Source organism: Hypanus sabinus, chromosome 7, assembly GCF_030144855.1.
Source record: "Hypanus sabinus isolate sHypSab1 chromosome 7, sHypSab1.hap1, whole genome shotgun sequence".
Classification (NCBI taxonomy): Eukaryota; Metazoa; Chordata; class Chondrichthyes; order Myliobatiformes; family Dasyatidae; genus Hypanus; species Hypanus sabinus.
The window spans coordinates 165,355,106-165,426,146 of NC_082712.1; the positions used below are offsets into that span (position 1 = coordinate 165,355,106).

The following is a 71,041-nucleotide window of genomic DNA, read 5'->3' on the forward strand; positions in this document are numbered from 1 at the left end:
ATTGAAAGGCTGGAAGGGCCTATTCCATGCTGTATCTCAATAAATAAATAAATAGTTCTACCACTCAGACACATATGAGGAGCAATTAATGGCCACTCATTTACCTACCAGACTGCACATTTCTGGTAGGTTCATGTCCTTGCAAAGTACTTCACAGCCTTGTGGAATGGCATGACTATTGTAAAGCAGGACATGTAGAAGAAGCTATCATAAATATTATTCTGACAGAAGAAATGTTGGAATCATTTTGCTTATGAGAAAGATATTATCCGTGTCTCTCTTACTGCACTCATTCTCTTGTGTTCGGCTTGCGACTTGAGAGAGGGTTTATCCCAAACAAAGCCTTGTGGTCGTGAAAGGGCTGCCAGCTGAGGACGACAAGAAAGCAGATGGTGAAGAGTTGGGAAGTGAAGTGCAGGATTGCAGAGGGATTAGTGAGCTTTGATATACGTTGCCAGATTGTGCTGAAGATGCTGTCTCTCTGCATTACCCTCGTCGTGGACATGATAACTTTCTTGGCCATATATTTTGTTATATAGAGGATAGTGCCTTAATTTCATCTCCTGACCGACTCTGGCTACTCTTGATTGCTAGAAGAAGAGGGAAAGAGGAACATTGCATTATACTTCCCCTGGTTGGTTTTTAGCTTGCTTCCTTATCTTGTGATAAGATTACACATACATACATACATACACACACACACACACACACACACACACACACACACACACACACACACACACACACACAGACACACACACAGACACAGACACACACGCGCACACACACACACACACACACACACACACACACGCACGCACACACACACACACACACACACACACACACACACAGACGCACACACACACAGAAACACAGATACACACACGCGCGCGCACACAGACGCACACACACATGCACACACACACGCACATATATATATGTATACATATATACTGTATACATATGCATGTGTGTGTATGTGTGTGTGTGTCTATGTGCACGCACGTATGTGTGTGTGTGGGTGGGTGGTTGAAGACTAGAGGGGAGGCAACAATTGTACTACTCATTAATCTCTGCTTATTACGGTGTGGGGTGAACTTGAAGGACCTGCTCATAATAATTTTGTATGTTTAACCAATAGTTGTATCTGCCTTCCCAGAACCTTTGATCCTTTTCTTTCAGTCATTACTTCCACAAACCATTATTCCTAAATGTGATTTAAGTCATTAAACAATTCTTTAAACAGACCAGCAACAAACAAATACAACTCCTTGGAGACTGAGGACGGGAATAAAACTATTCTGGAAAATAAACATTCTGCTGTGGGATCTGTCATTTGGCTGATGTCCGGCCATTCTGTGCGATTATCAAGGCAGCAGGAGTTGGGTGATGGACAGGGCATATGTAGATGGAGAGACCACACATCACTTTGTAAACCAGTCAGAACCTTTTGTGGTTTGACCAAAACTCTAGACAGACTACGAACAACCTACTTAAGTGTGAGTACTTTGCATTTCTGGCCATTTATCCATGGATTTTTTTTCCTTTAATATTTCCAGGCATGGAAATTAATCCTTGCTACAAGTAGGCTATAAGAGGCCAGGGCGTTCACAGCAAATCATGCAGATGATTTGTTTTATAGAGTCACACAGTCACAGAGCACTGCAGCACAGAAACAGGACCTTTGGCCCATCTAGTCAGTGCCGAACTGTTGCACTGCCTAGTCCCATCAATTTCCATGTGGGGCATGCAATGATTGTAACTTCAACACATTAAATTAATTCAAAGGATTACATGGGAGCCTGAGTTGTGAGTTTGACTTTGTCTTTACTTTAAGTGAGGCACGCATGTTTTAGAAGGTGGCATGATAACATATGCAATTCATGTATTCATACATATAACCATCAGGAATTATTTTAAGCAAGCAAGAATGTTTAATCAACAGCATATTTACAAGTTTACTCAAATATTAAGGAAATATTAAATACACAAGAGAATATAGCTCCCCATAATTCCCCCCACCTGAACTTCTCTTAAATGTTGCAATCAAACCCACATCCACCTGTTTTGTCAGTTGTTCTTTTATATTTGCCTTTTATTTTGTGGAGGGGTTGTTTCCTTTTTCAGCCACTGTGTTACAAAGAATGAGGAATCTACTGCATAATGAGTAGGGATACAGTGGCATTGCTGGTAGGGCAGTTTCCTCGCTGCTCTATCCAGCAACCTATGTTCATTTCTCCCCTCGAGTGCTGACTGGGTGGAGTTTCCAGGATTCTGGAAGCTCTGTGCAGAATTCCCTCAGACTCTCTGGTTTCCTCCCACATCCGAAGGATTACTGGTATTTTAGTTGGCTATTGCCGATTGCCCTTGGCTGTGTAAGTAGGTGGAAAGAAAATCAAGTGGGGTGTTATAGAACACCACAGCTCATAAACAGGCCATTCAGCCCATCCAGTCTGTACTGAACTATCATTCAGTCCCATCAATCTACACCTGGACCATAGCCCTCCACGTCCCTCCCATCCATGTGCATATCCAAACTTCCCTTAAAGGTTGAAATTGAGCACGCATCACCGTTTCTGCTGGCAACTTGTTCCATGTTCTCACTACCCTCTGAGAGAAGAAATTCCCCCTCATGTTCCTTAAACATTTCACCTTTCATCCTTAACCTATGACCTCCAGTTCTAGTCTCACCCAACCTCAGTGAAAAAATCCTGCTTGCATTAACCCTATCAATACCCCTCCTAATTTTCTATACCTTTGTCAAATCTCCCCTCATTCTCCTGCACTCCAGGGAATAAAGACTTAACCTATTGAACCTTTCCCTATAATTGTGTTAATGGGCTGGTGAGAGAGAATGAGGATGGCATTTAATGGGATTGTTATGAGAGCAGTCATACAGTTGATGGGCCAAATGGTCTCCTTCCTTATATCGTAAGGAAATATTGAGAGAAAAGAAGCAACACTCTTGTCAACTTGATGTTCTATAGGTGATGCATGAAAGTGCTGGGAAGCCTGTATTATTGGTATGTATTAAGAAGGCAGTTTAAGATACTTGCACTGCTTTGCCAGTGGAAATAATGAACTCTGCGATATTACACTTTATTCATGTTCTTGCACCAAGTATTTTCCCACAGCTTATGGTGTCAGCAGACAATAGAGCCACTATCTGCAAGGCTTCAGTACCCGTGCTTGACGTGAGAATATCTCTGTTCCTTTCATCTGTCTGATGCAGGTTTGGACGGGGTCCAGCACACCTTGGTTGGTGGTTGCTACGGATTCTTATCAATGACAATCAATCAAAGTGACATTTCCTGTATTTCAGGTGAGACTGAGATGCTGTCCTCCTCTGTGGGAAAGTATTTTTCTCCCCCAAAATCTGAAGAACAATTTCAATGACGATGTTCCTATTTTTTTTTAAAATGTGCTCCAGCTCTGGCTTGTAAACCCCCAAAAGAAAGCTGAATCGTTAACTATTCCACTCACAGAGAACCCACAAGCTGCCAGCTTTGATGCTTGCCCCCTTTTCAGGTGGCATGGTCCATAGTCCAAAAGAGCTCCTGTGATTGGCAGTTTTTATGCGGGATTCAGGTTAGAATCTGAGACCTGTTGCCTGAAATGTGGGATCTGCCAAGTGTCCTGGAGTTATGGCTTTAGGCAGAGACACTTGCACTGCCACGCTAATCATCTTAAGGAGCTCTCCTGCAGTGGCCTTTAGTTTTAGTTCTGTTCCAGTGATGGAAAGCCCCTTTCAATTGTCCTCTTCCCGTCGGGTGCAATTTCACTCAGAAGCTGTCACCGAGGCTAACATGGTGCCAAGATCGGAAGTGCTGCGTGCTCTTGCAGGGGAATCATCTGCGGTCTGCTAAGTAGGGCCATGAATTTGAGACTGATTATAGAAACTTCGGCGAAATTCTAGGGACCAGTGAGAGAGGAGGAGGACGCTCACACTCTTACTGTCTCCCCGGACGCTGATAGATTTGCCGGGTCTTTCAAGCAGGTTTCACTTTAAAATTAGTACCGAGGGAGTGTAGCAGTGTCAGACAATCCCATCTGTAAAATGAAATGGGTTCTGTCGGTTTTCATAGATCTTTGATAAAAAGCTCTTCCCTTGTGTTAAGCAAGTATTCATCCTTTAGCCAACATATCTGAGAATAAGTTTCTGTTTTGATCTTGGATTGCCTTTAAAATGAACTTACTCTACACACTCTGGTATTTGTTCCTTATATTACTGAACACAATTGCTGAGAAACTGATCTCTGGTGCTAACTTTTGTTTCCTTGCCAGGAGATTGAAACTTGATGAATCTGGAGTAAGCTAGTATTCTAAGCATTCCCTGGTTAAATCACAGCAGTTGTGAACTTCCTGTTGAGCGGCAGTCTTCCTTCCCCCTCTCCTCCCTCAAGGTAAAAGGAATGCATGTGATATCATTGCTCTTTTCAGATGATTTTTAGGGGATGTGATCAGGTCGCTCTGTGGTTGTCTGCCAAAGAACGGACCACCATCTGTCAATTTCATGAAAGCAGCCCCGGATGGGAAGTAGAGTGGTTACCCACATCTTTCTCCCACTCGTCTGCACTAAAACAATCCCTTAAAGTTCCCGAGGCACCAGCCCACCAGATCTGTGCCCTCCTGACCCTACAACGGTCCTCACCCTTACACCCATTCCTGAATTCCGTCTTCCCTGCTTCTTCATCCCAATCTCTAGCCTTGAGTCCACGCGTCCAACCCACCTCATTAGTGTAATGGTTAGCATAGCGCTTTGCAGTGGAGGCGACCTGGGTTCAATTCCCGCCGCTGCCTGTAAGGAGTTTGTACGTTCTCCCTGTGACTGCCTGGTTTCCTCTGGGTGCTCTGGATTCTTCCCACCAGCCAAAGACGTACCAGTTGGTAGGTTAGTTGGTTATTGTAAATTGTCCTGTGATTGGACTAGGATTAAATAGGGGTACTGCTGGGTGGCACGATCCAAAAGACCTGTGCTACATCTCAATAAATAGAAAGAAAATGTCTCCCACCATACAATATGTGGCCTCAGGGGGAGGGTCTGATCAGTATAATCCAGAATGAAATGTCAGAAGCACTATATGTGTAGTATACCAGAGATACTGTGTTGCACTTTACCTCCAAGATATAGTTCCACTGGTCAATTTGTGAATCGTTCATTTGGAGTACATTGCACCTCAACAGTAACTTATTCAGTGCTGCTTGCTGGGATGGATTCTTGTGAAAAATAAACCTGTGCTCTGAGCTGACAGCAATAGAAGTCCTCTCATGAATCTGTTAAACCTTGGCCTCGTGAGCTGACAACAAAGAAGTGGATATTTAGAGTAATTTCCGATAAAGTTTTGCTTCAGATGGGATACCAGAAGCTGTACAAATCTCTTCCTCTTTCTCACTTGCCCCATCTAAGCAGAGTCATAGTTGTATGCTGTATCTCCAAAGGGTGTGGCCACGTGAACCTCTGTTACCAAAACGTTACTAATGGGGAGCCTTCTAGCTTGGTTGCTTATGTCGGTCTGAGTCACAATGATCAGCAGAGGTCTTTTACAGGTGTGGTATACCTGTCTGGACACGCCCCACTGCTGACTGCTCCTGTGGCTCCTCCCACAGACCCCTGTATAAAGGCGATTGGAGGCACTGCTCCTCCCTCAGTCTCCAGGATGTTGTGTGATGGTCTCTTGCTGCTGACAGTGCTTTCTTCCAGCTAATAAAAGCCTATCTCTTGCCGCACGTCTTTGAGAGTTATTGATGGTGCATCAACAGGTGAATGTCCTCTCTGATTCCAAATCAATGACAAGTTTAAAGAGAGAAACATAATAACTGATGTAACTCCATTTCTCCCTTTTCCCGCTGTGTATTTCCGCCATTAACTGCTTGTAGTTCCATGTAAAAGCATCAACATTTTCCGGTTTCTCGGTCCACAGCACTTTATTTGTGCTTGAGAGTGTCATTTGTGCTGAGATTGACAAGACAAATTGCAAAACATATAAAAAATATAGCTGGATCCACAAATCAGATCTTGCAATATCTCCCTTTACAGGATTGAAATCAAGGCACTGGACAATAACGCTGGATTCATGGTTTAAAACAACAAACAATCTGCCGGGGAAACTCAGTGGGTTGACCAGTATCTATGAGGGAAAAGGAACTGTTGACATTTCAGGTTGAAACCCTGCATGAGGGCGATTGTTTAGTGTACTTTGACAGATTTGGTTTGAGGAGATTTGGTAAGCCACTGAAGACTCTAGCAATTTTCTACAGATGTATCTTGGAAAGCATTCTGACTGGCTGCTTCCCTGTCTGGTAAAGAGCCACCCAATGCACAGGATTGGGAAAAAGCTGTAGGAGGTTGCAGAACTCAGACAGATCCGTCATGGGCACTAGCCTCTCCACCATTAAGGACACCTTCAAACAGCGATGCCTCAAGGAGGCATCAAAAAGGTAGCATCCAGGACATGCTGTCTTATTATTGCCATCAGGGAGGAGGTACAGAAGACTGAAGACACATTTTAGGAACAGCTTCTTTCCTCTGCCATCAGATTTCTGAATGGTCCATGAATCCAGAAACGCTTCCTCACGATTTTCCTCTCTTTATTATTTACTTTTTATATTTCCTGTTGTATATTATAGTGATTTCTTATGTCTTACAACTGTACTACTGCCACAATACAACAAAGTTTATGACAAAGATCAGGGATGATAAACCTGACTCAGATTTTAATTCAGAATTTCATGAGAAAGGGGATGGGGTAAATGACTGATGCTTCAAAAGGAGCAAAACTAAAACGTTTCTGGCATTTTCTTTTTTTTAAATTTCAGATTACAACATCTGCAGTTCTTTGACTTTCAGTTTTAAAACCACTTGAGCATATTGTATATCTGCACTACACCTTCCCTGTTGCTCTGCACTGCTATTGTCTTACCTTGCTGTACCTCAATGCTCTGTTAAAATAGTTTGATTTGTATGAAACAGTATGTGAAGCAGAGTTTTCACTGCATCTGACAACAATAAACCAATAATAATTAAGAAAATGTTACGAATTAATAAAAAGTGTGGGTTATGACGACCTCAGATTTGAAACCTAGTGTCTGCAGCTTCCTTGTGTGTTGTACGCATAAACAAATAAATAGAACATCTTTTATTGAAGACAGTAACGCTACTAAATTGGAGTGTCAGGGCACACAGGTCATATGTGCTGTGTGATACAAATGGTATCATGCTCTCTTCTCACTCCCGTTGGGGAGGAGGTACAGGGGCCTTAGGTCCCACACCACTGGCTTCAGTGGGTGTTATTACCCCATCAGCCAGAGTGGATAACTCACTCTGCCCATCACTGAATTGATTTCACAACCTATGGACTCATTTTCAAGGATTCTATCATGTTCTCAATACTGTTTAGGTATTATTATTTGTTAATTTTTTTTTTGCATTTGCTCAATTTGTTGTCTTTTGTACATTGGTTGTTTGACTTTGTAGTGTGCAGATTTTCATTGACTCTATTGTGTTTCTTAGTATTTATTACAAATGCCCGCAAGAAACTGAATCTCAGGATAGTATATGATGACATATGTGCATTTTGATAATTAATGTGCTTTGAACTTTGATAAAGTTATCCTACACATTTGCAAGTATGAGCAGGAGAGATATAATCATATTCATGCCTGAAAGATATGTTGCGAGGAGACTTTTGAAAGTGCAAAGTAGCAGGATGTTGGTGCTTAAAGGAGCTTGGGATTTTCTGGCTGCAGTGACTTTCTTGTTGAAGGTTGAGTGAGGAGGAGATGGAGGGAAAATGCTTGAGGCTGGAATCATAGACAAAACTAAGATTAGCTGGGTGCCTGATATGAATGGAATTTGCTAACATGTTTAAAGTGCTCCACATCAAACTTCAGAGAAACCCACACAAGCAGTCTCTGATACCTCTTAGTGCAACTGTACAAATGCATTCCAGGCCTTGCTCTGTTCCCTATAAACCTCAGGTTATTCAAAGTTCTCCTGCTCGTGTCCTAAGACTTTCCGAGTCCCACTCACTCATCATCCTTGTCATCACCCAACAAAAGGTTTTAACATCCTCTTTCAGTCCACCTCTCCCTATCTCTGCAGACTTCTCCAGCCACATATCCCTCCAAGAACATAGAACAGCACGTACAGTACAAGCCTTCCGGTCCACAATGACCTATATAAACCTACACCATGATTAATCTAAGCCCTTCCTCCTACATAACCAATAATCTTCCACTTTTCTTTCACCCGTGTAATTATCTAATGTATTGGCCTCTAGCACCACCCTCACCAGTGCATTCTAGGCACTTACCTCTCTCTGTGTAAAACAAACTTACCTCTGACATATCCTCTAAACTTCATCTTAAAAAGATGTCACCTGGTATTAGCCATTGCAGCCCTAGATAAAAGGAACTGGCTGCCTACTCTATCTATGCCTCTGATAATCTTATACATCACTGTCAAATTGCCTCTCATCCTCCTTAGCTCACTCATCCTTTCTTCATAAGACATGCTCCCTAATCCGGGTTGCATCCCGGTAAACCTCTCTGACACTTCTCTATCTGCACTCTTTTGGTCAAGCACTGCAATCAGCCTGAGATGGAATTGCTCCACCATGTGTAGTTCTACTCTCAGCTGCCACAGCCCTAAATATTCACTCCTTAAACTCACTCCTCTGTTGGTGTCTCTTGTCTCTATTGAGATGCTGCTACAAACCTACCACTCTGACAATGCTTTAGTTCATTTGCCCATTTGACTCCTGTGAAATTTTGTTTAATAATGAACCTGTGAAGTGCCCAATGGCCATGTTGGCGATGTTTAGATATGCCCCTTCAAATCAACATTTAAAAGACATTTGGACAAGTACATAGATAGGAAAGGTTTAGAACAGGGGTGGCCAACCTTTTACATTCCATGTGTCAGTTTTTTCACGCACAAGTTTGATATTAACATATTTTTACAAGAATTGAATGGGGGTACAAGAGTCGTACTGCGCATCTGAACTCGTGGGTGAAAAAATTGAGGCATGGAATGTAAATGGTTGGTTTAGAGGAATAAGGACCAAACTTGAGCAATGGGACCTGGTTTAGATGGGCATCTTGGCCAGGTTGAATCAGTTGGACTGAAGGTCCTGGAGGAACCAGGAGATCTGCAATCTGCTGAGAGCCCGTTTTGTGGCACTCAGGTATGGTGACCAAGTTGCAAGTGGTGCAGGTACAATCTCCAGAAAGCCACCTCCTGTGCGACGTGGCAATTCTGGACCAGACCTGAATCTCTGAAGGCTGGTCGACAGCTGTGGCTATCACCTCCTACAAAGAGCAACAAAACGACACAGGTGACTACAAGGCTTTGCTCCCAGATGAGCTCATTGCCTTTTGTGCTTACTTTGACCATCAAAACATGGAGGTACTCTCACAAACTACCTCAGCCCCTGATGACCCTCTGATTTCACTTTCTGAAGCCAACATGATGGCATCCTTCAGGAGGGCAAACCCATAGAAAGCGTCCGGCCCAGACAGGTACTGGGTTGAGTACTAAGGACCTGTGCTGATCAACTGGCTTAAGTGTTCACTGAGCGATGCACCATCAATAACTCTCCAAGATGTGAGGCAAGATATCGGCTTTTATTGACTGGAAAAAGGAACAAGCAGTAGTTGACCACCATACTACATCCTGGAGACTGAGAGGCCAGGCTCAGGCCTCAATCACCTTTATACCGGGGTCTGTGGGAGGAGCCACAGGAGCAGTCAGTGGGTGGGGGGGGGGGCGTGTCCAGACAGGTATATGTAGTTCACCACACTGAGATCTTTAACCTCTCTCTCCAGCAGTCTAAGGTAACCATCTGCTTCAAGAAGGCTTCAGTTATATCTGTGTTTCGGAAAAACATGATAACCTGCCTCAATGAATAACATGTGGTTGCACTTTCATCCACTGCAATGAAGTGCGTTGAGCAGTTGGTGATGAAGTATATCAACTCCTGCTTGAGGAATGGCAACAGGTTGATATATGTCAATGATATGGACTACAGTATTAATGGATTTGTGGCTAAATTTGCCGATGATACAAAGATATATGGAGGAGCGGGTAATGCTGATGAAACAGAGAGTCTGTAAAGAGACCTAGATAGTTTAGGGGAAGGGGCAAAGAAGTGGCAAATGAAATACAGTGTTGGAAAGTATATGGTCATGCACTTTCGTGAAAGAAATGAATGGGCAGACTAATATTTAGATGGCGAGAGAATTCAAAATGCAGAGATGTAAAGGGACTTGGGTCCTTGTGCAAGATACCCTAAAAGTTAACCTCCAGATTGGGTTGGTTGTGAATTTAAGGGCAGGGATGTGATGTTGAGGCTCTATGAGGCACTTGTGAGACCACACTTGGAGTATTGTGTGCAGTTTTGGGCTCCTTATTTTAGAAAGGATATACTGACATTGGAGAGGGTTCAGAGAAGATTCACAAGGATGATTCCAGGAATGAAAGGGTTACTGTATGAGGAACATCTGGCAGCTCTTGGGCTGTATTCCCTGGAGTTCAGGAGAATGAGAGGGGATCTTATAGAAACATTCCGAATGTTAAAAGGCCTGACCAGATTAGATATGGCAAAGTTATTTCCCATGGTAGGGGATTCTAGGACAAGAATCTTCACTTGCAGATCCAACAGTCAGTTTGGATTGGAGGCAAGATCTCCTCCACAATCTTCCTCAACACAAGCACACCACAAGGCTGTGTTCTTTGCCCTCTGCTCTACTCACTTTAAACTTACAGCTATGAGGCTAATCATAGCTCCAATGCCATTTTTAAGTTTATCAATGACATCATTGTCATTGGATGAATCAAAAGAGATGATGCATCAGCATATACAGCAGGAGGGATTTGAAAACCTGGCTGAATGGTACCACAACAACAACCTCTCATTCAATGTCAGCAAGACAGAGGTGGAAACGAGAAGTCCATGGAGTCAGTCCTCATAGAGGTGGAGAAGGTCAGCAACTTTAAATCTTGGTATTATCAGAGGATCTGTCCTGGGTCCATCATGAAGAAAGCACAGCAGTGTCTCTACTTTCTTAGAAGTTTGTGAAGATTTGTCATGTCATCTAAAACTTTGCGAACTTCCATCGATGTGTGGTGGAGAGTATATTGGCTGGTTATTTCATGGTCTGTTATGGAAACACCAATGCCCTTGTACAGAAAGCCAACAAAAAGTAGTGGATGTGGCTTAGTGCTCCCTACCATTCAGCACATCTACTCTGTTGCAGGAGAGCAGTATCCATCATCAAGAACCCTCAGCACCCAGGCCATGCTCTCTTTTCACTGCTGCCTTCAAGAAGATGGTACAGGAACTTCAAGACCAGCATCAGCAGGTTCAAGAACAATTGTTACCTCTCAACTAGAGAAGATAATTTCACTCGCCCCATCACTGAACTGTTCCCACAACCTACGGATTCACTTTCAAGAACTCCTCATCTCATGTTCTCAATATCTATCTATTATTATTATTATTAATTTTTTTCTCTTTCTTTTTGTACTTTCAGAGTTTGTTGTTTTTTCACACATTGTTCATCCTGTTGGGCATGGTCTTTCATTAATTCTATTGTGTTTCTTGTATTTACTATGAATACCCACAAGAAATGCATCTCAGGGTTGTATGTGGTGACATTTATGTACTTTGACAATAAACTTACTTTGAACTTTGTTTCCATGCTGTACTATTCCATGAGTCTATGACAATGAAGTTTGATCTTATCGTAATCATGGCCAACGAGCGCCATCTTTTCCCCAGGATTGGGGATATCAAGAAATAGAGGGCGTAGGTTTAAGATGAAAGGGAAAAGGTTTGATAGGGATCTGAGGGACAGTTTTCTCATAAGGTGATAAGCATATGGAATGATCTGCCAGAAGAAGTGGTTGAGACAGGTACATTAGGAACACTTAAAAGTTACTTGGACAGGTACATGGATAGGAACTGTTTACAGCAGGTGCTCTCAACCTGTGGTCCGTGGACTCCTCGATTATGGCTCATTGGCATGAAAAAAAGCTGTGAACCTCTGGTTCAGAGGGACATACAGCCCAAAGGGACTAGCTTAGATTGGAAATTTGGTTGGCATGGATCAATTGGACCATCTGTGCTCTGTGACTCCATAAATGCAACTCATCATGCTACAGGAAACACAGTGGACATATTTTGGAGAAAATATGGCAAAATTCATTGCCTTTCATCAGTGAGTTGGTGGTTTTCTCTTTTCAGTAATAGCTCAGACAGACACTAAGCTCAAGTCTGCTCACAAAAAATACACATATTGTTTTGATATGCAAGAGACACAGAATGTAATTGCTTTGTCTGGACTGGTATCAGGAGGAGGATAAACCATTCATATCAAATACTAACATCATATGGGTTCTGTTTGTATGTGTGTCGAATTCCTTTTGTGTTGAGATGCATGTTGGATATATTTTTCTTTATCTAAGTCATTCTTCCTTTTAAAAATAATATTCTACGGCCAAATTTTAATGGAATGTTTTTCCCTTCTTCTATTTGAAGTTTGAGATTGTGAAAATAGTGATATAACCAGTGGGGGGAAATGCTGAATTTTGTAGCCTATTGATCTACAGCGGTGGGCTGACCTGAAGCTAAATCTGTAGTATTTTCCACAACATTACCTAAATTCAGAGAGCTTAGATGCATCTCCTTGCCAGTGATATAACACGGAGATGGAGTTGGATACTGGAATAACAGTCTCGGAAACGTTCAGAAGTCAAGCAGCATCCACAGAACGAGAATCTGCCAGTGGATTAGGTCAGATATCAGGATGAGTCCACAGACAGAAATATTAGCTGCTTCTGTCTGTGGAGATGCTGCCTGTCCTGCTGAGCTTCTAGCATGTTCTCTGTTTTTATAGGTTTCAGATTTACAGCAGCTATAACCTTCTTGATTTTCAGAAGATCACTGGACCTGAAAGTGCAGAAAATTTTAAACTCAAGAGATGCTGCTGGTGCTAAAATCCTGAGTCTCTCATGAAAAATGCTGGCGGAACTCAGCAGTTCAGGTAACATTTCTGGAGAGGAATGAATGGTGGACATTTTGGGCCGAGGCCCTTCATCAGGACTGGAAAGGAAGGGGGAGGAAGCCAGAATAAGATGATGGGGGAAGGGGGAGGAGAGGTGAAAGGGCAGATCTTTCACGCAATTTTGTAGTGATCTTAACCACACCATTTGGTAGAAGTCATAGTATCCAGTGCTTCTGTGGGGTATATAAGCAACACCGTCTTCAACTGCTCTTACCTCTGAGCAGCCTGCATTGAAACGTCAAAAACATAAGTGTACATGTTAGTGTGTTTTTTACACTGAAGTGATTTTTAGGGCTTTTAACTTTTAAGCATTTTTTATAACATTTAAAATATTTTTAAAATGGTGCCCCATGATTTTGAGTGTTTGAACCAATGTTTAATAACTTCCATAACTTAGGCAGTGGCGAGGGTGGTGGTGGGGTGGGGGGGGGGGGGGGGAAGGTCTTCAGTGACCGTCAAAAGCATTCTCAGAGAACGGCTGAGAAGACCTTGTGCTCCACTTGGCTCTGACAGTGCATAGGGAACTGGGGTCCCACTGGGAAACTGGACCAGGAACCATTCTGGAGTAAACAAGGTGTCAGTGTCAGGTGGCTAGTGGTTTCATTACCAAATCATCTTCCATGGTTCACAAAGGCAACCACTGGCATCTTCTCATTCAGGGATGGATGATAGGCCTTTGGCCAGTACAATCCTTAGGCTATGAGTGTTTTAAAAGGGCAAGAGATAAAGGCTTGGTTGTCTTCGAGATGTGAGAGTTGTTAGTTGTAAACCAACATTATTGACTCAGGTCCTGCTATTTGTTCAATGTTTGGGTCAATAAATTATAGGGTTTATCTGGTACTAAGTGAGATGAATTTCTTCTCCCAGTAATGGGCCAAATCAGCAAGAGCATCAGTATCACCAGTGTACTGCACACAAAATGGTGGAGGACCAAGTCAGGCAAGTATGAAGAGTTAATGTTTCAGGCCGAAACCCTTCATGAGGACCCAGTAGCCTGGAATACAATGAGTATATCTGGCCAAGCAGTTAGACTATTGAACATGCTGTAATTCACGACTTGGTTATAGGCTGCATTTACCTAGAGCATCATCTGGAGTCACTTGAATTGTAATGAGAACAATTTCCAATGGAGCCTGCTATAATCAGGAGCTCTTCCCACCCTGATCATTCTTTCTTCTTGTCCCTCTTGCTTTGACAGAAGACACAAGTGCTTGTGAGCGTCGACCATGAAGCTCAAGGATGGCTTCTACACCATTGTTATCAGACCTTCAAAAGATGAACTCTTGACCTCCTAATCTAACGTGTCCTGGTTCTTGCATTTTATATGTCCAACTGCACAGTGTTTTCACTGTATCTCTAACTCAAGATCTGCATTTCAGGACGCAGGTCATGAAACAGTATCATATAGTACAGGTCCCATGGTCCACAATGTTATTCCAACCTTCTAGACTACTCCAGGGTCAATTTAACCCTTTCTCCATTGGAGCTCTCCATTTCTCTAACATTCACATGCCTATTGAGTTACTTAAATGTCCACAATGTATCTGCCTCTACTGCCACTCCTGGTAACACATTCCACATACCCACCACACTCTGTGTGTGTGTTAAAAAAACCTGATCTCTGACATCCCCCTATACTTTCCTCCAATTATTTAAAATGATACCCCCTCATAAAATTAAATTGACTTTATTACTTACATCCTTCATATACATGAGGAGTAAAAATCACTATGTTATGTCTCTGTCTAAATGTGTAGAGTGCAATTGATAGTAATTTATAATAAATACTATGTGCAACAGTATAGTCAATATAACACAGAAGTACAGATGCATCAGTACGAATTAAGCAGTCTGATGGCCTGGTGGAAGAAGCTGTCCTGGAGCTTTTGGTCCGTGCTTTTATGCTGTGGTACCATTTCCCAGATGGTAGCAGTTGGAACAGTTAGTGGTTGGGGCGACTCGGGTCCCCAATGACCCTTTGGGTCCTTTTTACACACCTGTCTTTGTAAATGTCCTGAATAGTGGGAAGTTCACAACTACAGATGCTCTGGGCTGTCTGCACCACTCTCTGCAGAGTCCTGTGATCGAGGGAAGTACAGTTCCCATACCAGGCAGTGACGCAGCCAGTCAGGATGTACAAAGTTTTTAGCATTTGGGGGCCCATACCAAACGTCTGAGGTGAAAGAGGCACTGTTGTGCTTTTTTCACCCCACAGCCGGTATGTACAGACCACGTGAGATCCTCGATGGTGTTTATGCTGAGGAACTTAAAGCTGTTCACCCTCTCAATCCCAGATCCATTGATGTCTATAGGGGTTAGCCTGTCTCCATTCCTCCTGTAGTCCACAACCAACCACTTCCACTCCAGGAAAAAGTCTCTGGCTATCTCCCCTGTCTATGTCTCTTTGCACACCTCTTTACATTGCTTCTCTTCCTCCTCTGCTCTTAAGGAGGATGAGAGGCGACTTGATGCCTTGTGGCACTTATTTACAGCATGTTCTGTCTGGATGACAAGCAAAAAAACTTTTCCATTTATCTCGGTACAAGTGACAATAATAAATCAATTCCTGTTATGAGTTGCATTAGAAGCACTGGCTGCGTCATTGCTGACCAAGTAAGGAACAAGACGTTAGGAGTGCGTACTGTGGGTTGGTATCCTTGTAGTTTATCTTTCAATAAGTCACGCTGAAGCTCAGTCCACCTTTACAGAACCAGTTTTGCTGTAAGCATGAGAACCTTACTCGAAACATGGATTTTTACTGTATTTCTTCATTTATGATAGTCATAACAAAACCTGTGGATGGCATTATGGAGATATGTCTCTTCCAGAGGAGGTGTAATGTGCTCCTTCCCTCTGCTAGCCTGCAGGTCACCCTTGGGCAAAGTGTAGCACCTGCTTAACCCCTGTTCAGGGTCACATGAAGCCATGGGAGTAGGGGGTGGATGGTCGTATGAGCAGCTGGTGCATATCACAGGTCCTGGTTATGTGACCATTGACACCAGGCAGATAATTTCTGAATGACTGGGGTCACCCATTTTGTAAAGACACTGCCAAGAAGAAAGCAATGGCAAACCACTTTTGTAAATAAAAATTGTCAGAAACAATCATGGCCATGGGTACAGATGGAAGACCATGATCACCCATGTGATACGACACGACACACAAAGATGATGATCATGAACAAAACCTGACCATGAGAGTGTCTAATAAAGAAATAGACCTGAGCTTCTAAAGGTTCATCCAATGTTCCCTCTAAAGTGCGCATTGATCGCGTGCACATACATCTTTTGCTACTAGTGTACAAAGAAATTTAAACTGCACACAAAAGTTTGTCATTCTCTACCTCATTGGCATGTGAAGTATATTTTACGATCATATGCAATCACATTTCCTTTTCCAGTTTTCAATGCGGATGGTGTTGACAATGTGGAGTTTTGCGATGATTTGTCTGCAGATTTGGAACTGGCTTATTTATACTGTTTTCATTGAAGAAATTATTCAGTGCTCATAATTATGCAGAGCACAGGAATTTTGTGCATACTGGTCATTACAAATTAGAGGGAAGATTGGATTCATCATAATTCCAGGATCATAGCATAATTCTGTGCGTCTGCTATAAGCCTCTGAATGCCCCAAGATCATATATAAATAACTTTTTTCATAAAGGCATATAAAAAGAAACAGCACAGGGGAAAACAAGAAATGTTTTGCACCATAAAGCTCCCAGACTTATAGCTCTGATCCTCAACCATTAAGTTTGAGGTAAGTAAATATTAATGGATTGCAACATCAGAAGGATTAAGCAATACGCTGTCAAGATAAAACTAAACTACAGATGATAAAATAGAAACAAAATATCCTGAAATTCTCAGCAGGTCAGCTACATCTATGGGAAGAGAAACAGACTTAATATTTCAGGTTGTAGATCTTTTGTCAGAATTGAGAAGGAGAGAATTCTAACAAAGATTTGTTAAACTGCAGGAAGGGTGGGAGAAGGTTGATGATGTCTCTGCTAGGGTACAACTAGGTTGACAAGGACAGTAGGCTTGTTATGAATATCAGTGCCTAGCCTATCTCCTAGAGATGGTATCTGATCCAGAAAAGGAGAGGATAAATCTGAGAGTAGCCATGTCAAGGTGATGATGGAATGGACATTTTGGCTTCAGAAATAACAAAATGATCAAGTTCTGCATGAATATGGGAAGCAGCACAATGCGGTTATCGATGTACTGGAATAAGAGTTAAGTGAGTGAGTCTGGCGAACAACAACTGCTCCACACACCCTGCAAAAAGGCAGGCAAATCTTGGACCTGTATGTGTACCCGTGCCCATAGCTACAGCTTTGATCTGGAGAGAATGAGTGGAGTTTAAGGTTGGTGGTGTAGATAGTACAGAAGGTTGTCAAGTGTTACAACAGGACATTGATAGAAAGTAGGCCTGAGAAGTGGCAGATGGAGTTCAACCTGTAAAAGTGTGAAGTGTTTCATTTTGGAAAGTCAAATTTGAAGTCAGAATACAGGGTCAGTGGCAGGAGTTTTAGCAGTGTGGAGGAACAGAGGAATCTCAGGGTCCACGTCCATAGATCCCTCAAAGTTGCTGCACAAGTTGATAGGGTTGTTAAGAAAGTATACTGTATGGTGCATTGGCCGCCATTATCCAGGGATTAAGTTCAAGACCTGTGAGGTAATGTTGCAGCTCTACAAAACCCTAGTTAGACCACATTTTGAATATTGTGTTCAGTTCTGGTTGCTTCAAAATAAGAAGGATGTTGAAAGTGTAGAGACGGTGCAGAGGATGTTTACCAGGTTGCTTCCTGGATTAGAGAGCACGTCTTATGAGGACAGGTTGAGCAAACTAGGACTTTTCTCTTTGGAATGAAGAAGGATGAGATGCGACTTGATAGAGGCATACAAGCTGTTAAGAGGCATAGATCGAGTGGATAGCCAGAGACTATTTCCCACGGCAGAAATGGCTAATATGAGGGGGCGTAATTTTAAAGTGATTGGGGAAAGTGTGTGTGTGTGTGTGTGTGTGTGTGTGTGTGTGTGTGTGTGGGGGGGGGGGTGTGGGGGGTGGTGGATGTCAGAGGTAATTTTTTTTTGCATAGAGTGGTGAGTGCATTAAACGCACTGCCGTGGGTGGTAGCAGAGGCAAAGTACATTAGGAGACTCTGAGATACAGATTGTTGAAAGATGCTGCACTTTGTGGGAGGGAAGGATTTGATTGATCTTGGAGTAGGTTAAAGGATTGGCACAATACTGTGGGCCAAAGAGCCTGTATCATGTTGTTATGTTCTATGCAAGTATGTGTGGTCGTAGTGTTTACAACTTAAGCTAATGTTAAAACTTAGCATAAAGCCAAGCTGTTAAGGGGGATATCTGAAAGTAATTTTCACACATAAACCACTGGAGGTCTCAGATCTAGTTCAATAGAAAACTTCAAAACCAATTTGATAACTTCTTATCAGTCTAGGGTAGTAAGGGTCACAGAAACATGTTTAATAAATGGAGTTACGATACCAATCAGCCGTGATCTAATTGAACAGCAGAGTAACTGAATGACTGACTGACCTGCTTTTGCACTTAAATCCTGATAAACTGCAGTGTATTTTTTGTTGTCAATGCCAAGTTAACAAAAGTACTGAATTTCTCTGTTTTAAGTACAGTTTTCATGTTTACAAGAAGGCTGACATTCTAAAGAGTGAAATGTAGATGGGAATGCACTTTAGTATGACTCATTGAAAGCTAACATGCGTGTGCTAATACATAGCGTATTAAAATTAAAATTCTGTAAACTTTGAATGGCAAATAATCCAAATAGTATAATTTTGGATTTCTCTGCTCAATGTATCATTTATATTATAATGGTGACTAGTTTTAGGTATATTCCAGACTAGTAGCAGAATGTAAATTTGTGGCATATTTCACAAATGTGTAATATTAAAGTTTGTATTTTACTTCACATGGAAAAAGAATAATATGATTTGAAATACAATTATGTACACAGTGTTGTAGGATCAGGATAAAACAGGCTGGGTTATTAGAACACAAGATACATGAGCAGAATTAGGACATTGAGTCTGTTCCATCATTCAATTGTGGCTGATTTTTTTCCAACCCCTTTCTCCAGACATCTCCTTGTAACCCTTATCATCATCATTATGTGCTGTGTCATATGATGCAGGTGATCATGGTCCCATGACCATGATTGTTCTTGGCAAATTTTTCGACAGAAGTGGTTTGCTTCTTCTGGGCAATGTCTTTACAAGACAGGTGACCACAGCAATTATCAGTATTCTTCGAGGCTGTCTGCCTGGCATCAGTGATTGCATAACCAGGACTTGTGATATGGACCAGTTACTCATACGACCATCCACCACCAGCTCCCATTATTTTTATGTGTCTGATTGGGGAAGCTAAGCAGGCGCTACACCTTGCCCAGGGCTGACCTGCAGGCTGGGGGAAGGAAAGAGTGCCTTACCTCTCCTTTGGTAGAGATGTATTTCTACCCCGCTGCCTTCCTCTTACCCCCTTATCAACCACAGACCTTACGTACACCCAATACACCCAATGATGTGGCCTCCACAGCCCTCTGTAGCAATGAATTCCACAAATATTCCATTCTTTGGCTGAGAAATTCCTAAACTCTCCTACAAATGTAAATACCTTCCCCAATACCCCTCTATCCAGGCCTTTCCATATTCAGGACATTTCAATGAGATTTCCAAACCCCCCCCCCCCATCTTTCTGATATTTGTTATTGATCCCATTAGTTCATCAGGCCTCTGAACTATCACAGTGTGGTTAGTTCAAAGTTCAAAGTAAATTTATTATCAAAATACAGATATGTCACCATATATGACGCTGAGAACCATTTTCTTCTGTGCTTATTCAATAATCTCTAGTATACGGAAAGTGGGAAAACTACCCTTCAAGTGACACTGGGATGTGAATTCCTTCACTGAAGCAAAGGGTCTTTGATTGCTTGTCTGAAGGTTCAAGATCTTGTAACTTCTGTTCTTAATGACCGAACCAATGTCACTCTGTACAGTAGCAAAGGAAATAGTTTGCTGCATAACGGTATGGCTCCCTAAAGCACGTTGGTGATTATCATAAGTGCGCGGTCTTTGGACATGCTGCTTACCGGGCAAATAACAGCGGTCTAGCTACGATCCGAGTTTCCTGTCATGAAAGTAATCGAATCCCATCTGGGACCAGTCCTCCAAGAGGACCATGACAGTGTTGTAGGGTTTGGAGGCTTGTGTGCCTCAACGACCCAGAGAGCTATGTTGACTGGAGTCAGGGCTTTACACTTCGGCTCTTGATGGAGTGCCAAACAGGTCAAAGGGCGCAAAAGTAGTCTGCTGCCCCTCCAGGTTTAGGGGTTCAGCTCGGGGCTAACAATCCTGACTGCAAAAACCAAACTGTTACAGAAACAGCCATGGAGAACCCTTGTTTACATTTATGATTATATGTAATTATTTGCATATGTATATGATTATTTACAGAGTTCGCAAACCAAGCATTCAAATACTGTTTCTTACCTACTCTTCTCTCATGAGCTGTACTTAGACTAACTCTCAATGATTCAGAAACCAAATTTTTCCCCTCTGCCATCAGATTTCTGAATAATCCACAAACCTTTTATCACTACCTCATTATTCCTTTACTTTTCACTGTCTATTTATTTTCTAATTAATAGTAAGTTTATGTTTTTGTACTGTTCTGCTGCCACAAAACAACAAATCTCACATCATATACGCCAGTGATAATGAAACTGATTGTGATTTTGGAACATTTTCACATGCTTCATTTAGAGAGCAAATTGCTGAGGTTGATCAGATTGAGAGTCATAAAGTAATACAGGAAACAGGCCCTTTGACCCAATTTGCCCCTGCCGGCCAATATGTTCATTAAAGTTAGACTGTGTTTGCCTCATATCCCATCAAACATTTCCTATCTATGTACCTGTCCAAGCATCTTTGAAATGTTGTTCTTACATTGCCTCAACCACTTCCTCTGGCAGATCACCCTCTGTTTGTAGAAGTTGTCCCTCAGATCCCTTTGCATCTTTCTCCTCCCACCTTAAACTGATGGCTACTAGTTTTTGAGCTCCTTTTCTTGTGTGCTTTCACTTTATCTATGCCTTTCATGACTTTATACTCCTCTAGAAAAAGACCCTCATTTTCCTATGCTCCAAGGAGTTAAGTCCTAGCTTGCCCAACCTCAAAAGTTCGAAGTTCAAAGTATATTTATTATTAAAGTATGTATGCTTTATACAACCTTGAGATTCATCTAGTAGGCAGCCACAAAACAAAGAAACCCAAAAACCCCCCATAAAAATGAGGTCCGTCAAACACCCAATGTACAGCGAGGAAAAACAAACAAATGATGCAAAGAATAAATGCAATAAATAAACTGAAATCCAGAGGGAGTCCACCCACAGACCCTTAGTTCAGGGCAGAGCAGACCGCGAGCTGAACCGGCCTGACCCTCGCTTCCAGTCCGGACACCCTGACATTTTTAACCTGGTTTGGTGCCTAAATCATCATCCAAACATTGGGTTTAGTTGCTTCGATATGCTCTGGGGCCTCAACCAGGCTGCCTCGATTTGGTCTGTACCCCATCCCTCTGATTTGGCCCTCTCCTTATAATCGAGGCCTTCGGGCCCTGGCAGTGTTCTTGTAAATCTCATTCTTTCCAGCTTAGTGATGTTTTTGCCATAGCAGGGTAAAGAAAATGTCTTTGCCATAACAGGGTTCACAATACCCCAGGTATGGTTTCGCCAATGTCTTTGTACAACTGCGTCTCAATGTCCCATCTCCTATACTCAATGCCCTCAGGCTTCCTGACACGTCCATCATGCCCCCTGCCTACCAGCGTAGGAAATTATCCCTTGATTACTCTAATGTCCAGAAATCAACCAATCTTTATTACTGCTGCCCTCTGCATAATGACATTTCTCCTCATTTCAGTCCTAATTGGTTTAATTGGAGACTGTAAGCCCAAGTACAAGGCCCTTCACCCAGGCAAACATCCTCCTAGTATCTTCCCCATTGAGTCCTCTAGGTATTTTGTACTTTTCGATGAGGTCACCTCTTTTTACTGTTTAATGAATAGAGGCTTAGTCTACTCAATCTCTACTCATGTGACACACCTGTCATCTCATGAGCCAGTCTGGTAAAACATTGCAGTACTCCTTCTACAACAAGTATTTACTTCTAGAGATGAGGAGGCAAAAATTATACACAGTGTTCTAGCTGTGGTCTCATCGAAATTCGATAAATTGTAATTAGATATTGATGCACCATCAATAACTCTTGGAGACATGAGGCGAGATATAGGCTTTTACTGGCTGGAAGACAGAACAAGCAGCAATTGACCACCATACTACATCCTGGAGACTGAGGCTGGGGCAGTGTCTCCAATCGCCTGTATACCGGGGTCCGTGGGAGGAGCCATGGTCTGTGGGAGGGGCCACAGGAGCAGTCAGCGGGGGGGGGGGGGGGGGGGCGTGTCCAGACAGGTACATGTAGTTCACCACAGATCTCTTCATACTCGCGCTATTATCCTCTTGACATAAATACCCATACACCATTTGTATTTGTCACTGTGTAATATTGGGGTAGCATGGTATTGTATTGGTTAGTGTAACACTCTTACAATGCCAGCGATTTGGGATGAATTCTGTTGACGTCTGTAGGTTTTCTGAACTCCATGACTGCGTGGGTTTCCTCCGGTTGCTCTGGTTTCCTCCCACAGTTGAAAGTTGGGTTAGTAGGTTAATTGGTCACATGGGTATAATTGTGCAGCGCGGGCATGTTGGGCGGGAGATGCCTGTTACCATGCTGTACATCTAAATAAAATGAACCGAATATACATTTTAGTAACTAATGTACAAGGGTACCCAGGCCCCTTTGAACACCATTTCCCAATCTCTCATCATTTGAGACATTTTTTCCCTGCCCAAGTAGATAACTTCACATCACTGATGTGCCCAGAGAGCATGATTTTCTTCTAACTTCACATTCGATTACTGCCTTGTTCAGCCATTACGCTCTAAACCAAGGATTCCTAGACTGGGGTCCACACACCTCTTGCTTAATGGTATTCATCCATGGCATAAAAAAGTTTGGAAACCTCTGCTCTAGGCATCATCACTGTGCTGTTCAGAGACATCTTAGTGCTCTGCTTCTACAGGCAAAGAACAAAAGCCAAGCTACCAACAAAGCATTGTTTATTGAGGGCAAATAACTCGCGATTAACAGCAGTAGATGGTGCAACAATGCCTCTACACCAAGCCCCATATAGAATATAGTGATTTATATTAAGCTCTCTTTTATATCACTATGAAAGATCTGGTATAATTATTCTTGTTTGGCTTAGTTAGACCACAGATAAGCCAGGCATTGCTAGTACTGTGGCAATATTTACCCTGAGCTGTGAGCTTGATGGATGTGGTCAAATTTGAGGTAAAAATGTTGTTGCCCTTTGTGTTGTTTCCTATAACTTGATTTTCAATCAATAGCCATGTTTAATGACATTCCTGTGCACACAATTATTAAGTTACTTTTCCCTTTTAATGTTTGATTGGCTGGCCGACGCAAAAGGATTTCTTGTGGTTTCCTGTGAACCAAGGGAGCGACATGAGCTGAGACTGTTTAAGCAAGCTACAAGGCATAAGTGTATGAGATTAAAACGTTTCTTCATTTAATTTTGCTTTTCATTTGACTCATTTAATTGTTAAATAACATTTTTAAAAAGACTGTGATATGTACATCAAGGGCAAAAGGGAAAGAAGATTTATAGCTTGTTATTTTTATAATGCTTGAGGTCAGCTGAAGGCTCACATTGGAATGGAATGAACAGGTTTTATGTGATTTTGCAATTTCACACAATTTAAGTATCCCATAGGTGCTGCTAACATTTAACTGATAGATCCTGTTTACCAATACACTAACTCTCTAAGAAAATTCTTCAATTCTGCTTTATTAAGGGAGAATTGTCCATTTCAAAGTAACATGTAAATTGATATTTGGGGGTGGCATGGTAGTTTAGTGGCTAGCACAACGCTTTACAGAGCAAGTGACCTGGGTTCAATTCCTCTTTCTCTTCTTACCCCATCCCTGATATATTTAGTTTTTTTCCCCCCTCCTTTTTTCTCTCTCTCTTTCTGCCCATCACTCTGCCTGTTCTCCATCTCCCTCTGGTTCTCCCTTTCTTTCTCCCGAGGCCTCCCGTCCCATGATCCTTTCCCATCTCCAGCTCTGTATCTCTTTTGCCAATCACCTTTCTGGCTCTCAGCTTCACTCCATCCCCTCCAGTCTTCTCCTATCATTTCGCATTTTCCCCTCCCCCTCCTACTTTCAAATCTCTTACTATCTTTCCTTTCAGTTAGTCCTGACGAAGGGTCTCGGCCTGAAACCTTGACAGTGCTTTTCCCTATAGATGCTGCCTGGCCTGCTGCGTTCCACCAGCATTTTGTGTGTGTTGCTTGAATTTCCAGCATCTGCAGATTTCCTCGTGTTTGGGTTCAATTCCTGCCACTGTCTGTAAGAAGTTTGTGCATCCTGCATGGGTTTTCCCCAGGGTCCTTCAGTTCCCTCCCACATTCCAAAAGATGTAAGGGTTAGTAGATTAATTGGTCACATGGGTTTAACTGGGCAGCACCAACTCTTTGGGCCAGAAGGGCCTATTTGATTAAAGATGCCCACTGCATAATACAAACTGGGATTAAACAGAATTAATAAAGGGATGTGAGGTAGTTTTATTATAAATATACACTATGACACACACAAGAGATTAGTGAAGTTACAGTAGAGCTCAGTTTCTTATTCCTTGACCTGGATAGGCAACTACTGAAACCCGACCTAATCTGAACTGTCCAGGCTGTTGACCAGATGACATCTGTTCAGCTGGGTCGTATGTTGTAACTAAATGTTGGTAAAGATTAAGTAAAGGCAAAGTACCAGGATGCCACCATGAAGCAAGGAAGGCAAAGTTGTATTCCCTAGCATAATGATTTCTCTGAGTAGAATTTAGGGATAGAAGTAGCAGAACCTCTTTCAATTGAATTCATTCCTGGGATATAGGTATAATTGGTATTTATTCTCTGTTTACTCTAGTTTTTTAATTTATTCATTTTTTCGAACCTCAGTATTGCTAATTTCCCTCAATTTCCCTTGGGATCAATAAAGTATGTCTGTCTGTCTGTCTAACAATGCTAATTTATTTCCCAGACCTACCTCAGTAAGTAAAAGACAACAAATGGTGAAAATGCAAAAATAAGGAAAACAGGAATAATAATAATAATAATAATAATAATAATAATAATAGTAAATAAGCCATAAATATTGAGAATATGAGATTAAGAGCCCTTCAAAGTGAACTCAAAGATTGTGGGAGCATTTCAATGATGGGGCAAGTGAAATATCCCCTCTGGTTCAAGAGCCTGATAGTTGAGGGGGAATAACTGTTCCTGAACTTGGTAGTGCAGGTCCCAAGGCTCCTGTACCTTCTTCCTGATGGCAGCAGTGAAAAGAGAGGGCAGCCTGGGTGGTGGGTGCCCCTGATGATGGATGCTGCTTTCCTGCAACAACACTCTGTGTAGATGTGCTCAATGGTGGGGAGGGCTTTACCCGTGATGGACAATCACTTTCTTGTGGGCCTGGACTCAGACTTGAACAAATGGGCTAAAAGTGGCAGATTTCCTGTACTCAAGGGTATGAACAAACTTGATGGATATTTACAGTGAAATAGATGTGTTGTGACTTTTATTACCAAGTTTAAAATTTTTTTTTCAAATTCCAGACTATTGACTGAATATAAATTCTACAGCTGCCATTGTGGGGTTTGATCTCAGGTTTCTAGATATTAGTCTCCCAGCTTAGCCACTGCATTACCAACCTGCCCACATTAAAAAACATGGGATTAGCTCTCCTTTTTGAACCACAATGTTTTTTTTTGTTGTAGGGAAATAGCTTACTGGGCTATTCAAAGGATAATTAAAGGTTAATGATCCAAATTATTCATAGATCTTTTTGGGTATCCTCCCACAATGAACAAGAGTTGGGCAGGGTAAACTACAACCCAAGTGCTTCCAAGTGAATTTCACCATTTGCAGAGTTGATGTCAAACTGAATTCAAATTTCTCTAGGTGTACAGTGGAGAGTATCCTAACTAGTCGCATAATGGACACCAGTGCTCAGAAATGGAAAAGTCTACAGAAAATGGTGGATACAGCTTAGTCCCTCACAGGCAAAACCATTCCTACTATTTTGTGCATTTACAAGGAGCACTGCCACAAGAAAGCAGAATCCGCTGTCAAAGTCTCTACCATCCATTATGCTGTTTTCTTGCTACTACCATCTGGTAGGAGGAACAGAGGCCTGAGGTCCCCCACAACTAGGTTCAGGACCAATAGTTATCCTCCAAAAATCAGGCTCCAGAACCAGCGTGGATAACTCCTTCCTCTGCTACTCAGAACTGATTCTACAACCTACAGCCTCACTTTCAAGGACTCTTTACAACTCATGTTCTCTGTATTATTTTTATTTGTTCTGTTTGCCTTCTTCTGTAAATTGGTCTTTACCAAAGTCTGTACATGTATAGTTTATGTATGTGTATATTTCCATTTCTATAGTTTGTATAGTTTTTAATGTATATTTTTATATATAATTTTGGTATAGTTTATGTATGTATTTATGGATAGTTTTCAGAAAAATCTGTATTTCTTTGTTCCTGTAAATGCCTGCAAGAAAATGAATCTCATGGTAATACGATACACATATAGTAACAAATACGTACTTTGTAATTAAATTTACATTGGGCTTTGAACTATGAAATCCTTGAGCTGTTGAGATACAATGTGAATGGTTAATCTTTGGATTATTTATTGAGGTTTCAGAACTCGCAGCCCCTTAATCCAACTGTGTCAAACAGTAACTCCTGCTACATTCTACCCAGCTCAGTTTGAGGAAGAACTCAATAAAGTTAAAAACTTTAGTTAGACATCTCCCTGAGGGTCTCTTTCAGCCTGACTATAAATAACTTTTTGTTTTTGTTTTTGTCTCATTTTTTTCCCCTCACCAATAATGAACCTACAGTGATTGAGAAGTAGATTGTGTTCAGAAACCCTGGCATGAAATAGAAGTGTTGAACTAATGTCTCCAAATAGTAGATAGCCTTGTACTTACTTCTGACAAGAGACATGAAATAAGTATGAAAATGGGACAGAGGGGAAACATTTTTAGATTGCAGAGAATTCGTTGTGAACATTCTAAATGCATACATAAACCTGTCAGCAGCAATCGTTCAGTCTGCTGTGTGCAACAACACCTACAGTAAGCTATTTGAATACAAAGTGGAGTTGTTTCCAAGTTAATAATTTGGAACAGTATTCCAACAGTAAAGTAATGGAAATTATTATTAAAGCCCTTCTCCAGAGAAGGCAAGTTTAAATCGTGCTATTTGTGTTTAATAAAGGAAACTTGATGCTCATAAAAAAACATTTTGATCACACTTTAGAAGTACTTCAATGACTCTGAAACACCTTGGGATGTCCTAGAAGTAGTCTGAAAGGCAATGTTTAACCGTAAGGCCTTTTCATCACTGAATAAGCAGTGAAGCCTTCCATGCTATGACAGAGTTTCTCTGTTATTCTTTCTTTAACTTCTCACATTCCTTCTTCTGTGCTTGCTTTAAAGCATGCAATGTGTTTAATTTTTCTCGATTTTGGATGGAAGGGTCAGAGTGGAAGATACAAAATGGAAGACTTCAACTTGAAATGTTGACTCAGTTTTTCTCTCCACATACTGCATATTACCTGACACAGTAAGTATGACAGCATTTTCTCTTTTTATTTCAGATTTTCAGTGTTTGAGTTTAAATGGTGGCCTTGTAGAGAGCAGACATGTTTCTAAATGGGGCTGACAGGGGTGGATAGAGTCAAATAGCATGGAAGCAATCACTTCTGTCCAACTAGCACATGCCAACTACGTTGCCCAAATGAGCTAGTAGCATCTGCCCGCATTTGGCCTGTCGCCATCTCACCCTCTCCTACTCATGAACTTACCTAGCTGGCTTTTTAATGTTGCTAATGTACCCACCTTAACCCCTATATCTGGCAGATATGCGCCACCCTTTGCACATAGAAGCTGCCCATGATATTTCTTTTTTTATGCTCTCGGATAATGGGACTATCATTCTTTTGCCTGGAAACTAAATGTCACAGCATCAGGACCGTAGGGCCAGCCATTCAAAGTTAAGTTAAGGTGTTAACAACTTTAAATTCCTCAGTGTTATCATTTCAGAGGATGTGTCCTGGGTCTGGCACGCAAATGCCATTGCAAAGAAGGCACAGTAACACATTTACTTTCTTAGAAGTTTGCGTAAGTTTGAGATGACATCTAAAGCTTTCACAAATTTACATGGATGCGTGGTGGAGAGCATACGGACTTGTTGCATCATGGCCTGATATGGAAGCACCAATGCCCTTGAATGGAAAAGCTCACCGAAAGTAGTGAGTATAGTCCTGTCCATCACCGGTAAAGCCCTCTCCATCACTGAGCTCTACAAGAAGTGCTGTCGCAGGAAAGCAGCCACTATCATGAAGGACGCACACCATCCTGGCTATGGTCTCTTCATGGTGCTGCCATTGGGGGAGGGGAGGGAGATACAGGATCCTCAGTTCCACACCGCTTCCCCAACACTGAACTGATTCCACACACTATTGACTCACTGTCAAGGATTCTACAATTCATGTTCTCGATATTTATTACTTATACATTTATTATTTTATTTTTCTTTGTATTTGCATAATTTATTGTCTTTGCTTGCCTGATTTTGCTGTGTGCAGTTTTTATTGATTTTATTGTGATTCTTTGTAATTACTGTGAATGACTGCAAGAAAATAAATTTCAGGTTGGTCTATAGTGATGTAAATGTAAGTGCTTTGAAAATAAAATTACTTTGAACTTTGAAGGTGGAGTTGCTTCTCTTGTGATTAGGAAACTTTGGAATTTTCTAGTACAGAAAGCTTGGATGCTCAGTTGTTGTGTATCTTCAAAATTGACACTTGATAGGTTTTGGATGCCAAGAGAACAAGGAGAAGAAGCAGAACGAAAATTGGAAAAAAAACCTGCAGATGCTGGAAATCTGAAATAAAAACCAACAGCAGGAAACACTGGCAGAATCTCTGGAGAGCGAAGCGTTTAACATTTCAAGTGCTAGATCCTTTGTTGGGACAGGAAAAAAAAAGCAAGGTAGTTTTAAGTAGCAGAAAAGGCAGGAAGGGATGGGACAACGATGTACAGTGGGCTTCTAAATACTATGTTAAATCATTTGGTCTCATCCTATCAGTGGCATTCCCTTATTCTACCTATCTCTTCTCTATCTTCTGTTCTGAAAATGAGCTTACTTTCTTTTCTAGTTTGACAATGCCTAAAGATTCTTTCTCTCTCCTCAGACACTGCCTGATTTGTTGAGTGTTTTCTGTGTTCTCTTTTGAAACAGGGATAGACCTAGGGGGTGTCAAGGTTGAAGTCCAGTCACAGAACTGAGGTGCTGATCAGCCATCTCCTTCCACTTCTTGTGTCCAAGTCCTGATGAGTAATAAAATCCATTGTTGAGAAGAGTTCTGACAGCCATTAATAATACTTGTTTCTCCCAGGAATTTAATCTGATCAACAATCTAAGTTAACCCCCCCCCCACACCCCTTCAGTCGCTGCACTGGACTGTAAACACTTTTAGTCCATTGCTTATAATGCTGTTAATATTGTAAATACATGCTCGTATTTATGTATTTATGCACATTTTATTCCATATCTGTACTTCTAACTTTATTTCTTTATCATTCTTTATTCAGTGATTGTTGAATGCTATTTTTTTTCTTTTTGCAAGTCACACCAACATACCACAGCAAATCCCTAATAAGTGTAAATGTATATGGTGAATCAAGATGATCCTTGATCCAGTTTGTTGGAGATTCTGATATGGGAGAGGAAGAGATTTTGAGCATGAGAAAACTGTCTGTCCAAGATCCTAAGAGCTTCTCCATGTTTATGTCTACCAGAGTTTATGTTCCACAAGCCCCTCAGCAATAAGTAAACCACTTTAGATACTGCTGGGGGTTGGGGGTGGGTCTGCGACACATCAGGCACGGCAGCAGCAGTGAGGCCACTGGCTCTGAGGATCAACAGGGATGAGTAACGTCAGGCAGTGTTAAAGGAGTCTTGGTAGTCAGGTGGACAAGAAGGAGAAGCTGTGGCCGGAAAAGAGACACCAGGAGGTGTGTTGCCTCCCGGGTATTAGGGTTCAGGATGTATTGGAGTGACTGCTTGATATTCTTGAGGGGGAGGGGGAACAGCCTGAGGTTGTGGTGCATATTGGCACCAGTGACACAGGGAGAAAAGGGGATATGCAGACAGTCAGTGCCATTCACTTCCTTAAATGCTAGTGTAGTCACATCTGTTCACAATCTTTCAGCACTGCCAAGATAAAACACAGAGTCAAGTGACCCTCATAAGCCACTTTGCCTCCCAGCTCGTCTTAACCAGGCAATCCTTTAGCAAGAATTTCAACCTACCCTCTTGTGAAATTTCAAGAATTTTATCTGTGCCAAAAGGAATGCAATAGGAAAATGCTGTGTGGTTCTTTGACTTTCTGGGTTGCAATCTTTGGCACATCCAAGGTAGGTTTATAGTAGAAATATCAGTAGCTATACTGAGTAGCTACTGGTTGTTGGAAGAATATCCCAGTTTGATAGGTGCTGACTATTATCTAACTTCGACTTGGGAGTTCTATAACACACATGGGACGTGTTGAGAGGCAAAAGGAGTTTTTCAATTCAGTACTGGAGCTGCTATACTGCATATCTCCCTCTTCACCATGGACCTTGACTAGAATCCCAGAAGATTTCGTTTGTAGGATAACATTGCTTTTCATGCTGGATATTAGCCAGCTGTCACCAGTTCCATCATGTTCAATTGTGTGAGGCGGGCTAAAGTAGAGGCACCTCTGTGTTTGGCTGCAAAGGGATCTTGAACCCATAAGACAGCGACTGATGAACACCAACCTTTCTTTCACTGACATCCTCCTTGAGCTGAGGAGGAAGGAACAATGTAGAGGCAGTGAAGGTCAATGTGGAGGTAGCCTGAAGAAGGGCAACAACTTTGTCGCCTCTCTAATTCCTGCCCTACATATCTGTCTTTAGAGGTGGAAACGGGTAAGGCTGGCTAAAGGGCTCTGGTGCAGTCCAATCCCCTGTACAGTGGATACTACGGATTACAGAAGCATTGATAAACCTCAACTATACCATCAGCTTTGTGGACAATGTAGATGGGAGGTCATCAATGGTCTATGCTCCATTGGAAGCTAAGGGCCAAAGAAGAACAGCAACTTTGTAATCTTGGTCCAAAATCTTTAGTTATAGAGTTATCTGTTGTGGAAAGAAAATCCCCAAGAGACAAAAGTAATGGATACAGCTTATTCTGTCACAGGAAAAGACTTCTCCACCATTGAGCACATCCACAAGGAGCGCTGCTACAAGAAAGCAGTATCCATCATCATGGATCTTCACTGTCCAAGACATGCTCTTTTCTTGCTGCAGTCATTGGGTAGAAAGTACAGGAACCTCGGGTCCACACCACCAGGTTCAGGAAGAGTTATAATCCTTTGGTCATCAGGCTCCTGAACCAGCGTGGCTAACATCACCAACATTAAACTGATTTCACAACCAATGAACTCACCTTCAGGGTCTCTACAGTTTGTTGACTGGAAAGGGACGTTTGCAGGAAGGTCAGCAGAGCAGCAATGGCTGGACTTTCTGTGGAAAATGAGGGAAGTGCAAGACAGATATATTAGAAGTAAGAAGAAATTTTCATAGGGAAGAAGGACACTACCGTGGCTGACAAGTGAAGTCAGAGCCAAAGTAAAAGCAAAAGAGAGGGCATACAAGGAAGCCAGAGTAGTGGGAAGATAGAGGATTGGGAAACTTTTAAAAACTTGCAGAAGGAAACTTAGAAGGTTATTAGGAAGAAAAGACGAATTATGAAAGGCAGCTGGTGACTAATATCAAAGAAGTTACTGAAAACTTTTTTAAGTATATAAAGGGTAAAAGAGAGTTGAGGGTAGATATAGGACCAATACAAAATGACACTGGGGATATTGTAATGAGAGATGGCAGAGGAACTGAATGCCTATTTTTGCATCAGTCTTCACAGTGGAAAACGCCTGCAGTATAGCAGAAGTGAAGTTTGTGCAATGAAAATCATGACTGAGAAGGTGCTCAGGAAGCTTAGTGGTCTGAGGGTGGATAAATCTCCTGCGCCTGATGGAATGCACCCTCGAGTTCTGAAGGAAGTAGCTGGAGAGATTGCAGAGACATTAACGATGATCTTTCAAGAATTGATAGATTCCTGGAGTACCTGGAGGCACATGACAAGAAAGGTCAGAGCCAGCACGGTTTCCTGAAAGGAAAATCCTGCCTGACAAACCTACTGCAATTCTTTGAGGAAACTACAAGCAGGGTAGACAAAGGAGATGCAGTAGACGTGGTATACGTGGATACTGAAAAGAAGGCCTTTGTCGAGGTGCTGCACATGAGGCTGCTTAGCAAGATAAGAGTCCATGGGATTACAGACAGGTTGTTAGCATGGGTGGAGCATTGGCTGGTTGGCAGAAAACAGAGAGTGGGAATAAAGAGATCCTATTTTGTCTGGCTGCCGGTTACCAGTGCAGTTTCATTGGGGTTGGTGTTGGGACTGCTGCTTTTTACAATGTATGTCAATAATTTGGATTACACTGTTTATGGATTTGTGGTTAAAGTTTCCAATATACAAAGATAGGTGGAGGAGCAGGTAGTGTTGAGTAAACAGAGAACCTGCAGGGAGATGCAGATAGCTTAGGGGAATTGGCATAGAAGTGGCAAATGAAATACAATATTGGAAAGTGTATGGTCATGCACTTCGGTGGAAGAAATAAACAGGCGGATTATTATTTAGATGGGGAGAGAATTCAAAATGCAGAGATGCAAAGGGACTTGAGCAAGTTACCCTAAAGGTTAACTTCTAGGTTGAGTCGGTTGTGAAGAAGCCGAATGCAATGTTGGCATTCATTTCTAGAGGTATAGAATTTAAGGGCAAGGATGTGATGTTGAGGCTCTATGAGGCACTCATAAGACCACACTTGGAGTATTGTGTGCAGTTTTGGGCTCCTTATTCTAGGAAGGATATACTGACATTGGAGAGGATTCAGAGAAGATTCATGAGAATGATTCCAGGAATGAAAGGGTTACCGTATGAGGAACGTCTGGCAGCTCTTGGGCTGTTTTCCCTGGAGTTCAGGAGAATGAAGGGGGATCTTATAGAAACATTCTGAATGTTAAAAGGCCTGAACAGATTAGATATGGCAAAGTCATTTCCCATGGTAGGGGACTCTAGGACAAAAGGGCACGACTTCAGGATTGAAGAACTTTCTTTTAGAACTGAGATGTGGAGAAATTACTTTAGTCAGAGGGTGGTAAATCTGTGGAATTTGTTGCCATGAGAGGCTGTGGAGGCCAATTCATTGGGTGTATTTAAGGCAGAGATAGATAGATTCTTGATCAGCCAGGGTATCAAGGGGTAGGGGGAGAAGGCAGAGGAGTGGGGATGACTGGAAGAATTGGATCAGCCCATGATTGAATGGTGGAGCAGACTCGATGGGCTGAATGGCCTACTTCTGCTCCTATATCTTAAGGTCTTATGTTTTCAGTATTATTGTTTGTTTTTATTTTTTTAAATTTGTACTATTTGTCTTCTTTTACACATTGATTATCAATCTTTGTGTGCAATTTTTCATCAAATCTATTGCATTTCCTTGTTGTACTGTGAGTGCCTGCAAGAAAATAAATCTCAGGTAGTACATGGTGACGTATACTGTACGTACTTTGAGAATAAATTTACTTTGACTTGACTTTGATTTCCTAAAAGTGACATTTGGATCTTGGTATGTTGGCTAATGTGATAATGTTACCTAAAAGGAATTTTTGACTAACTGGTTACAGGTTATTAAATTCACAATCTATTATACTGGCACCTAGATTTAATTGATCATGAGCAAGGGGAGAACATTTTCAACCCTTTGTTACAAAGTTGAGGCCCTCACTTTTCCATAAATTTGCTTTGAAATTGGGTGTTAATTCTAGGTTTAACAGATATAATGGCCTAGAAACTGGGGCTCACTGTTTACTGGTTGTGTTGTGCTATTGGTCAGCTGACTGAACCACAATATATCAGGAGTAGACTCAATGGGCCAAATAGCCTAATTCTGTTCCTATGTCTTACATCTTATGGAAGTGGAAAAAAAAATCCAGTTAAAAAAAAACCACTTGGAACTTATCACTTGATTCACCTATAAAAACATTACCTTCAGTGGATTTTACCTGGGATCCTTGGATCCCTTGCTAAATGGCATTGGTCCATGGCATAAAAAGTTTGGGAACCAAATGAGAGATGGTGGCTGTTAAGTATTGCTTTTAAAAGTTATCAAAGCCTCAAAAGAACAGGCTGTTACATAAAAGAATAACACTGAGCAGAAAACAAAGCATTTCGACCAAATACTTGATGTTTTAAATCAGCAGAAATAGAACTTAGAATAAGACAGCACAGTAGCAGGCCCTTTGGCCCATAATGTGGTGCCCAACTAATTAAAAGCCTAACTAACTAATTCCTTCTCTCTACAAATGTCCATACCCTTCTATTCTCTGCAGATTCATCTGCCTATTTAAGAGCCTTTTAAATGCTTTTGTTGTATTTGCCTCCACCACAATCCAATGGCACCTACCACTCTGTTTAAAAATGCTCCCCCTGCATATCTCCTATGAACATTTCCCCTCCCAACTTAAATTAATACCCTGCTTCTCAATACTTTATATATTAGGTCTGCCCTCAGCCTCCGCCACTTTGGTGGCAAAAAAACCCAAGTCTTTCCAACCCCTCCTTATGGCATATATCCTTTAATCCAAGAAGCATCCTGGTAAAGCTCTTATGCACCCACTCCAAAGCCTTCATATCCTTCCTATAATTGGGGGGGGGGGGAGAAGTGACCATATTTGGATGCAGTACTCCTTATGTGGCTTAACCAGAGTTTTATAAAGCTGCAACGTAACTTTCTGACTGTTGAACTTAATGTTTCGACTAATAGACAATAGACAATAGACAGTAGGTGCAGGAGTAGGCCATTCAGCCCTTCTAGCCAGCACCGCCATTCACTGTGATCATGGCTGATCATACACAGTCAGTACCCCGTTCCTGTCCTCTCCCCATATCCCTTGACCCCGCTATCTATAAGAGCTCTATCGAACTCTCTCTTGAATGCATCCAGAGACTTGGCCTCCACTGCCTTCTGGGGCAGAGCATTCCACATATCCACCACTCTCTGGGTGAAAAAGTTTTTCCGCATCTCTGTTCTAAATGGCCTACCCCTTATTCTTAAACTGTGGCCTCTAGTTCTGGACTCACCCATCAGCGGGAACATGCTTCCTGCCTCCAGTGTGTTCAATCCCTTAATAATCTTATATGTTTCAATCAGATCCCCTCTCATCCTTCTAAATTCCAGTGTATACAAGCCCAGTCGCTCCAATCTTTCAACATATGACAGTCCCGCCATTCTGGGAATTAACCTTGTGAACCTACGCTGCACTCCCTCAATAGCAAGAATGTCCTTCCTTAAATTTGGAGACCAAAACTGCACACAATACTCCAGGTGGGGTCTCACCAGGGCCCTGTACAGCTGCAGAAGAACCTCTTTACTCCTATACTCAATTCCTCTTGTTATAAAGGCCAGCATGCCATTAGCTTTCTTCACTGCCTGCTGTACCTGCACCTCAAATGTATACAGAATAGCATTTAAATCTGACTTGGGCATAATCTGTGTCCAAGTTATGTGCACACTGACAGTGTATACTCCGACAGTGGGAAATCTGTTTAAACACATCATTGTGTGTCGTGCCATTGACTGATGTACAAGAACACCTAGATCTCGTTGTACTTTCCCTTTTCCTAACTTGACTCAATTTAGATAGTAATCTGCCTTCCCGTTCTTGCCACTGAAGTGGATAACCTCACATTTATCTACATTAAACTGCATCTGCCATACATTTGCCCACTCACCCAATCTGTCCGTCACCCTGCATTCTCATAACATTCTCCTGACATTTCACACTGCCACCCAGCTTTGTGTCATCAGCAAATTTGCTAATGTTAGTTTTAATCCCTTCATCTAAATCATTAATGTATATTGTAAACAGCTGCTGTCCCAGCACCGAACCTTGTGGTACCCCACTGGTCACAGCCTGCCATTCCAAAAGGGACTATGGTGGAAGCGGAAACGATAGGGTCTTTAAGAGACTCCTGGATGGCTACATGGAGCTTAGAAAAATAGAGGGCTATGGGTAAAGCCTAGGTAGTTCTAAGGTAGAGACATGTTTGGCACAGTTTTGTGGGCCGAAGGGTTTGTATTGTGCTGTAGGTTTTCTATGTTTTTATGTTTCTAAGGTAATATCCATCATTAAGGACCCTCACCAAAAGGCAAATACCCTTTTCTCATTATTATCATTAGGGAGGAGGCACAGAAGCCTGAAGATGCCCACTCAACATTTTAGGAACAGCTTCTTCCCCTCTGCCATCAGATGTCTGAACAGTCCATGAACACTACCTCACTATTCCCTTTTTGCACTATTTATTTATTATATTTCTAATTGTAACTTATAGAAGTTGTTTATGCCATGCAGTGTACTGCTGCCACAAAACAACAGGTTTCATGATGTACAGTATGTCAATGACAATAAACCTGATTTGATTCTGATTGTATTTCAGTGGGTAATTGCAGAAATGAGTGTGCTGACATCATTATTTGCATGATTGATGCTGGGAAAAAATCACATTTCCAAATGGGATCCTCTAGGACAATTTCCCAAAGTTTGTGAGGTTTGCTAGTGATATCAAATGCATACAGAATAGCATTTAAATCTGACTTGGGCATAATCTGTGTCCAAGTTATGTGCACATATGGTATACTCCGACAGTGGGAAATCTGTTTAAACACATCATTGTGTCGTGCCATATGACGTGGGTGATTATGGTCTTGACCATGATTGTTCTTGGCAAATTTTTCTACAGAAGTGGTTTGCTATTGCCTTCTTCTGGGCAGTGCCTTTACAAGATGGGTGACCTCAGCCATTATCAATATTCTTCAGAGATTATCTGCCAGGATTCAGTGGTCACATAACCAGGACTTGTGATATGTGCCAGCTACTCATACAACCATCCACATCCTGCCCCCATGTGACCCTGAATGGGGGGCTAAGCAGCTGCTATACGCTGCCCAAGGGTAACTTGCAGGCTATTGGTAGGAAAAGCATCTCACGCCTCCTTCGGTAGAGATATATCTCGACCCTGTCATCTGTTGTTGCCTTTTTCTTCTCTTACTGTCAGTTCAGCAGCAGGCCTGTTCTTGGCCTTCGTGAAGGATAGGGGAGCCATTATGTTTGATACCAGGGAGGTGGAGAAATGGAGGTGGGGAAATGTGGGATTGGGGATGGGTATTTATTTGGTTACGTTTGTAGGTATAACCGCCTTACTTATCCACTCAAAGTTCAAAGTAAATTTATTATCGAAGTATGTATATGTCACTACTCTGAGATTCAATTTTCTTGCAGGCATTCACAATAAAACAAAGAAATACAGTAGAATCAATGATAAAACCACACACAGACAAAGATTGACGAACAACCCATGTGCAAAAGAAGACAAATTTTGCAAATACAAAGCAAGAAACAAATAATAATAAATATAATAAAAAAATAAGTAAATATACTGAGTACATAAGTAGAAGAGTCCTTTAAAGTCCATAGGTTGTGTTAAGTGATTAGTTCAGAATTGCGATGAGTTAACATCCACACTGGTTCAGGATCCTGATGCTTGAGGGGTAATAACTGTTCCTGATCCTGAGACTTAAGGCTTCTGTACCTCTTTTCTGATGGCAGCAGTGAGAAGAGAGCATGGCCTGACATTGGGGTTTAAGATAATGGCTGCTGCTTTCTTGTGGCAATGTTCTTTGTAGATGTGCTCAATGGTGGGGAGGATTTTTCCTGTGATGGACCGGGCTGTGTCCACTACTCTTTGTAGGCCTGTCCATTCTTGGGCTTTGGTGTTTCCATCCCAGGTCATGATGCAACCAGTCAGGATACTTTTCACTGTGCATCGAGAGAAATTTGTCAAAATTTTAGTTGACGTGCCGAATCTGTGCAAACTTGTAAGAAAGCGGAGGCGTTGCCGTGCCTGCTTTGTAATGGCACTCTGGTCCCACTTTTGGCATGATCTTAACCGGCCCAGCAGGAGGTTAGCTTCTGAATGCACAGGAATTGATAGACAAGTTCTTTTGGCACTGGACTGGGTTTGAGCCATTGTTCGCTGCACACAGCCCCTGAAGGCAGGCAAACACACTGAAGGCTTGCAGCTGGACTGCCCTGCTGGGTATCTGTGCCTTCTGCATATCCAAGCCTCTTGCTTATCCTTGTCTTCTGCTTATCCCACCCTAGGCACAGATTTCCCCCAAAGCTTTCCCTATTCTATCTCGCTTTTAAAGTGAGTAAGTAATGATATAATTGAACCCAACAAGTCAAGTACTTGTGTGTCATTTTTTTTTGAATAAACTCTTTTGTGCTTTCCCAATGTTCCGCCAGCGATGATATGCCCTGACCAGCATTAGTTTGTAATATTTTACATGCCCTGCTGTCTTATTGCATTAAAGATGTACTCCTGACCGCTACCCTATATGCTAAGAGAATAGCATGGATTGCAAAAAAATAAAGGAACAGTTTCTCAGGGTGAATTGAGACCTTTGACCACCTCAATCAGCTATTAACTACCATAACCCTGTCTCTGTCTGTTTGGGGACTGCATTTGATACCCTTGCATTTTCATAGAAACAAAAATTCCATAACGGAGTTTTACTTAAATAATTGAGAGTGTACCTAATAATACTCCATATTACAGTGTCTATGAATTTCTTGAAACATAATCACAACCATTTAATCTCTGTTTCTGGGGGTGTGCAAATATTTAGCATGAAGGAATATTGAATGACTTCCTACCTGATACAAGATACTGCCAGCAATGTCTTACCCAGATACATCCCTTTTCAAAGATTATGCTCCTTCACAACCTTAAGGGATCACTGAGAAATAGTTCTTTTAAACCCTGTGCATAATAAGCTGGGATGGTAAGCATTCTAGTTCTATAACTTTAGAAGAAGGATCTACGCAATCTTAATACAACAGCTCCTATACTGATTATTAATTATCAACGTGTCAATGTTGCTTACTTTCCGTTGAGAAACATCTTTAAAATGAACTTTGCAGAGCATGGGTTAGGCTACTTTATGAACAATCACTTCAAAGAGGGCCATTGAAGGATATTGTGGCTCAGGGAAAAAAAAACAGTGGCGTCTCTCCACACCGATATTTCTTTTTGTATAGTTATCCTATTTTCAGTTGTTCCTGTGTGAAAAAGTTCATTCATAACCCATCTCATGCTAAACGGCCCCATTCCACCCTCCCCCCTCCTCCCCAGCACCCTCCCCACCACCAACATTCAAAACCTCACACAGTTGCCATTGCTAACAGCAACCTGTCAACTATTTTTTCTGTGCTGTGTTATGTGCGTTTTGTTTTCCCACCCAGCAAGCCTTGCAGCTGTTGTCAGGCTGAAGAATAACCACTGCACGAACAGCCTGTGATCACTCATCTGGAACATTCACACTGAGGAACTTTGTATTCACAGCTATAATCAGGCCAGCAGAGTGTTTCCTCTTCTCTTGCAGTAAATCTTTATCAGTTGTGTTCTGCTCATCAACTAGTGGCGCCAACTCGTTGGGTCACATTGAGCCCTTGTTTCATTTCCCATACTCATACACATTCTACATTATAAAAGCTGGTTTTGTTAAGGGTTTAGTGCAGAAAGGGATTCATTAACTCTTTTTTTTGAGGGGGTGTGTGGGGTGGGGTTGGATGCTGGTGCTAATTTATAAAACTGCAGCCAGAACGCAATTAGTCATCTACCACAACAATTAAACACAACATACAGCTGGCCGTTAATATTATGTCAGATAAGGCACAAGCCCGGTCGGAGGAGCTGCCAACCGACACATGCCTGGCACGGATCAAGCCGCGTCCTACCTGCCAATATTTGAAACGCAGAGGAAATGGGAGCAATGAGACTGAGGGGGATTGACAGGGGAAGTGGTCTGGAAGACTCTTTGCATCTCTCTCTTCGTGTGGGCAGCCTGCTTCTCTGAGTTTCTCTCATCTTGCCTCCCACACAATTCAAACCTCTTGCTTTTCACAACTGCTGCTCAATATGCTACTTTTAATTCTGCCGTGAGGGAGATTGACTAGGCCAGGGCTGTTTTCTTTGGAACAGCGGAGAGATTTAATCGAGGCATGTAGAGTTATGAGGGGGAACAGGAAGGACCTATTTCCCTTTGGTGAGAGGTCAATAGTCAGGCACACAGGTTTAGGTAATAGGTTGAATAATTGGACAGGAATTGAGGAGAATTGTTTTCACCCGGAAGCTGGAGGGGTCTGAGAGGCGAGAGTGGACCGAAACCCTTGTCACATTTGAAACGCACATGAATGTGCACTGAAGTCTTCTCAATGAAGACAATGGTTGAATGTTGGGAGATGGGATATGGTTGAATAGGTCTGCTTTGGTTAGCAAGGACACAATGGACTGAATGGCCTCTTTATGTGAGATCTCTATACTGCACTGTGCAAAAGTTTTAGGCACATTTATATAGGTATGGTGCCTAAGGCCTTTGCACAGTACAGTCAATGTGGAATGGAGAGCGGGTTTGTAAATCTGGCGAGAGAAAAGTATGTTGGGAATGGTGAGGGTGGAGTGCTGCAGGACGAGTGTGGTACTGGTGGTAGAGAAGGAATGCCAGGGTTGGGGTTGGGGGTAGGTGTGGGGTGGTGCAAATGTGGTCATTTCACCCTCCCAGCCCTGAGACACCAGGCAAGGTCATTTCATTGATTTATTGATCATTACAGAATGTCTCTGTGGTTCTTCTCATTCCCTCCCCTCTCCCTCCCCCTTTTCCAACCTTGGTTCCCCTCTCCCTGCCCCCTTCCGGCTCTCAGTCCACAATAGAGACACATTTCAGAATCAGGTCTATTATCACTTAAATATCTCATGAAATTTGTTTTTATTGTGGCAGCAGTACAGTGCAATACACAAAATTACTACAGAACTGTGTAAGTCTTACACAGTATTGTATAAGCCCAGCTATATATAGGTGCCTAAGACTTTTGAACAGTCCTCTATACTGATATAATTCTACCACAATCCAATATTTCCGTCAATGCAGATGGATCAATTATTTTATTTGATGATGGCAACTGATCGTTTTGAAAGTAGATTCACTCCAAGATGTTCTCGTTCCCTCAGACAGAGGGTCCAGTTTCTGTAAACATTCCCTCCTCCCAATGAAGATTTTGACTAAATCAGCTGAATGGCATTTTGGTCAAATGTAAGATATTCGATATTTTGTGTAGCTCCTATATACACTCAGTGGCCACTTTATTAGGTACACCTGTACACCTGCTTGTAACTGCAAATATCCAATCGGCTAGTCACGTGGCAGCAACTCAATGCACTAAAACATGCAGATATGTTCTAGAGGTTCAGTTGTTGTTCAGACTAAACATCTGAATGGGGAAGAAATGTGATCTAAATTACTTTGATTGGGGAATGATTGTTGGTGCCAGATGGGGTGCTTTGAGTTTCTGAACAACTACTGATCTCCCGGGATTTTCAGAGATGAGAGAGAATCAAGAGTGGAAGTTCTGTGGGTAAAAATGTCTTGTTAATAAGAGAGGCCTGAGGAGAATAGCCAATATGGTTCAAGTTGACAGGAAGGTAACAGTAACTCAAATAACCACCTGTTACAAAAATGATGTCCAGAAGAGTACCTCTGGATGCACAACGCATTGAACCTTGAAGTGAATGGGCTACAGCAGCAGAAGACCATGACCATACACTCAGTGACTACTTTATTTATTAAGTATGGGAAATACCTAATAAACTAGCCACTGAGTGTATATATTGTTTCACAGAATCTTAATGAACAGGAAATCTTATTACTTGGTTATGATATTGCACTTCATCACTTACCTGCACTGTACTGTTTGGTAACTTTTACACTTTATTCTGTTTTGTTATTGATTTTCCTTATTCTAGCTTAAAGCACTGTGTACTGATTTGATCTGTATTAAAAGGATGCAAGACCAGCTTTTTGCTGCATCTTTGTACACGTCAATAATGAACAAGTACAGTACCAACACCAATACCAAAATCGAGTAATTATATTGACAGTGAATTTTTAGCAGTGGTTTTACAATATATATCTTAAAGATGGAAAATTGTGGAACATAAGGGAAAGATTAAGAGTGGCATTTTCTTTCGATGATGACTGTCTTCTGCTGCCTTGAGCACTAGATTGCAGATATTTGGAATTGCCCCTTTTACACCATTAGGTGGTGTAAAAGCCCCAGCTGTATTTGTCCGTACTCTATCAGCTCCTCTGGCTACAGCACTGCGTTGTTCTCTGATCAAGTCCTTACTTTGTTGTGCTGACCTCACTTATTTCTGTTTCCCCCAAAGACTCCCAGATCCTGGCTTGTTGTGTGTACTCCTCAGATTGAATTCTCGTCACTAAATGCCTCTATCTAGCAACATATCCCATTTTGCCTGATTCTGCTTTCGAATCTCAGGTTTCTGGTTTGAATTCTTTTGCCCTCTCATTTCACTATGACAAACTTCCTTAAATTAAGGTAAACTCAAACAATATTCTCTTTTGAACCTCTCGTTTTGAAGAAAAAAGTAAATTTATTGGTTAGAACAGGTATGAGTGTCTCCTTGTACAATCTCAACTTTGAGTTTGAATTCCACATCTGTCCTGGCATATTGCTTTCTGTGTGCTGGATACTACACCCGGCTTTTCCTAATCTTTTCCTGATTTTCTTCATTCCTTATCGTCAGGATGAGAGAAACTTAAAACCAGAAAAGCTCCGTTTCTTAATTAAAACAAAATTCCCAGATCACTGTGACAATTGTTGGCCATTGAACTTGTATCGTTCGAGCTTTTCAATTCTATATAACACCCTTTGTAAGGGCCCTGCAATAATCTCTGGGATTTTTCCCATTAGATGAAACAATTCAAGTGTAATTGGAAACTGGGTTCAAAGGAAAACATTTCAGATGAAAGCTAGCCAGATATATTGTGATAATTAACAGCCAACAGCTTCTGAATTTTTTATATGCTTGGGGGCAGCTTGAAACCTTTCAAGAATATTTTACTTTATACCATGACTACACTTCTAAGTGTGTGATTGTCTGTGAAACACTTAAAATGGAAGTGAAGTTCAAAATTCACAGTAAATTTATTATCAATGTATATATCACCATATACAACCCTGAGATTTGTTACAAACCAAAAAAAATAAAAATAAATAAATAACAATAAATATCAAGAAAATGAGATGAAGAGTCCTTAAGATTGTGTCCATAAGTTGTGGGAGCAGTTCAGTGATGAGACTAGTGAAGATGAATGAAGTTATCCCCACTGGTTCAAGAGCTTGATGTCCATGAACTGGTGGAGTGAGTCCTAAGGCTCCTGTACCTTCGTCCTGATGGCAGCAATGAGAAGAGGGCATGAACTGAGTGGTGGGGGTCCTGAAGATGGATGCTGCTTCCCAGTGACAGTGCACGGTGTAGACGTTCTCCGTGGAGGAGAGAGCTTTACCCTCAATGGACTGGCCTGTCTCCACTACCTTTTGTAGGATTTTGCATTCAGATGTGCAACGTGAATGTTTTTATGGTATGAAATCTGTACAAAGAACATTGTCTGACATAATTAGTGAAACTATGGATACTACTCAGATGCTTACCAACATATTTGGGAGCAAGGTATTGTTTTCTTTGTCATCAGCCCTTTTGGATCAATGTGACTTACTTCCCCTGCAGGTTTGTGATCCTGGGGCGACTGATGAGAACTGTATGGGAACTGCAGACTATTTTGCAGACAGGCATGAGGTGACTAATGAGAACGTGGGTATAATGTGAGGTGGCACATTCCTTCTGCTGTAGTGTGTGCTTCCTGAACATGGACGAGGTTCTGAATATCACACAAAATAGAACATAGAACGTTATACAGCAGAGTGCAGGCCCTTTGGCCCACGATGTTGTGCTGACCATTTAACCAAGATCAATCTAACGCTTCTTTCCCACATAACCCTCCATTTTTCTCTCATCCATGTACCTATCAAAGAATCTTTTAAATGTTAGATTTCAGGATTTCAATATTCAAATTTATTTACCACGTGTACATTGGAACACATAATGGAATGTATTAGCAACCAGTACAATTAGGGATGTTCGGGCTTGGCGGTGGGGGGGTGGGGGTTGTCAGCCTGCAAGTGTTGCCATACAGTCTGGCGTCAACATAGCATGGCCATGACAAACAACAAAACAATACCAGTAAAACAAGCCACTCTCCTCCCACACACATACACAGTCTTCCAAAACCAGGACAGGCCATCTTCAATCTTCAGCATCCACCAACCTGAGCCTCAGACTTGCCAGGCGTTCGACCTTTCATTTCCCCAGCAGACTTTTAGCGATTCACGGGGATGAGCAGACGTGGGGTTCTATCTCAACTTCCAGACGTCTGCCTGATCCTCAGACCTTGGCTTCAATCCCAGGACCCACTGATCACCGAGCACTAGGCCTCGAACTCCAGTCTCTAATGTATCTCCCTTTTCCACCTCTTACCCTCCTTTGCTCTGAAGAGAGAAGCCCTACCTTGTTCAACCTTTCCTATAAGACATGTGAGAGAAACTCAGCAGGTCAGGCAGCATCTCTGGAGAGAAATAAAGAGTCAACGTTTTGGGCCAAGACCCTAACCAGGACTGGAAAGGAAGGGGGCAGAAGCCAGAAAAAGGAGGTGGGTTAGGGAAAGGATTACAAGGTGGTGGCTGGTAGTCCTGATGAAGCTGCTTGGCCCGAAATGTTCTTTCCACTCCGAAGATGACTGGCTGAGTTCCTTGATCATTTTGTGTACCATGTTAAGGATTCCCTGTATCCCCAGAATCTCTTGTGTTCTCAATACCATTCTGATTGCTGCTTCTCCAATTTGAATGGCCATTGGCCAGAGATTCCCGGAGTTAGTGTGGTGAGGTAAGGGTTAGGCTTTTGCATTAGGTTTCCAGAGGTCTAGTGTAGGGGTGGTGAACCTCTTTGAGAACATGTGCACAAATTGACAATAATCTTCTAACAAGCTCTCTCTCATGCCATAGTAACTTTGAGCAGAGATTAGTATTGATTAATAAATTAGTAACAATAATTAAAGACATTTTATGGAAAAAGTGATCAGTTCTATTGCTTACTTACATGTATTCAATTTTCTAATACTAAAGTATAACAGACATTAAACTAAAAGTAGCATTTTAGAAATCCTGTTTGAAAGTCATTAATATTAATCTTTTATAAAGACAACTGAAAATCACATAATTTCCAAACAGTAATGTTAATGCAACTGGTCACAATCAAAATACTGATGTGTATACCAGATCTGCAAGGGTTGCCAAATGTATTACCCACCGTCACGCGTTTTAGCGACTGTTTAGCTGGTGCCAAGCCAACGTGAGGCGTTTCCTGTGAAAGCATCTCATTGCTCATGGGTTGTGAAAAAATCTTTTGCAGCTTCATTTGATAGTAAAGATAATTATTATGTACTGTATCTTTTTATTATGGATGGGTTTAAAGAATTGAGGGGCAGCACCAAAATGCCACATGCCAACAATATTTTTGCATGTGCCCCAGGCTCTTCAGAAATATGAGCCAGAATTCAAGTTAGGAAGATGGTGACTTTAAATTCATATACTCAATTGAGCCTGGAATCAGTTACTATTAAACTATAGAACTGCTGCACAGACACATTTGGTTGAATAATACTTTTAAGAGAAGGAAAACTAATTCTTAGCTGATGTGGGCTTCATGTTACTGCAGACCCACCACAAATAGGATGAATCTCCTATCCTGGACTTACAAGACATCGAGTGATGGGTAATAAATTCTGACCTGCTTGAGACACCCACATATGGTGAATGAACAAACCTGGAAATTTTGATAATCTTTTAACCATCGTTCAGGCCATGTTCTCTTCTCACTATTGCCATCGGGAAGAAGGTACTGAGACTTAGGTCCCACACCACCAGGTTCAGGAACAGATATTACCATCAGGCTCCTGAAGCAGCATGGATAACTTCACTCACCTCCACACTGAGCTGATTCCACAACCTATAGACTCACTTTAAAGGACTTTACATCTCATGTTCTCAGTATTATTTATTTACTTACATTTTTTTTTGATTTGTACAGTTTCTCACCTTTTACACATTGGGTGTTTGTCAGTCCTTGTGTGTAGTTTTTCATTGATTATATTATGTTTCTTTGTTCTACAACGAATGCCCGCAAGAAAGTGAATCTCAGAATAGTATATGGTGACATGTACAAACTTCGATAAAAAATTTACTTTGACCATTGAACTTTGAAAATATTCTCATGTGCTATGGTAATTTTGAACAAAGATTATTATTGATTAATGAATTAGTAACAATAATTATGGATTTGCTAAAGGAAAAAGGATGAGTCCTGTTGCTTACCTATGTGTATTCAATGTTTTACTATTAAAGTATAGCATCAGCCGTGTAGTGGTTACTTTAAACAAACCAAAACCACTCAGAGACAAGTTGACACTGTATCACGCACTCCAATAACAAAGTTCTAAGTCGAAGAAAATACGTTTGATCCTTTATTAAGAAAACAGCAAAAACGAACAGTCTTGTAATGATTAAAACCTAATGAAACTAAAACTAGTGATTTAATGAAATATGCATTCTAAGCGTATTCAAACATACTTAAATGTTAGCAAATTTAAGCATACTAAGGCAAGCATTCTTAAACGATCAACAATAAAATATCATTCCCCCAACCTATTCCCTATGTTAAGCAGGCTAAAACTGAGCTAAAGGCAAAGAATGACTATGTAACTAAACTCTTCACATTTACCATGCCCAAATCCACATGGCAAATAACCCATAATAAACGTGCACACAAAATACAACGCATACAGACAGAAAATAGATACATGGCTCCTACAAGAACCACCTGACAGGTAGTTGCACTACGTTCCGGCATCTGGAGTCTCTTGTGTCTCCCCTGATTCCTTCTGAGGAGGTTGGTATTTATTAGTTAAAGGAATTGCTATAGAAAGACTATTTTATTGTAATTTGAAATTTCAATAATTTGCATTTGCGCATCGCAGTCATAGGACGCCTTGCAGATTTGCACCCACCAAGCGGAGACCTGATTATTTATTGGATATATGACTAGGTAATCAGGAAGTGGTAAGGATAATCCCTTTTCAGAGATGTTGGTTAAGGGATAGATACTGATTTCAGTTCCAGGGGATTATTTCTCCTGCTCTATATTCAAGTTGTGCTATGTTTCTGGAATGGGATGGGCCTCTAACATAAAGGTGCACATGCCCCTACTGAAGAAACAAAGGTTCAATGGTTCAATTTAATATCAGAGAATGTATACAATATACAATCTGAAATTCTTACTCTTTGCAGACCTCCAGGAGACAGAAACCACCCCCCCAAAGGATGAATGACGGAACCCCAAAGCCCCCCCCATTCACAAGGAGCAGCAAAAACATCAACCCTCCTGCTCGCCCCTTCCCTCACTTGCTCCAGCAAAAGCATCAACTCCCCACCACCCACCATGCTGTAATAGCAAAGCCCCCACAGAGACCATGATCTAATTCAATAAACTGATGTCCTTTGCCTCTTTGTTGGCATGCGTAGTTGCAACCCCATTACAAATATTGATCAAATCGCAGCAGTGAGTTGGTGAGGTGCAGCTCACGTCTTCACATCGTAGTCTTGTAATTTGTTGCCAAGCACCATGAGCAACCTTATCCAAACCTCAGGGAAAACATATTTAAGTTCTTCATAGCAAGTTGGATATAAAGGAGCCCACGATTTCAAGGTGGAGCATAACTCTTGATCACATGTGGCCAATATTTTCACCTAAATCAACAGCACCAAAACACATCATCTGGTAATTATGACATGGCTAACTGTGGGAGCAGGCAGTGCATACATTGACTGCTGCATTTCTTACTTTACAACAGTGAAGATACATCAAATAGTTCTTCACTGGCTGCAAAGTTCTTTGGGATGTCCTCAGGTCATAAAAGCTGCGATGTAAATGCAAGTCTTTCTTTCTTTACGAATTTGATGAATTGAAGCTGTGACCTTCCATTTACTCTTGGATTTTTCTCACAAAAGATTAAAGTTACCGAAGTTCACCCTTGCAACAAGGTCAGTTTTCTTCACATCAGAACAATGCTTTGGCTCCTAACCACAAGTCAGCATTAGATGAAGAGCTATATTTTAACTTCACTCTAATGCAAGTTCACAACATGAGATATTATCACTCTTCTGCAATGCCCCTCATGATTTTCACATGGTTGTGTGCTTTTGATTTGATGGTGGCAAATTCACAACACTCATCTTTATAAATCTTCACGTTGAACATGTGGTGTGGTGTGATCTGAAGTTTATATTAAATGTATACTTTCACTCTTGTTGGCATATACTTTAGTTCCTTATTATTGAAAAACAAATGAATCAGTGTAAGCAATGCATGTAAAGCACAAAGTATTTCTTGGTCGAACCATTTCATTTTTTAAGTTAAAAGATTGTTATGCTTATCAATGCCTCATGGTGATTTGCATTAAATCCAAAATATTATAATTATTAAAAAATCACCACTGGTTTCACTCAACAGTATATACTTTGAATTGCAATTGCTGGACATCGATAATGTTTCTCTTGTTCGGTGGGATGACCGGTGGCGTGGGAGCTGTGTGGTCTTGGTTGTAGCGAGGACTGGACCTCAGGCTGCAGGCTGCAGTCCAGGAGAGGAGACACTGGAGGCGGGGCAGTGTGGTGTCCATGCTCATTTGGGGACTGTCTTCTCCCGTCGATGCTGCCCTCCAATGTTCAATTGGTGGAATGAGTGACAAGAGAAAATCTTCAGATGCTGCCTGGCCTGCTGAGTTCCTGAACATGGAATGACAGGCTAGATTACAGTGGGACAGGTCGCTCAAGGTCTTGGAATATATATGTTTTTTTTTGTGTGACTATTGTTTCTTTGCTCACTGTTTTGAATGCGTTGTGTATGCTTTGCACCTTGGCCCCAGAGGAATGCTGTTTCGTTTGGCTGTATTCAAGAATGGCTGAATGACAAATGAACCTGAATTTGATTTGATTTGGTTTATTTTATTCATTAGTGGAGCAAGAGCAGCATTTACTTACATCCTTTCTTTGTTTCCTCAGTCATTCTAAAGTTAGGTTGGTGGTTATTCTAGATCTAATGTCACAAAAAGGTAAGATCAAGTTCAATTTCAAAGTTTAAAGTAAATTTATTATCAAAGTACACATATGTCACCAAATACTACCCTGAGATTAATTTTTTTATGGCCGTTCACAGCAGAACAATGCAGTTAAATAGAATCAGTGAATCAGAAGAATGAGCCGTAATCTCATTGAAACCTGTTGAATGTTTGAAAGACCTTGATAGAATGGAGTTAGAGAGTATGTTCCCTAAGATGGAGTGTGTAAGACCAGAGGACGCAGCCTCAGAATAGAGGGGTGTCCTTTTAAAACAGAGATGAGGAGGGATTTCTGTAGCCAGATGGTGGTGAATCTGTGGAATCGTTGCCACTGGTGGCTGTGGAAGCCAAGTCATTGGGTATACTTAAGTTAGAAGTTGATAGATTCCTGATTGGTCAGGGCATGAAGAGATATGGGGAGAAGGCAGGAGATTGAGCCTGAGAGGGAAAATTGATCAGTCATGATGAAATTGTGGACAAACTCCATGGGCCAAATGGCCTAATTCTGCTCCTATACCATATGATCTTATGGTGTAAAAATCACACACAAAGACTGACAAGCAACCAATGTGCAAAAGAAGTCAAACTATAAATACCAAAAGAAAACACGTAAGAACAACTTACCTAATAGATGTTATCATTCTAAACACACATAACATACAGAAATCAATAAGTGAAAAACATTAGAAATACGCTGAATTAAAAGAGGAAACTGAAAGACTATGGACCATGAACAGGGTATACTTTGTTCCGATAGTAATATCTACAACTGGTATCATCCCAAAGTCACTACACAATAGCATTAAACAATTAGGCCTGCACAGCAAAATTTATGTAAATCTTCAGAAAGTCACAACACTAAACACCACAAGAACAGTCTGAATGTTTCTCACAATTGAGGAATAAGCGTGCTAGGCTTTACCCGTAGCTCAGATTTTACCAGCTTGAGCAGAGAAAAAAAAATAATGATGGTAATTAGATAAGTAAATAAGTAACACTGAAAACATGAGTTGTAGAGTCTTGAATGTAAGTACATAGATTCTGTTCAGTGATCAGATCAGTGTTGTGGTGAGTGAAGATGTCCAGGAGCTTGATGGGTGAAGACTAATAAAAAAACCGGCAAATTTCCACCTTTAAAGGACAACAATGAGCAATCAACTGATGCAAGCTGTTTCTTCAGAAACTCTAGGTTTATTTAATTACTGAAATTTAAATTTTCCAGGTGCTCTGTGACTGAATTTGAACTCATTTCTGCAGATCATTAGTTGATGTCTCTGGATTACCAACATAGTAACAATTGCTCTTCAACAATCCCCTCTTTGATGTATTGTGCTTTGCCTTCATTGAGTTTTGCTTAAAGTTGTAATGCTATCAGCTCATGTGAGTAGGTGAGTGAATTTTACCTTCAAATTTTTTTATTGTCTTGTTTTGGGATATTGGCCACTCAAATCCATTGAGCATAGTTTGACATAGAAAGGTTTAACCCAATGCAGAGGAAATCCTTGGCAGAAATCATTATCATTCTAGTCATTGTCATAGAAAATTACAGCATAGAAACAGACCCTTTGGCCCATCTAGTTGGTGCCAATTTAAACTGCTTTCTCCCATCAACCTGCACCGGGTCTGTAGCTCTCCATACCCCTGCCATCCAAACTTCTCTTAAACGTTGACATCGCAGACACCACGTGCTGGCAATTCATTCCACATTCTCATGACCCTCTGAGTGAAGGAGTTCCCCTCACTTTCTCCTTAAAATTTTCACATTTTGCTCATTATCCTTGGCCTCTGGATGCAATCCCAGCTAACCTCAGTGGAAAAAGCCTGCTTGCATTAACCCTATCTGTACTCCTCATGGTTTTGTTTACCTCTATCAAATCTCCTCTCAATCTTCAATGTTCTGAGGAATAAAGTCCTAACCTATTCAATCTTTCCTTATACTCACGTACTCCAATACCAGCAACATCCTTGTAAGTTTTCCCTGTACTCTTTCAAACTTACTTACATCTTTCCTGTAGATGCTGACCAAGATAATCCCAGCTCATCCCTGCTGGAATAAGAAAAGATGGGTGAAATCTCTGGATTAAGAATTGTCCAACCATGTCAACTGGCAGGAACTGCCAGAGGCATTTTATCCTGTAGCAAGTAACTCATTCCCGACATTCTAGGCAGTTCCGTCATCTGTAAGGCACAAGTTGGTGGGTAATGGAATATCCCTGCATTTGATCAGAGATGATTAAAGATATGCTTTGTTTGTCATATGTACATCAAAACAACTCTTAAGGTTCCTTAAGGTTATTATAACTGGGGGTGGTAATAGGAACAAGCTCCCACTACCTATTAAATGCTCCCAATGGTGTGTGCCTCAAATAGCCTCTGACAGCCAATTCCAGCTCCTGGCCTTCACATGTGGCCATCTCTTAGTACCTTCTCTCGTGGTGCATGGGTTTCCTCCGGGCACTTCAGTTTCCTCCCACCGTCCAAAGGCGTACCAGTCAGTAGGTTCATTGGTCATTGTATATCTCCTCTGATTAGATTGGTGCTAAATAGGAGGGTTGCAGGCAGCATGGTTCATTGGGCCAGAAGGGGTGTTCTATGCAATATCTCTAAGTATAGTAACCATCTCATCTCCTTCCTGTATTCTGACTCATTATTTGAGATCCAGCCCACTACAGGGAGTCATCTGCAAAGCTGTAGATGCAGAATCTGGCCATACAGTCATGATTGTTCAGGGAGAAGTGTAGGGGGTTAAGGGTGCAACCAAAGTTTAGAATAATGATGAAGCATCCATTCCCCATCCCATACACTCACTCCCTCCATCACTGTGTGCAATCTCACCAAAGACCTGCTATTATTTATCAAGGGTAATCTGTCAGCACCTTCCAAACCCATAAAGAACGTGGGTGTAAATGCATGTGACTCCTTGTCTGTAGGTCATTCTTGGGCTCACAGCCCATCCTGACTTAGAAGCAAATCAGTGTTCCTTTGTCATCACTGGATATAACTTCTGCAACCAACTCTCTGCTCAGCTGCACCATGGTAGCATCTTCACTAGAAGACCTGCTGTGTTTTAAAAGTTGGAGACAACTGGGCATGGTTTATTAAAGATGAAAGATTAGCTTTATTGGTCACATGTGCATAAAAAAAAATGCAGTGAAATGCATTACTTGCATCAACAACCAGCTCAGTCTGAATGTGTGTCTGGGGCAGTCTGCTAGTGCTGCCATGCTTCCAGTGCCAACATAATACGGCCAGAATTTACTAACCCTGACCCATACTTACTGAAGTTGGATCACTTAATGGAAACCTAAGTGGTCACAGCGAGAGCATACAAACTCCTTATAGACAGTGACAGGAACTGAACCTTGATCACTAGTATTAGGCAAAACAGTACATAATCATGCCGCTAAACCTAGCAATAAATCTAGCATTGTCAGCAATGCATATATCCTGCAAATAAAAGGTCAATTTGACCAAGTTTCCTCTCTGATAACTCTTTTTGCAGATTTGATCATATGACTGGAAGAGGAACCTGGACATTGAAAAGGCTCCTTGAGGCAGAGTTGGAAGGCAATGAAATCCCAGGACATTGTTTCAGGGGCAGGGTCATGGGTTAAACACCCTAACTATTCTTCAAAGTAGAGAAGTGTGAACTGTTACATCCCTGAAATGAGCAGACATGATCTGGGTATAATATTTTAATACCAAGGGTAGTATCTTACATGTGCCCCAGGCTGACCCTTTACTTCCAGTTAAAGGAAGGTCAGTGAGCTCCTGGCGGGCAAAGGAAATGTTTCAAAGATAACATCAGAATCAGCCTGAAGATATTCAATGTTACATCTGAAAACTGGGAAGACATTTCACTCGCCTGGAGGGAGCTACGCTACAAGTGGTTGCTGTGAAAGGAGAGATTGAACAACCAAAAGACCCAGCCACGAATCATAACCGCCATTACACTTGCCCACACTGCACCAGCATATGTGGATTTCAGAACAGCCTCTATAACCATCTCTAACAACAATAGACAACCCATGAGGAGACCATCATTCTTGACTTGAGTGATTGTGCTTCCTCATATAGCGAAGGATTCTATCAGAATCAGGTTTATTATCACTGACAAACGTCATGAAATTTACTGTTTTGAGGCAGCAGTACAGTGTAACATATAAAATATACTATAAATAGTATATTAAATTATTGCAAAAAGAGAGCAGACATAGTGAGGTGGCGTTCATGGGCTCGTTGTCCATTCAGCAATCTAACGGCAGTGTTGATAAAGCTGTTCCTAAAACATTGAGTGTGTGCCTTCAGCCTCCTGTACCACCTCTCTGATGATAATAATGAGAAGAGGGCATGCCCTTAATGATGGATGCCACTTTTTGAGGTATCGGCTTTCGAAGAGGAGCAATGGTGGGAAGGCTAGAGTTCATGACAGAGTTAGTTGAGTTTATAACCCTCTGCAGCTTTTTTCTGCTCTTGTACAGTGGGGCCTCCATACCAGACAGTGATGCTACCAGTTAGAATGTTTTCCATGGTACATCTGTAGGAATTTGCTCAAGTCTTTTTAACATACCAAATCTCCTCACTCCTAATGAAGTACCATACTAAACCATAGTGTCAGCCTTCATTCCTGTATTTCTGGTGGAACTTGAACTACAATCTTCTGACCTAGAGGCAAGAGTACTGCCACCTAAGCCACATTGACTCTGCACTGTACTAAAGGAACATCTGTTGTTTTGAATCACAAACAAGAGAAAATCTTCAGATGCTGGAAATCAAAGCAACACACACACACACACACACACACACAAAGTGCTGGAGAAACTAAGCAGGCCAGGCAGCACCTGTGGAAAAGTGTAAACAGTCGATGTTTGGAGATGAGACCCTTCAACAGGACTGGAACAAAGAAGATGAGAAGTCAGAGTAAGAAGTGGACGAAGGGCAGGAAGAAGTACAAGGTCGTAGGTGAAAGGTGAAACTGAGAGAGGGGAGGGGTGAGTAAAGAGTTGGGAAGTTGATTGGTGAAAGAGATAAAGGGCTGGAGAAGGGGGACTGAAAGGAGAGGACAGAAAGCCATGGAAGAAAGGGAAAGGGGAGGAGCACTGGAGGGAGGTGATGGGCAGGTAAGGAGATAAGGTGAGAGACGGAAATGTACATGAAGAATGCTGAAGGTGAGTGGGGGAGACAATAACTGAAAGTTTGAGAAATCAGTATTCATGCTACAATGTTGGAGGCTAACCAGATGGAATATAAAGCGTTGCTCCTCCAACCTGAGTGTGGTCTCATCGGGGCAATAGAGTCCAGAGAATGCCAGATTGAGAATGGGAAGCCGAATTGAAATGGGTGGCCACGGAGAGTAGTTGCTTGACAAAGCAGTCTCCCGATCTATCCCAGGTGTTGCAATGGAGTGGACTGGGGAGCAGGACTCAGGCACAGAGACTTGACACAGAGACGGATTTGAACTTGACTCGGAACTGAGATTGGGACTGAGAGGAAAAATGCCTCAGCCATGATGAAATGGTGGAGCAGACTCTGTGGGTCAAATGGCCCAATTCTGCTCCTACTTCTTGTGGCCTTATAGCTTTATCTCATTAGTTCTGGAAAGAAAAACCGTATCCTGGAAGCAGATGTGCCAGAGATGGAGGAATTGAGAGAAGGAATGGCATTTAGAAACATAGAATACTGAAGTGAAGTATTCATTGAGTACCTCTGCTATTTCCTCCGGTTCTATACGCACTTTCCCACTGTCACACTTCTTTCACGTTTTATGCTCTTGCTCTTCACATACTTGTAGAATGCCTTGGGGTTTTCCTTAATTCTGCCTGCCAAGGCCTTCTCATGGCCCCTTCTGGCTCTCCTAATTTCCTTCTTAAGCTCCTTCCTAGTAGCCTTATAATCTTCTAGATCGCTAACATTACCTAGCTCTCTAAACCTTCTGTAAGCTTTTCTCTTCTTCTTGATTAGATTTATTACAGCCTTTGTACACCATGGTTCCTGTACCCTACCATAACTTCCCTGTCTCATTGGAATGTACCTATAAAGAACTCTACACAAATATCCCCTGAATATTTGCCACATTTCTTCTGTATTTTTCCCTGAGAACATCTGTTTCCAACTGAAGCCTCCAATTTCCTGCCTGATAGCGTCATAATTGCCCTTACTCCAATTAAATGCTTTTCTATTGGTTCCTATCTTTTGTTGGTTTTTGTCGGTTCCTATCTCTCTCTAATGCTATTGTAAAGGAGATAGAATTATGATCACTATCTCCAAAATGCTCTCCCACTGAGAGATCTGACACCTGACTGGGTTCAATTCCCAATATCAAATCAAGTACAGCCTCTCTTCTTGTAGGCTTATCTACATACTGTGTCAAGAAACCTTCCTGGACACAACTAACAAACTCCACCCCATCTAAACCCCTTGCTCTAGGGGGATGCCAAACAATATTTGGGAAATTAAAATCTCCCATCACGACAACTCTGTTATTATTACACCTTTCCAGGATCTGTTTCCCTATCTGCTCTTTGATATCCCTGTTACTATTGGGTGGCCTATAAAAAACACCTTCCTGTTCCTAACCTCCACCCATAGAGACTCCGTAGACAATCCCTCCATGGCATCCACCTTTTCTGCAACCTTGACACTATCTCTGATCAACAGTGCCATACCCGACCCCCACCTCTTTTGTCTCCCTCCCTGTTGTTCCGAAACATCTAAAACCTGGAACTTGAAGTAACCATTCCTGTCCCTGAGCCATCCAAGTCTCTGTAATTTCCACCACATCATATCTCCAAGTACTGATCCATGCTCTAAGCTCATCTGCTTTGTTCACAACACTCCTTGCATTAAAATAGACACATCTCAAGCCTTTGGTTTGAGCACGTCCCTTTTCTATCACCTGCCTATCCTCCCTCTCGCACTGTCTACAAGCTTTCTCTATTTTTGAGCTAACCTCCTCTTCCCCAGTCTCTTCAGTTCGGTTCCCACCCCCCAACAATTCTAGTTTAAACTCTCCTCAGTAGCCTTAGCAAACCTCCCCAACAGGATATTGGTCACCCTGGGATTCAAGTGCAACCCGTCCTTTTTGTACAGGTCACACCTCCCCCAAAAGAGGTCCCAATGATCCAGAAATCTCAATCCCTGCCCCCTGCTCCAATCCCTCAACCACGCATTTATCCTCCACCTCATTCTAATCCTATTCTCGCTGTTGCATGGCACAGGCAGTAATCCTGAGATTACTATCATTGCGGTCCTGCTTCTCAACTTCCTTCCTAACTCCCTGTTGTCATTTTTCAGGACCTCTTCCCTTTTCCTACCTCTGTCATTGGTACCAATATGTACCACAACCCCTGGCTGTTCTCCCTCCCACTGCAGGATATCTTGGATGCGATCTGAAACATCCTGGACCCTGGCACCTGTGAGACAAACTACCATCCGAGTTTCTTTCCTGCATCCACAGAATCGCCTGACTGACCCCATAACTATAGAATCCCCTATAACTACTGCCTTCCTCTTCCTTTCCCTACTCTTCTGAGCTACTGGACTAGACTCTGCGCCAGAGGCATGGCCACTGCTGCTTCCCCCAGGTAGGCTATCCCCCCCAACAGTACTCATACAGGAGTACTTACTGTCAAGGGGTACAGCCACAAGAGGTACTCTCTAGTAGCTGACTCTTCCCCTTTTCCCCTCCTGACTGTGACCCACTTGTCCATCTCCCGTGGCCCCGTTGTGACCACCTGCCTATAACTCCTCTCTGTCACCTCCTCACTCTCCCTGACCAGCCAAATGTCATCGAGCTGCATCTCCAGTTCCCTGACTCGGTCCCTCAGGAGCTGCAGCTCGACACACTTGGTGCAGATATGGCCATCCGGCTGGGAGACTCCAGGACCCCCCCCCCCCCGCCCCACATCTGACACCGTGCACAGAAAACTGGCCTCACACAGATACTTCCTACCTCGCCTCATCCCGTTACTGCCTAAGCCCATTGAGCCAAAGCCCTACCACTCTGCTACCTCTCACTCGGCTGTCCACTCCGACGCTGCCCGCTGGATACGGTGGTCTTCTTTTTAAACCTTTCATGCTCTACAGGCTGACATCACGCGCCTGCGCAGTCTCGCCTCTCTTTAACCCGAGTAGTTAAAAAACTCCCTTCGCTCCAAAAAATCAGCAGTTCATTCACAGCCTTCTTGCTCTGAATTAAAAACCATTGAAGGTTCCTTGCCTTTTTAAACCTTTTTATATAAGTGAAAGGGTGGGAAGAGGTATAGTCCAGGTAACTGTGTGAATCACTGGGTTTATAAAAGATATCAGTAGATAAACTTTCTCCAGAGATGGAGACCAAGGGATCGATAAAAGGGAGGGAGGTGTTGGAAATGGACCAGGTAAATTTGAGGGCAGCGTGGAAGTTGGAGGCAAAAATCAATAAAGTTGATGAGCTCAGCATGGGTGCAGGAAGCAGCACCAATGCAGTTGTTGATGTAGTTTTGATACATTATCTTTTCAATATCGGTAATGAGTGACAGTGAGTTTGCCTTTAAATATGTTCTGCACTCTGCTAGATACCTTCAACTCAACCACCAGAACTCACCTCTTAACCTCTCCGCCTATCGAACACTCCTCTCACCCTGTGTCCTCTCTGACACCATATTCCAGCAATGTCCTTTTTCATAGGGACCGCCATCGTTCCTTCATAACAAACGGGCAGATGGGTTGTTTATTTATTGTCTTTATTTCTCCAAATGAGGGATGTATCAAACTGAGTTCAGACCATCCCAAAATAGTCTCAATTATTGAGACAGAACTTTACTACTTTAGGAACAATGGGATAATACAGAACAGCCCTCCTCCACTGTATCACATGACTTCAATGTCACTGAAGTATGGTGTGTGACCAGTGCGAAAGATCTGTTGGTGTCAGCAAGCAAAAGGCAAGTTTCTACCCCTTTGTGACTTTGCAACAACTGGGTGAGTTAATGCCAGCCCTGCTCTGATAACCAAACCACAGCCAGGCATCCTGATTCCCCTGCATGGTACTTTCCTAAATTTTACCAACTGGGATTAGGCAGTAACACTGTGTAGGTGGTCAGTTATCTGTGGGGATAACTTTTCACATGAGCTACCGAGAAGAAAATTGAAGGGCTCAGGAAAAGTGCTAGTTTTCTTTTCTGAGCAAAGTTGTCATAAAACTTCACTCAACATTTAAACTGTTCCTCTCTGTGTGCAGTGGTTATTTATGCGCCTGTGCATTTTTAAATTTTATTCAGATACAGCGCAGAAAAGGCCTTCTTGGCCCCTTGAGCTGCACCGCCCAGCGGCCCCCGATTTAATCCTAACCTAGCCAGCTGATACATCATTGCACTGGGGCAGGGGGAACTGGAGCACTTGGAGGAAATCTACACACTTACGGAGAGAACATACAAACTCCTTACAGACAGTGGCAGGAATTGAACCTGGGTTGCTGGTACTGTAAAGCGTTGTGCTAACCACTATTCTACTGTGCCACCCTTGTGTATGTGTGTGTGCGCATGGTGCTTGTGTATAGGGTTCCTCCTCAGGATACACATGCACAACCCAAGCATACACGTGGGTGTTTGGGAGAGCAGCGCGTCGCATTTGCCAGCTGCCGACATCTTTCTTCCAGCTGGGCATGGGGTACTTTCTGTGTTCCTCCTCTCCCTAATTGCCACCCACCCCAAGCCACAACCACTGAGCTTTGCAGAGCCGAGAGTTGAGCAGACCCACACGTACACTCACCGAGTTAGGGAGGCTGGCCGGCGACCGCTCCTCCCACTCCTACTCGCTCTTCCCTCACAGCTGTTCCCCCACATACTTGTTTTGTTAATTTTTGATTTACAAACTGATTGGATTATGAACAGTTCTCGGGAATGGATCACAGTTGTAATCTGGCGAGAGCCTGCATGCATGTCTATGTGTATGTGTATGTGCCTTTGTAAATTGTGAAATAAGTTAGTAAGTTGGTTTATTATTGTCACCTACACAGAGGTATTGTAAAAAATTTGTCTTGCATGCTGTTTATACAGATCAAATCATTAGTCAGTGCATGGAGATAAAACAGTAACGATACAGAATAAAGTTCAAAAGCTCCTGAAAAAGGGCAGTGGAAGATTGGAAGAATTGGAAGATCATAACAAGGTACATGTGATTCACTGTTCATTAAACACACCATACTGTATATAGATACTACACAAAATATCAGACATCCACCTGACTACAATGACATTCACCTGAGTTAGTCAAAATCCTCATTTCTTCTGGTACCAAGGTACAGTGAAAAACTTGTCTTGCGTTCTCTTCATACAGATCGATGCGTTACACAGTGCACCACCGTAGCGTAATGCTATTACAGCTTGAGGTATTCCAGAAATTGGAGTTGATTTCTGATGCCATCTGTAAGGCGTTTGTATGACTGTGGGTTTCCTCCAGGTGCTCTGGTTTCCTCCCACAAAGACATACCCGGTCAGTAGGTTAATTGTTAACTGTCTGGTGATTAGCCTTGTGTTAAATAGGTGGCATGCTGGACTGGAAGAGCGTGTACTGTGTTGTTTCTCTAAATTTAAAATAAAAGAATAACAGCATGCAGAATTACAGAGAAAGTACCTATGTAAGGCTGTGAGAGTGTGAAAGTTTTATGTGTGCTGGTGTCAATGTACATGCCAGGTTTTTTCTGTCTGTGAAAATGTACAGTATGTACGTGTATGTGCACTGAGCACTTGGAGCTCTTCACCCTTAAGCAACATTTAATTGACATATGTCACTGCTGTGTTATCAGATGACAATGAGAACAAGATGACAGATCGCAGAACATTTTGTCTGTGTTCAGAGTGAGATTAGTCAGATCAGACAAAAACCTACCTTACAGTATCTTTATTGTATGAAACATTTTATGTGGTTATATTGTAAAATCCTTAGCACTCGAACAGACAGGCATTGGCACCAGTTATTTCTGTGTCAGAGAATACATATACCCTAAGGTCACTTTTATAATAGAACACCGTGAGAGAATTGGGAGGGCAAATATTAGCTCCAAGGAGGCAGGTTTTTGGCATAATCTTATCCAGCTTCTCCCAAGAATAGGCAAATTATCTTGAAGCAAAGGAAATACTTTGTACCTTACATAAAGCACTGTATATCACTTTTGAAACTGTAGCTAATACTGCACTTCCGCAAACACTGTCTGATTGATTGGATCAGAATTTGGAAACCTGATGACGTTTCAAATGCACAAGGTGTACAGTCATTTTTGTCGGACAGGTTCAATCAGCTCGTCTGGCACCTGAACTATGTCCACCATCGTGTACTCTCTGTACTGGGATTGGTGAGTGTCCAGAGGAGGCTCACAAGATTGATCCCAGGAATTAAAGGGTTAATGTAGGACTGTACACATGAGCAGAATTATGTTCTGGCTCTATTCAGTCATTCAGCTCATCTGGTCTACTCTGCTATTCCATCATAACTGATTTACTGTCCCCCTCAGCCCATTCTCCCACCTTCTCCCCATAACTTCTGGTGCTCTTACTATCAACCTTTACTGGTCGCCTCACTGTGAGAAAGATGTGGAAGCATTGGAAAGGGTACAGAGGAGATGTACTAGGATGCTGCCTGGTTTACAGAGTATGCATTATGATCAGAGATTAAGCGAGCTAGGGCTTTACTCTCTGGAGAGAAGGAGGATGAGAGGAGACATGATAGAGGTATACAAGATGGGAGGCAGTGTTTAAGGGTCGGCACAACATTGTGGGCTGAAGGGCCTGTACTGTGCTGTATTGTTCTATGTTTACTTTAAATATACCAGGTAACTTAGCCTCCATAGCTGTCTGTGGCAAATAATTCCACAGATTTACCACCCCATGGCTCAACAAATTCCTCCTCATCTCTGTTCTAAATGGATGTCCCTCTATTCTGAATCTGTGCCCTCAGGTCCTGGACTCCCCCAGGATAGGAATCATCCTCTCCACTCTTTCTAGGCCCTTTCGTATTCGATGCGTTTCTATGAAATCCCCCCCCCCCCCCATTCTTCTGAACACCAGTGAATACAGGCCCAGTGCCATCAAATGCTCCTCATATGTTAACCCTTTCATTCCTGAAATAATTCTCATGAACCTCCTCTGTACTCTCTCCAGTTCCAGCACATCTTATGTTAGGTAAGGAGCCCAAAATTGCTCACAATGCTCCAAGTGCAGTCTGACCAATGTCTTGTAAAGCCTTAACATAGCATCCTTGCTCTTATCTTTTGGTCTCTTGAAATGAATGTTAACGTTGCATTTGTGCCTTCCTTACCACAAATTCAAACTTCAAGTTAACCTTTAGGGAATCCTGCTTGAGTACTCCCAAGTTCCTTTGTACCTCATATCTTTGATTTTTTTTTCTCCATTTAGAGAACAGTTTTTGCTTTCATTTCTTCTACCAAAGAGCATGACCATACTCTTCCAGACACTGCATTCTGACTGCCGCATCATTGCCCATTCTTCTAATCTGTATTAGAAGCCCTTCTGCATCCTCAACACTAACTGCCCCTCCACCTATCTTCATATCATCTGCAAATTTGGCCACAAAACCATTAATTCTGTCATTGTTGACATATAATGTAAAAAGAAGCATTCCCAATACCAGCTCCTGTGCAACATCACCTATCACCAGCAGGCTACCAGAATAGGCCCCCTTTATTCTGACTCTTTGTCTCCTTCCAGTCAGCTAATCTTCTATCTATGATAGTATATTTCCTCTAATACCATGGATTCTTATCTTGTTAAGCTGCCTCGTGTGTGAGACTTTGTCAAAGGCCTTCTGAAAATTCAAGTAAACAACATCCACTGATGCTCCTTTGTCTATCGTGGTTGTTGTTTCCTCAAAGAATTCCAACAGAACTATCAGGTAAGGTTGCCCCTTCAGGAAACAATCTCCCCAACCAATGAAGTCATGTTACTGGTGTATAACTTCCTTTCTTTGGCTCCCTCTCTTCTGAAAGAGTAGCGTGACACCTGTAATTTTCTAGTTCTTTGTACCCATTCTAGAACCTAGAGATTATTGAAGGATCATTACTAATGTCTGTACAATCTGTTCAGCTGCCTCTTTAGGACACAGCGGTGTATTCCGTCTGGTTCTAGTGACTTATCCACCTTCAGACCTTTTAGCTTCCCAAATACTTTCTCCTTAGTAATAGAAACTACACCCCTGCCCATTGACACTCTTGAATTAACTGTAGCATGAATTCTGTCATATTACGATCACTGTCTCCTAAAGGTTCCTTTACCTTAAGCTCCCTAATCAAATATGGTTTATTACACAACACCCAATAGCCTTTCCCCTGGTGGAATAACCACAAGCTGATTTAAAAAGTCATCTCATAGGCATTCTGTAAATTCTCTTTCTTGGAATCTGGCACCAACCTGATTTTCCCCAATCTACCTGCATATTGAAATCCCCCATGACTATCATAATCTTGCCCTTGTTACATGCCTTTTCTAACTCTCATTGTAATTTATATCCCACATCCTGGCTACTGTTTGGAGTCCTGTATATAACTCTCATCAGGCTCTTTTTACTCTTGCAGCTTCTTAACTCTACCCACAAGGATTCTACATCTTCAGATCTTTCTAAGGATTTGATTTCATTTTTCTACCAACAGCACCACCCCTTCCCCTCTGCCTACCAGATGCCCTTTCGATACAAAGATTCAAAGTAATATACAGAATACAACTCTGAGATTTGTCCTTTTGCGGGCAACCACGAAACAAAGAAACAACATGGATCCTGTTCAAGAAAACACTCACCACGCGAAAAAGAACAAATTGCGCAAATGGCAAAAAGCGAGCTAAATACACATAGGATATCGAACATCAACCAGGAGTTTAGTTTAGTGACGTGTATACAAAGAGGTTCCTTGGATGTTAAGCTTTCTACCATGACTCAGTGATGCCCACAATGTCATCCCTGCCAATCTGTAACTGCGCCACAAGATCATCTACCTTATTCCATATACTGTGTGCATTCAAATATAACAGCTTCAGTCCTGTATTCATCACCCTTTTTGATTTCCCCCCCATGTTACACTTTAACTCATCCTACTGACTGCAATTTTGCTCTTTCATCTGTCTGTCCTTCCTCACAGTCTCACTATACAATACATTGACTCGTATACCAAATTACCCATCCTCCGCCCTATCCCTATGGTCCCCAACCCCTGCCAAGCTAGTTTAAACCCTCCCCAACAGCTCCAACAAACCTGCCCATAAGGATGTTGGTCCCCATTAGGTTCGATCATACCTTTCCCAAAAGAGGTCCCAATGATCCAGAAACCTGAAACCCTGTCTCTTACACCACTTCCTTAGCCACTCATACATCTGTTCTGTCATCCTACTTCTGCCCTAGCTTGCATATGGTACTGGGAATAATGCAAAGATTATTACCTTGGAGGTCCTGCTTTTCAGCCTCTACCCTCCCTATACCTACAGCACAGGAGCTGTTTTCCCTTTCTACCTATGTCATTTATACCAATATGCACCACAGTCCCTGGCTGCTCACCCTCCCTCTTGACAGTCTTCTACAGCTTCTCTGAGACATCCCGGATCCAGGCATCTGGGAGGGAACACACCATCCTGGTGACTTTTTTATGACCACAGAATCTCCTGTCACTCCCCAGCTCTCAAGCCTCCTATCACTATTGTTTCCCTGCTGAGCCTCAGAGCTGGCCACTGGGGCACTGGCCTGGTGGCTGTTGCTGTGCCCTGACATCCCACCCTCGCAGTACCTGAAGGGGTATACGTGTTACTGAGGCAAGTGATCACAGGGGGAACCCTGCATTGACTGCTTACCCCCTTACTTTTCCTGGTGATCAGCCATCTACAATTTGAATCCAGCACTCTGGTTGTGACAACCTCAGTAAAAGTCTCACCTCTGAGGTTATCAGCTTCACGGATGATCCTGAGTACATCCAACCCCAGCTCCAGTACCATGAGCTACATTTGGATGCACTTCCTGCAGATGTACTCATCAGGGAGACTGTCTGGTATCCTGAAATCCCATATCTCACAGAAGGAGAATTTAACGGTTTTGGGCCTGTACTTGCTGGAGTTTAGAAGAATGGGGTGGGGGGGGGGGAAATCTCATTGAAACCCATCGAACATTGCAAGGCCCAGATAAAGTGGACGCTCAGAGGAATTTTGTTAGCCAGAGGGTGATAAATCTATAGAATTCATTACCATTGGTGGAGGCTAAGTCATTGGGTATATTTAAAGATGAGGCTGATGGGTTCGTGAATAGTAAGGGGCAAAGGTTATGGGGAGAAAGCAAGAGAATGGGGTTGAGAGGAATAAAAAAATCAGCCATGGTGGAATGGCAGAACAGACTTGATGGGCCAAGTGGCCTAATTCTACTTAAAATGCTTTATGGTCTGATGGTCTCCTGGTACTGGCTACGTTCAGTTGGAAGAGAGCACTGAAAGAAATTGTATAGATATGGTACCTCAGGTGTCCCACAGAGACGTACACCCAATTTCAATAGTAGTTGTTGTAATATTAGAACACCAGTTAACTAATACGCAGTAAACCCCAGAAACAATAAAACATCCAATCACTTGTTTTAGATGTGTTGGCTGGAACAGTGGACAGAGCTCCACTGGTTTTCTTTAGATTATGTCTTGTAAGTCCAGAAGACCATAAGACATAGGAGCAGGATTAAGTCATTCGCCCCATTAGGTTTGCTCTGTCATTCCATCATGATCTATTTATTATCCATCTCAGCCCCATTCTCCTGCCTTAACCCTGTTACCTTTGACACCATTACTAATCACGAATCCATCAATCTTCACTTTAAATAAACCCAATGACTTAGACTTCATAGCCATCTGTGGCAATGAATACCACAGGCTCATTACCCTCGGACTAAAGAAATGCCTCCTCATCTCTGTTTTAAAAGGATGTTCTTCTATACTGAGCAAAAGAAATTAATTCTTGTCTTTGTTCTAAAGATGTTTCCAGCTTGACAAATGTATTCTGTCCTTATATTCTGAGGCTATGCCCTCAGGCACTAGACTTCCCAAATACAGGAAACATCCTCTTCATATCCTCTGTATCTAGGTCCTTCAATATTCGATGGGTTTCAATAGGATCCCCCACAATTCCTCTAAACTCCCGTGAGTACAGGCCTGGATTATCAAATGTGTATGATTATTTATATCCACTTGAGAAGGCAGGTCACATTTGAAAGATGGCACCTCTGGCCAGTGCAGGTTTCCCATAGCAGTCTTGTGGCAGGCTTTTGACCCGAAATGCTGACAACTCCTTTCCCCTCACAGAAGCCGCTTGACCCATCGAAATGGAGAGTCAAGAGCCAGCAGATGCCAGAATCTGCAGATTTCCATTTCCCTTCGTAGGTGCTGCCTGACCTGCTGAGATTTTCTAGCATTTTGTGCGGTGTTTCAGTTTCTCTGGGAGATTGTTTGATGCTCCAGATTAGAACATCTGCAGTCTCTTGTGTCTAACCTCAGCATTTCATTGGAGCATTGCTTGAGAGAATCCATAGCTGATTACTACTTGTGAATTACGTTCTGGCTGGACTTAGTCCTTAATCTGCTGAAGAACAGTGCAGGAAGATCAGGTGCTGTTTTTTCCCGGTAGTGGGATTCGTTTTTAGTTCCAAGTGCTCCTGTCATGTTTTGCCACCTGTAACCTTATCCTTCAATCTCTCTGAATTATGGAGGACAGCATGTGTGTAAATGTCTCTCTCCAGCAGACTTCATCATAACTCCAGTATTTCTACTATTAAGTACTATCAACTATCCAGTATTTAATGTTTCTTAATTGTACATATGATTTTTTTAATGTTCTATCACTGAGCATCAGTGAACCATCTGATTGGCCAATCAGAGTTCTCTTTGGGAACTAGTTAACTTGATCAGCATTTCTGATCCGGCTATTGTTCACAATTGCACTTAATAAAAAACTATAAATATTAAAATATTCTGTCATATTTGTAATTGGATGTGAGCTATTATCAAAATGGACAAAATTATCAAAATTAACAAATCAAAATTTGTTCTTCTGGGCCCGAAGCAAACCTCTTCTGCATTTTTTTCATGCTGGATCTTTTGGAATCCTGTGCCTTCCTTGAAAATGGGCAGTTGAGCTAATCTACATTTACCTGAGGAAAAGCATTTCTGGCCTTAAATATATCAAACTGTGAATGGGATCCAAATGCAAGGGCATTTTCCAGTTGTCAGGAAGCATTCCCTCCAATGCAGGAGTTCCCAACCCGGGGTCCACGGATCCCACGGTTAATGGCAGGGGTCCATGGCATGAGAAAGGTTGGGAACCCCGGCTGTAAAGCATTTGTGCAGTTGTGAACAATTGTCCAGTGGGAAGGAGATTGCTCTACCACTAGGTACAGAGAGGAGTATGAACTGGGACCACGAGATGGGTATTCAATGCCTCTTAGTTATTCTGCCAATCAGTAATATCATGTCTGATCCATGTCATGACTCGACCTACCTGCACCTTATCCTCTTGGAAATAAAACAATGAGCTCATGCTCTTTTGTGCCAAGCCCTGTAAAATATCTGGGTGGCAACTCATTTAAACACTAATTACCTCACCGTCCAATATTAACACACTCAATGGCAACAGATTCCAGATTTCTTTGGAGAGAACTTCCAGTTACATCATGGAATAGTTTGGAGCATAGCACAGGAGAAGGAAATTCAGCTCAGTGAGTCTGTTCTGCCATCCAAATAGACTTGGCTGGCCAGCATTTTAACTTCAGATCCAAAATGCAGGGTTAATGGCAGGATTCTTAACAGTGTGGAGAAACAAAGGGAGCTTGGGTTTCATGTCCATAGATCCATCAAAGTTGCAGTGCAAGTTTATAGTGTGTTGGCTTCCTTTATTTGGGGGATGAATTCAAAAGCCCTGAGGTAATATTACAGTTCTATAAAATCCTGGTTACACCACACCATAAGATCAAAAACCATAAGATAGTGTTAGGGCACTTGGACCATCAAGTCTGCTCTGTCATTCCACCATGGCTGATTTATTATCCCTCTCAATTCCATTCTCCTGCCTTCTCCTCATAACCTTTACACTCTTACTAATCAAGAATCTATCAAACTCTGCTTTAAATATATACCAATGGCTTGGCTTCCACAGCCTTCTGTGGCAATGAATTTCCACATATTCACTACCCTCAGATTAAAGAAATTCCCTGTCATCTCTGTTTTAGAAACGTTCCTAAAACGTTTCTGTTTTAGGAATGTTTAGATTAACGTTCCTCTATTCTGAGGTTGTGCCCACTGGTCCTAGACTCACTAACTGTAGAAACATCCTTTCCACTTCCACTCTATCTAGGCCTTTTAATATTCGACAGTTTTCAATGAGACCCCTCTTCATTCTTCAAAACTCCAGTGAGTCCAGGTGCAAAGTCACCAAATGCTCCTTGTATGTTATCCGTTTCATTCCTGAAACCTCCTCTGGATCCTCTTCCATGCCAACTCATCTTTTCTTCGATAAAAGGTCCATATTGGAGTATCATATTCAGTTCTGGTCACCTCATTACGGGATTGATGTGAAAACATAAGAGAGGGTGCAGAGGAGATTTACCAGGATGTCACCAAGATTTAAAAAGCATGTTTTCTGAAGATAGGTTAAAGATAGGGCATTTCTCTTTGGAAAGAAAGAGAGGTGACTTGATAGAGGTGTACAAGATGATAAGAAGCACAGACAGAGTGGATAGCTAGAGACTTCCCAGAGCAGAACTGGCTCATATGAGAAGGCGTAACTTTAAAGTGTTTGGCAGACTGATCAGAGCAGACTGATATTCAAGATTTTTACTTAGAAGGTGCTAGGTGTGTGGAACGTGCTGCTGAGGTGCTGGTAGAGGCAAATACATTAGGGACATTAAAGAGACTCTTAGATGGGCACATGGGTGAAAGAAAGATAGAGTGTTATGTGGAAGGGGAGGGATAACTCAATCTTGGAGTAGGATGATGATCTGTTCTGCCACTGGCTATAGGATAATTCTCCAAATTCCCACTCCCCTTTCTATGAAGATGTACTTTCTGACTCTACTCCTGAAGAACCGACTTTAATTTTAAGGTGATGTCTCTTTGTTTCAGACACTTTCGCCAGAAGAAGTAATTTTTGCAATCTTTTATCAAATGCTTTACTGCCCTGATTAGATCTTCTGCTCCATGGACCAATCATCCTCTTCTAGAGTAAAGGTAAAACGAGAGGCAAGGGACAAGCATGGAATCCACAGCCCAGTCTGTAAAGCAAGTCGTCTCACTTCAACAGTTGTGAAACTCAGAATCGGTTCAAGAGTAATGTTGCATGACATGGAAAGGGCAACAGCAGCAGTTCGCTTGCACTGCAGTTACAAATTCAGTTAACACTCATCTAGTCAGTACACCAAAAAGTAAGACCTGCATGTACATGGTGACTTTAACCAATGCAGGTTTTCCCAAGTCCTTTAGAGGCATTGAAACCTTTTTAATAAGCTATGTTGGAAACATGTTTCCTAAGGCAGATGACAAAGGTTCAATTTAATATCCTATCAAATTGATGATGTCCCTGTAAGTGCATCATTGATTAAATAATGAATGAATAAAGCTTGTGCTAATGATAGCTTTCCATAGTTGTACTAGGAAATCTTTGTGATAATCACAAACATTAATCACCCACATTTTACCTGTTTCTGAGTGACTAGCAATTTAAGGAATTATGAAAAGAATTGCCTGGTGCAGACGTGAAATTTGAATTGAGAAATTGATGTGACACCTCCTTTGTCTTTTGTCTGAGTTGCTCCCTTTCATAGGAAGTAAATCATTTGACCTTTTACTGTGTTTGTTTTAGTTACTGAATGAATTTCCCTCCACAGCCGTTTCCTCTGATCTGGCTGACTGACTTTATCAGGTCACTGGCTCTTTCAGAGGAGTTCTCGTTCTGTTTATTTGCCCTGAATCCCTCGTATCTTGATGCCTGTAAATTATGGCCCATCCTTTCCTTCAAACCCTCTTAGAGAGTGCTGCAGACTTTTTGTGCTCAGGTTTCTCCAGTTAAAACAATCCGGCAAGCAAACCCCTGTGTGATCACACTCGAGCTGGCTTGCCAAGATGAACACTGCCTCGTGGTCCTCTGACAGGCCACTTCATATAGTTGTATTACTTTGCACCTAAGTGTTTTGTGAAAAGTTGTAATCCAGCATGCTGTAGTGAAGGCTCTTGAGCATGCTTTAGGGAAGATTTGCCTCTTAGATTATAGAACTCTACAGCCAAAGAATCGGCCCCTTGACCCATCACGTTTGTCCAAACAGGATGCCTCATTTTAACCAATCCCATCTGCTTGGTCGGTATCCTTTAACTGAGTCCCCACCTGCTCATCAGTCTGTCTAAACACCTCTTAATTATTGTTATTGACCAGCCTCGATCACTTACCTATAGGCACTGCTATAGATGCACGGTGGCGAGTATCCTGATTGGTTGCATCGGAACCTCACCCAGGAACAGAAAATGGTGGATAGCGCCCTGTCCATCGCAGACAAAGCCCTCCCCAGTATTGAGCACTTTTAAGTGGAGTGCTGCCAAAGAAAGCAGCATCTGCCATTAAGGACTCCCACCATCTGGGGCCATGCCCTCTTCTCACTACTACCATTGGGCAGGAGGTACAGGAGCCTTAGAACCCACACCACCAGTTTCTGGGGCAGTTATTGCCCTTCAACCATCAGGCTGTGCATAACTTTACTCACTTCAATTCTGATCTGATTCTGCAAGTTATAGACACATTTTCAAGTACCTTACATCTCATGCTCTCTGTATTTATTTATTTGCCCAGTTTGTCTTCTTCTGCACATTAGTTGTCTGTCAGTCTTTGTTTATACAGCTTTTCATAAATTCTCTTATATATCCTTATTTTCCTGTAAATGCCTTTAGGAAAATGAATCTCAAGGTTCTTTATGGAAATATATACATACTTAGATAATAAATTTACTTTGACTTTGGCAATGCATTTCAGGTATCTACCACTCTGTAAAACAAACTTGCATTGCAAATGTCCTTTAAACCCGGGGTCTACAGACCCATTGGTTAATGGTAAGACTCCATGCCATAAAAATGGTTGGAAAACCCTGCTTTAAACTGTCCTCCCTCACTTTAAACCCATGCCCTCTAGTTTTGATGTGTGGTCTTTGATCGATTCCAGCTTTCAGGTCGTTGTACTCTGCATTGTAACTCTACCTCTTTTATACCTTTGGTTTTTATTTATCAGATACCAGTGCTAGTAAATGTTTAATCATTTGCACAATGAGCACTCATCCAACTCACTTTTACAAATGAACCTGTTGTTTCTTGCTCCTGTTTTATTTCCAGGATGATGGTTTGACCTCCCAGATCATTGTGTTGAATCCTGGG

General features: G+C 42.0%; 1 long non-coding RNA gene across 2 annotated transcripts; it reads left to right on the forward strand.

Moving 5' to 3' along the window:
• Positions 1-27,255: 27,255 nt before the first annotated feature.
• On the forward strand, positions 27,256-60,676 carry LOC132397373 (uncharacterized). 2 transcript variants are annotated; one of them, XR_009513353.1, is made up of 4 exons: positions 27,256-27,899; positions 47,804-48,556; positions 49,026-51,020; positions 53,135-60,676. It is a non-coding gene; the product is annotated as an uncharacterized LOC132397373 (long non-coding RNA). The 2 variants fall into 2 exon arrangements; XR_009513352.1 differs by having other exon boundaries at positions 48,524-48,556.
• The last annotated feature ends 10,365 nt before the right edge of the window (positions 60,677-71,041 follow it).